The sequence below is a fragment of the Symsagittifera roscoffensis genome, chromosome 7 (genome assembly GCF_963678635.1).
Source record: "Symsagittifera roscoffensis chromosome 7, txSymRosc1.1, whole genome shotgun sequence".
Lineage (NCBI taxonomy): Eukaryota > Metazoa > Xenacoelomorpha > Acoela > Convolutidae > Symsagittifera > Symsagittifera roscoffensis.
In genome coordinates this window covers 24,319,664-24,391,752 of record NC_087068.1, presented here as the reverse complement: position 1 = coordinate 24,391,752, position 72,089 = coordinate 24,319,664, and the positions used below count along the sequence as shown (strand labels likewise).

At 35.0% G+C, this 72,089-nt stretch overlaps 2 protein-coding genes across 2 annotated transcripts in view; both read right to left on the bottom strand.

Moving 5' to 3' along the window:
- Window positions 1-1,799, bottom strand: part of LOC134851392 (proline iminopeptidase-like) — a 3,192-nt gene extending 1,393 nt beyond the window's left edge. Inside the window, exons 1-3 of the mRNA XM_063867452.1 lie at window positions 1,372-1,799; window positions 693-1,071; window positions 80-240 (exon numbers count right to left, since the gene is read on the bottom strand). Coding sequence (XP_063723522.1) covers window positions 80-240; window positions 693-1,071; window positions 1,372-1,659 — 828 coding nt within the window. The 5' untranslated portion in view covers window positions 1,660-1,799. The remainder of the gene's footprint in view (window positions 1-79; window positions 241-692; window positions 1,072-1,371) is intronic.
- Window positions 1,800-23,738: 21,939 nt separating this feature from the next.
- On the bottom strand, window positions 23,739-67,787 carry LOC134850874 (uncharacterized). The gene is made up of 17 exons (XM_063866632.1): window positions 67,773-67,787; window positions 67,544-67,616; window positions 62,271-64,621; window positions 61,518-62,018; window positions 60,621-60,841; window positions 60,304-60,382; window positions 60,172-60,235; window positions 36,298-36,486; window positions 35,524-35,642; window positions 34,981-35,042; window positions 34,555-34,700; window positions 28,627-28,889; window positions 28,049-28,365; window positions 27,528-27,714; window positions 26,998-27,243; window positions 26,457-26,598; window positions 23,739-24,400 (listed from the first exon to the last, which is right to left on the bottom strand). Exons 1-17 carry the CDS (start codon window positions 67,779-67,781, stop codon window positions 23,922-23,924), a joined length of 5,448 nt encoding a protein of 1,815 aa, XP_063722702.1. The 5' UTR covers window positions 67,782-67,787; the 3' UTR covers window positions 23,739-23,921.
- Between the last annotated feature and the right edge of the window lie 4,302 nt (window positions 67,788-72,089).

Sequence of the window (72,089 nt, the reverse complement as noted above, 5' to 3'; positions counted from 1 at the left end):
CCGAGGCCAACGTGTGATTTAATTTATTCTAATAACTGATCTTTTAATTCGCTATCCCCTTCTTTAAAAGCGGTCTCACTTTTAGTCCGTCCACTTTTCCAGTCACATCCCAATTGAGTAACTTGTCGCTCATTGTGAACTCCGAGGGTCCATTGATGTCCACGTAGATCTCCATGTTTATGCCAGCAAATGCATCCTCCACACAATCTGGCATCGGAATCAACCGACTGGTCCACAAGCCTGTAGTAAAGGTGGCCATCCGATTATTACCTTCTTTTTCTACATTGCTACTTCAATAAACAGCGTCTATTTAAAAACACAATCAACGAAACACAACTGGACTTTTTAGTTTTTTTTCCTAAAGTAAGTTAACTAGTTATAAAAAGCCAAGAACAAAAAACCATGCTTGAAATTCGCTGAAGTTTTACAGAAATTATACGAAAACAGCCGGATGCTGTTCGAATGGCATATGGTGTTCCGGACACGGTTAATTTTTTTTGAAAGCAGCTTGGATTGGATTTAATCGGCAGTCAGATGGTAAAAAAAATCGTCAAAAATGCTAAAAAGTCAAAAATTGGCTGAACAAAAAAGTTGTTTGAAGAAAACGTGAAAAAAAGAAGCGTCGGTTTTGGCATCTTTTCACAAAACTAAGCCTTCCTTTGGGCCGCCAAACATGCCATTTCTGAACTCACCAGTTAAGTAAGTGTTGACCGCTTCATATAACGGTGAATTCCAATCTCCCGAAGCTTCAAACTGCTTCAAAAGTTTCTGCAGGTAAGGCGGCAGAGATTTATGTCGTACTTCGCGTTGGCTTTCGATGTAGAATCGGCCACTTGATAAAGCCCCCACCAAAACTAACCCAAGCATTCCCTCAGGCTCAGTCATGGCGAACTCTTGGGCCACAACCGTGCCCCAACTATGGCCCAACAGATGGTACTTTTCCAGTCCGAGATGTTTGACTAGGGCCTGGAGCTCATCTACATAGTAGGGTATCTCCAGTAGAAATGGCGCGTTTTTAGTGACATTTGCGATAAAAGATTCTCCAGTGCCGCCTTGGTCGTACCTAATGACCTAAAAATTGGTGGCAGAAATTTTAAATTCTTAAAATCAATTTGAAAAAATAAAACAGACGAGGCCCAAAAAATGAAATTGACCAAGAAATTTCATCGCTATTTGCTTAATTTTGACTATAAACATTTTTATTAACAAACGTTCATAAATCTTTATAGACAGCAATTTAAAGGAATCAGAAATGGGGATATGAAGGCTCTGAGATGACCTCGAAGTTAAAAATGTGCAACTTAAATTTGCAATTAGACAATTTAGTTCAACTTTTGGGGTCAATTATTTCTCTTGAACCTAACAACTGACTTTTCGTCCTCTACAAGCTAATTGCTTCAGAGGCTGCATGTATGCTGAGGAAGCTCCCGGTCCACCATTCACGACAATAATCGGGTCCATCAAATGATCCCTATTTTCTTTGTCTTCGTACACCCAATAGGTGATCGTTAGCCCGTGCACTTCAAATGACCCTTTAGTTTCGGTGAGTTTCTTGCAATCCGACATTTTTTCTACTATGTCAGAACAAGTAAAAAAGGCTCCATTGGCTAAAAGTGAAAGGGAGCTAAAGCAGGCAAACAAGGTAATAAATGCGTTCATTTTACAGACAAAATAAGCTAAAAAAAGTAAGCTACAGGTAAAGTAAACCAACACTGAATGAAGGTAAAGATAGAAGCTTTGCTAAGTAAATAGTTTTGTCCAGCAACTGCTTAGATTGGTATGCTTATGCCGACTTTGAATGTATTTGATTCTGCAAAATTAGTGCAAGTTAGATCAAAACATATGATTCGAATGAAATGAATGAATGATAAGCTAGCAAAAGCTTTCATATTTTGTAACTGTTGAATTCATATAGCGGGGACCGATCGTGGTACTACTATGATAGAGTGGTCCCTTGAAAATAACCAGGTCCCTTGCGAATAAGACACATAGAGCTCTGAAATGTTTAACAATTATGATTTCGCCATTCAAAAAGATGTCGCAGTTTATTTTCAAACCAGTTTTTGGTTTCTTTGTTTCGTAAATCCTACCCTCTCAACATATTTAAAAAATTGGAAAAAAAATTGCCAAAATTCAATTTTGATATAAAATAAGCCAATCCAAGAATGGTTTTTAAACCGTAAAATAAGTTGAAGCGAGCATAGTTCTTGATATAAAAAATCATAATAATCACAATTTTTAATGAGAAAGGTTTCTGACTCAATATATTTCGCCAGATTTTTGAACTGAATAATTTATAAACAAACTAGTTTTCAAATTATAACATGCGAAATGCATGCGGGACCTGTCTATCATAGTTGCTTTTTCGAGGGACCACTCTATCATAGTAGTACCCCGATCGTTTAGCAGACCAATCTTTTAGCATAATTGATTGACAGACTCAAAAAGACGCTCAGTCTTGTTTCAAGTTTCCCCAAATAAAACAATTATCTCCGACTTTTCAACAAAACTACCAACTTCAAAAATACAACGGTCTAAATTAGCAGCAAAACAAAGGCTCACGCGAACAATAACACTTATGTCAAATGGAAGCGCTGCAGAGCAAGCGGTCGCTAATTGCCAATGCCGCGTTTGAATTTATCTGTTTGATTTGCTAATTGTTCTGAGTCTGCTAAAACCCCTAGCACCTTTTATAGGTGAAGAATATAGTTGAGTTTTGAAACTCAGACAAGCGTAATGGTCTTTCGGAATGTTCCAAAGGGTGCCGGGCATCAAGCCGACAGGACTTCAAGCCGAATCGTATAATTAGGGGCTTCAAACCAAACATTTTGTCAAAAAATTACAAATTAAGAGTAATTTGTAAACCGTTTTGAAGCAATTCTCAAATTCATGAGCTTCTTTTACAAATTAATGGTTTTTTCTTAATTTTTGGGCTTCTAATTAATGTTTAGGAATATTAATAACTAAAATTTTATTGAAGGTTTTTTTCAAGTGTATAATATATGCGTTTCAAAATTCGGCTGATTTAACCATCTGATGCCCCTAATAAAGACTCTAATACTATGAACTAAACCTGCCTAATTTTTTGAAATGAAACGTTTTATCGATGAAAACTTAGCGCTTTGAGGTGCTTGTAATGTTGAAAATTCGGCTTGAAGTTCTGTTGTTTTGCTCTCCTAGACCCGTTCCAGATGTTGACGTACCTCGTGATGGAGGGACCGAATGTTAGATATTTTTTTGCCATTTATTCTCAGTAAATTAGAACTGAGTATTGAAAAATTTGGAGAAAAAAATCACGGAAATCTCATAGAAACTGAATAAGTCTAGGATATTGAAACTAATATAGACTGATTAGAAAATGAACAACGAATTAATTTTCAAATTTGGCAAAATTTAAGTGGGGCGTTAGCAAAACCTTACAACGATTGTGAAAAAACTGAAAATGAAACTGAAAAAGAAAAATTTATTGTGTATCTGCAAGAAAATTTCACAGAATTTTCTGCTGTGCTGCTATAATCCATTTTCTGTTAAAAATAATTTCGTTTTTGTGCAAAAGCCATCTAGCTTATAGGAACGTCTGACGATTCTGATTGGTGAAAATTTTTCCATCATTCGATTTCTCCACAATGAGAATACCCCGCGTTCCAAGGGATTTTGTGTACTTGCAATTTTTTCTGTATTCGGTTCAAATCTTTACTTAACAACTTGACGAGATTTGTATATGAATTAATTTAACAAACAACTTTAGAATTTAAAATTTTTCAATTGTTTTTCAAAAAGTTTTTCTTTAATAAGTGAAAAAAGACTTTACTATTTGTTTAACCAAAAAGACCCCTCGGATGGATTATTTTAAAAAGATAGGCAAAAACCAAACTTTAAACTTTGATTCAGTGGTCTATCTTTATAAATTAATTCATCCGAGGGGCCTTGTCGGTTAAACTTTCTAAAAAAAAGAAAACTGAAAAATTCGATCTTTTTAAGAAACGCGAGATATTATTATAGGGCAGGTTAAAGTTTTTTAATGTTGGCGTTCTTTCTGGGTAAATTTCATAAATTTTGCACCAAATGCGTTTTTAATTGACAATTTGTTCGCAATTTCACATTATCTTGAGTTGATTCAATGCTCGAGATACCAGTCAAGAAATTGTAAAAAAACCGATCCGTTTTTGCATAGAAGTTTTCATTTTCATTTTTCATCATTTCGGGGGTTATGATCCAAGAGACTCCTTGACCAAAGAGACCAAAGTGATTCCTAGTTTATCTCAATACGTTTATCTTGACGCTGATTTGTTTTACAGTTTAAGAATGGCATCCAAAAACAACAAGGATTGTCGGTTGCTGTGCAAGCAGCACACAATGTTCCAATCACATCCATTGAAAACTGAAAAAAGAAGTGTTTTTTGTTTTTTCAAACAAAAGTCGCTTTTTGGGCGTGAGTGGATAGGTAAATTAGGTTAGACAATAGAGAATTATGCATACGCGAGAGCAGTTGCCTATGAAAATTGATTAACTCAGAAAATTGTGAATTATTTTGCGGAGCAAATATCTGATGCCAACAATTTTTTGCAAAGTGAGTTTTTATTGCGAAGAAAGCGCAAAGTAAGCCTTCCAAAAATAGTTTTGTTGAGAAACAGTAACGTTTTTCACTAATACGATGCATTTTTTAATGTAAAGAATCGCATTAAGATTCGAATTTGCTCGAATTTAGACTGACAAGTTTCTCTTACATGTGAATAAATTCCCCTCACTTAAAAATATGGATTCTCCCTTCAATCTATACGTTGTAAATTTTCATATTCCCCAAATTTCCTATTACAATTTGGTTTTACAAATTCTTTGACGCAATCAACAAAGTTGTTGAACCGACTACATGTTCAACGTTTATTGAGCTCGCTTTTGATAAAAACAGTAATTTGTTTCCAAGCAAGATCACTACACAATCTAACATATAAAAAATTAAATCTGTTATAAAAACGTCCCTTGAAAGACCGCCATAGGACTGAAAATCGGCTTTTTTGTGTGTCTCAGAGCCGGAATAAAACACCGTTGTTTTTGCTTCTCTTTGTAAAAAAAAATAGAAATGAGAACCCACCTTTCCAAAAAATCCTCCAAAAAATGTCGACGAGAAAATTAAAACGAGGCATTTTTGGACTTTCCTCAATTTAACTTCTGAGCATTCTTTATCAAAATACTATTATCTTGAACCTAGTAATTTTTTAGTAATTTATTATTAGTGCAGTTCATTGATTATAAAACTAACAAGACTGCTCGTATCAGGGCGAAGCCCTGAATGTTCCGACTGCCTATTAAGGTTTATGGAGCAGTAATAACATTTAAAAAATAAAAGTATTAAAACAAAATGAAAATTTTTTTTCCTAAAATTTGAAATTTTTTATGAAAATCATCCCCCCACACACCAATTAAACTACAAAAGGATAAAATTCGCTGCTTGTAACCAATCAATTATGGCAAATAAGCTTCGTTAAACCAATTTGGAACGATTTCTTAGACGCATTAATTCTCCGCTTTCGCGTTAATAACGCGAAATATTTCGCGCGTTAATTGTCCCAAATTGGCCAAAATGGCAATCTTTAAACCCCCATAATTTTACGAAAAACGATCACAGGTGAAATATCTTTTCAAATTCGAGCTCAAGACAACAATACCTTTCGAATGATATAAATAAATTCCGTCAAAAATGGCTAGTTAAAAAGTCGAAATTTGTCTGAAGAAAAAAAAACCCACCCCGAGCACAAATATTCCGTCACTTTCGTATCGAAAGTCGGAACAATAATCATTCCTGTGAGAAAAACGAATGAGAATTTACGATTCTAATCTAGCTTTGTGGTGAAAAGTTTTACTATTTCAAATTCTTCTCGGTTTACATTTACTTCAGATGTTTTTCATTTCTTTTGTAAATACAACTGCTGGAATTTCTAGGTGGCTTTCGTTGTGTTTTACCTCAAGCCTAATTTTGAGCCGCACATAAAAGTTTTTGCTTTATTCTTCAGTTTTCTCAGTTTTGAATTTTTGTTTTACAACTGGATCTGTACATAAAGTTTTAATTGTACAAAAAAAGTGTACAAATATTCGAACAAAATTTTACTGGGCCAAAGATAGCTATTTCATGAACAAAAATTTTTTCGTTCTCAAAAAAAATTTCCTTGCTGTCTTAAATTTTTTCTCCAAATTAGTAATGTGGCTTGACAGCGTTATATTTTCCCAAAGTTTTGAGTTTTCTGTCTTTGTCCTATTGACTGTTATTCCTGTAAAAACTTATTTCCCAAAATTTAAGCCAAGAATTGTTGTTTTTCCCATGCTCAATCCAATTTATTACTTATTTAACAAAAAACTGTTTCGTCAAACGCGCCATGATGACTGTTGCGTCTTTTGTTTTTGATATATCAGATAAATAGTAAAAGAATGCCAATTGTCTCAAAATGTAGACATATTGATTTTGATTTGATAAATATACTCATATGAACTAAAAAATCTCAGTTTATCTGACTGGCTTTTTGCAACAAAGTATTATGATCAAATGTAAGAAAAATCATTTCCTGATCAATAAATGCGCACTAAAAAGAAATGGATCGATCATTTCAGTCAAAGATAGCTTCTTCAATCAACGATACAAAAGAAACAATGGTGCTACGTTGATTATTGTTTCGACTTTTGATACGAAAGTAACGGAATATTTGTGCTTTTGTAGTAGCGGAATATCTGGGTTTTTTTTTCTTCAGACAAATTTCGACTTTTTAACTAGCCATATTTGACGGAATTTTTTTATATCATTCGAAAGCCATTGTTGTCCTGAGCTTAAATTTGAAAAGATATTTTACCTGTGATCATTTTTCGTAAAGTTATGAGGGTTTAAAGATTGCCATTTTGGCCATTTTGACCAATTTGGGACAATTAACGCGCGATATAATTCGCGCTATTAACGCGTAAGCGGAGATTTAATCCGTCTTATAAATCGTTCCAAATTGGTTGAACGAAGATTATTTGCCATAATTGATTTGTTAAGAGGAACGAAATCTATCTTTTTGTACTTTATATGGCGTGTGGGGGGATGATTTTCATAAAAAATTTCAAATTTTAGAAAAAAAGTTTTCATTTTATTTTATTTCATTTAATTTATTATGTTATTACTGCTGCTCCATAAACCTTAAAAGGCAGTCGGAACATTCAGGGCTTCGCCCTGATACAAGCAGTCTTGTTTAAATTGAAATAAACTCTGATTGCTTATTGTTGTCCCACATCATTTCAACTTTATGTAAATTAGATTTTCAATTAACTTGCCAAAAACTGGTATAAATAAAATTAGTCCAAAACTAATTAATGCCGTCTTTGAAAGTCGGTATAACATTTGCAAAACCCAGAAATCACAAAAATGACTGACAACCAAAACTTTTTCTTTTATTATAAAGCGATGTCAACAACCTCTTTTGCGCATAATGATTCGGAATAAAAAATTAACTGATGCAAAACAGTTTTTGTTTGGTCGGTATATTTGTGTTGGGTTGTTTTCAGCAAAGTCTATGGCTATCTTTGAAAAATTTACAGTACTATCATCTCGTTTTTTATAATTTTTCCGGAAAATAATAAATCTTTGTAGATTTTGAAGAGTTCTCCATAATGATTTTTTGAATATTTTTTGATTGGAAATGTAATCAATTTTTGATTTTTCTGGATAAAATATTTTTTTATTTTTTTGTTAACATTTTTCAATCCCGAGATTTGCCAGGATTAATTTTCTTGTAGATTAATCGCAATCGTCGGTGCAAAAATGTTGAGTTTTGATCAGCCAATTTTTGATGTCGGCGCCAAATAGTGTTTTCAACTCTTTTGTTGCTTTTGCGCAGTAATATTCAATTCTAATTGACTGAAAATAACTTGAAATAATTTTCCACCATTCGGTTTCTCAGTTATAGGGTTCGCCACCTTTGTTGTCAAAAATTTCAAATTTTTTGAGCTGCTTCCTTTTATGAGGGGATCTATTTGCTGGAAGAAAACCTCTCTTACAAAACTAAATTTCAATCCTTTTGATTAGTTTCATTATACATGTGCCAAATTTTCAGCACTGTAAATTTAATAAAATGAAAAGGAAATGAAACAAGACTGCTCGTATCAGGGCGAGGCCCTGAATGTTCCGACTGCCTTTTGAGGTTTATGGAGCAGTAATAATGTTTAAAAATTAAATGAAATAAAACAAATTTAAAAAAAAAAAATTTCTAAAATTTGAAACTTTTTATGAAAATCATCCCCCCACACGCCATACAAAGTACAAAAGGATAAATTTCGCTCCTTGAAACAAATTAATTATGGCAAATAAGCTTCTTTCAACCAATTTGGAACGATTTCTAAGATGGATTAACTCTCCGGAAATCTCATAGAAACTGAATAAGTCTAGGATATTGAAACTAATATAGACTGATTAGAAAATGAACAACGAATTAATTTTCAAATTTGGCAAAATTTAAGTGGGGCGTTAGCAAAACCTTACAACGATTGTGAAAAAACTGAAAATGAAACTGAAAAAGAAAAATTTATTGTGTATCTGCAAGAAAATTTCACAGAATTTTCTGCTGTGCTGCTATAATCCATTTTCTGTTAAAAATAATTTCGTTTTTGTGCAAAAGCCATCTAGCTTATAGGAACATCTGACGATTCTGATTGGTGAAAATTTTTCCATCATTCGATTTCTCCACAATGAGAATACCCCGCGTTCCAAGGGATTTTGTGTACTTGCAATTTTTTCTGTATTCGGTTCAAATCTTTACTTAACAACTTGACGAGATTTGTAAATGAATTAATTTAACAAACAACTTTAGAATTTAAAATTTTTCAATTGTTTTTCAAAAAGTTTTTCTTTAATAAGTGAAAAAAGACTTTACTATTTGTTTAACCAAAAAGACCCCTCGGATGGATTATTTTAAAAAGATAGGCAAAAACCAAACTTTAAACTTTGATTCAGTGGTCTATCTTTATAAATTAATTCATCCGAGGGGCCTTGTCGGTTAAACTTTCTAAAAAAAGAAAACTGAAAAATTCGATCTTTTTAAAAAACGCGAGATATTATTATAGGGCAGGTTAAAGTTTTTTAATGTTGGCGTTCTTTCTGGGTAAATTTCATAAATTTTGCACCAAATGCGTTTTTAATTGACAATTTGTTCGCAATTTCACATTATCTTGAGTTGATTCAATGCTCGAGATACCAGTCAAGAAATTGTAAAAAAACCGATCCGTTTTTGCATAGAAGTTTTCATTTTCATTTTTCATCATTTCGGGGGTTATGATCCAAGAGACTCCTTGACCAAAGAGACCAAAGTGATTCCTAGTTTATCTCAATACGTTTATCTTGACGCTGATTTGTTTTACAGTTTAAGAATGGCATCCAAAAACAACAAGGATTGTCGGTTGCTGTGCAAGCAGCACACAATGTTCCAATCACATCCATTGAAAACTGAAAAAAGAAGTGTTTTTTGTTTTTTCAAACAAAAGTCGCTTTTTGGGCGTGAGTGGATAGGTAAATTAGGTTAGACAATAGAGAATTATGCATACGCGAGAGCAGTTGCCTATGAAAATTGATTAACTCAGAAAATTGTGAATTATTTTGCGGAGCAAATATCTGATGCCAACAATTTTTTGCAAAGTGAGTTTTTATTGCGAAGAAAGCGCAAAGTAAGCCTTCCAAAAATAGTTTTGTTGAGAAACAGTAACGTTTTTCACTAATACGATGCATTTTTTAATGTAAAGAATCGCATTAAGATTCGAATTTGCTCGAATTTAGACTGACAAGTTTCTCTTACATGTGAATAAATTCCCCTCACTTAAAAATATGGATTCTCCCTTCAATCTATACGTTGTAAATTTTCATATTCCCCAAATTTCCTATTACAATTTGGTTTTACAAATTCTTTGACGCAATCAACAAAGTTGTTGAACCGACTACATGTTCAACGTTTATTGAGCTCGCTTTTGATAAAAACAGTAATTTGTTTCCAAGCAAGATCACTACACAATCTAACATATAAAAAATTAAATCTGTATAAAAACGTCCCTTGAAAGACCGCCATAGGACTGAAAATCGGCTTTTTTGTGTGTCTCAGAGCCGGAATAAAACACCGTTGTTTTTGCTTCTCTTTGTAAAAAAAAATAGAAATGAGAACCCACCTTTCCAAAAAATCCTCCAAAAAATGTCGACGAGAAAATTAAAACGAGGCATTTTTGGACTTTCCTCAATTTAACTTCTGAGCATTCTTTATCAAAATACTATTATCTTGAACCTAGTAATTTTTTAGTAATTTATTATTAGTGCAGTTCATTGATTATAAAACTAACAAGACTGCTCGTATCAGGGCGAAGCCCTGAATGTTCCGACTGCCTATTAAGGTTTATGGAGCAGTAATAACATTTAAAAAATAAAAGTATTAAAACAAAATGAAAATTTTTTTTCCTAAAATTTGAAATTTTTTATGAAAATCATCCCCCCACACACCAATTAAACTACAAAAGGATAAAATTCGCTGCTTGTAACCAATCAATTATGGCAAATAAGCTTCGTTAAACCAATTTGGAACGATTTCTTAGACGCATTAATTCTCCGCTTTCGCGTTAATAACGCGAAATATTTCGCGCGTTAATTGTCCCAAATTGGCCAAAATGGCAATCTTTAAACCCCCATAATTTTACGAAAAACGATCACAGGTGAAATATCTTTTCAAATTCGAGCTCAAGACAACAATACCTTTCGAATGATATAAATAAATTCCGTCAAAAATGGCTAGTTAAAAAGTCGAAATTTGTCTGAAGAAAAAAAAACCCACCCCGAGCACAAATATTCCGTCACTTTCGTATCGAAAGTCGGAACAATAATCATTCCTGTGAGAAAAACGAATGAGAATTTACGATTCTAATCTAGCTTTGTGGTGAAAAGTTTTACTATTTCAAATTCTTCTCGGTTTACATTTACTTCAGATGTTTTTCATTTCTTTTGTAAATACAACTGCTGGAATTTCTAGGTGGCTTTCGTTGTGTTTTACCTCAAGCCTAATTTTGAGCCGCACATAAAAGTTTTTGCTTTATTCTTCAGTTTTCTCAGTTTTGAATTTTTGTTTTACAACTGGATCTGTACATAAAATTTTAATTGTACAAAAAAAGTGTACAAATATTCGAACAAAATTTTACTGGGCCAAAGAAAGCTATTTCATGAACAAAAATTTTTTCGTTCTCAAAAAAAATTTCCTTGCTGTCTTAAATTTTTTCTCCAAATTAGTAATGTGGCTTGACAGCGTTATATTTTCCCAAAGTTTTGAGTTTTCTGTCTTTGTCCTATTGACTGTTATTCCTGTAAAAACTTATTTCCCAAAATTTAAGCCAAGAATTGTTGTTTTTCCCATGCTCAATCCAATTTATTACTTATTTAACAAAAAACTGTTTCGTCAAACGCGCCATGATGACTGTTGCGTCTTTTGTTTTTGATATATCAGATAAATAGTAAAAGAATGCCAATTGTCTCAAAATGTAGACATATTGATTTTGATTTGATAAATATACTCATATGAACTAAAAAATCTCAGTTTATCTGACTGGCTTTTTGCAACAAAGTATTATGATCAAATGTAAGAAAAATCATTTCCTGATCAATAAATGCGCACTAAAAAGAAATGGATCGATCATTTCAGTCAAAGATAGCTTCTTCAATCAACGATACAAAAGAAACAATGGTGCTACGTTGATTATTGTTTCGACTTTTGATACGAAAGTAACGGAATATTTGTGCTTTTGTAGTAGCGGAATATCTGGGTTTTTTTTTCTTCAGACAAATTTCGACTTTTTAACTAGCCATGTTTGACGGAATTTTTTTATATCATTCGAAAGCCATTGTTGTCCTGAGCTTAAATTTGAAAAGATATTTTACCTGTGATCATTTTTCGTAAAGTTATGAGGGTTTAAAGATTGCCATTTTGGCCATTTTGACCAATTTGGGTCAATTAACGCGCGATATAATTCGCGCTATTAACGCGTAAGCGGAGATTTAATCCGTCTTATAAATCGTTCCAAATTGGTTGAACGAAGATTATTTGCCATAATTGATTTGTTAAGAGGAACGAAATCTATCTTTTTGTACTTTATATGGCGTGTGGGGGGATGATTTTCATAAAAAATTTCAAATTTTAGAAAAAAAGTTTTCATTTTTGTTTTATTTCATTTAATTTATTATGTTATTACTGCTGCTCCATAAACCTTAAAAGGCAGTCGGAACATTCAGGGCTTCGCCCTGATACAAGCAGTCTTGTTTAAATTGAAATAAACTCTGATTGCTTATTGTTGTCCCACATCATTTCAACTTTATGTAAATTAGATTTTCAATTAACTTGCCAAAAACTGGTATAAATAAAATTAGTCCAAAACTAATTAATGCCGTCTTTGAAAGTCGGTATAACATTTGCAAAACCCAGAAATCACAAAAATGACTGACAACCAAAACTTTTTCTTTTATTATAAAGCGATGTCAACAACCTCTTTTGCGCATAATGATTCGGAATAAAAAATTAACTGATGCAAAACAGTTTTTGTTTGGTCGGTATATTTGTGTTGGGTTGTTTTCAGCAAAGTCTATGGCTATCTTTGAAAAATTTACAGTACTATCATCTCGTTTTTTATAATTTTTCCGGAAAATAATAAATCTTTGTAGATTTTGAAGAGTTCTCCATAATGATTTTTTGAATATTTTTTGATTGGAAATGTAATCAATTTTTGATTTTTCTGGATAAAATATTTTTTTATTTTTTTGTTAACATTTTTCAATCCCGAGATTTGCCAGGATTAATTTTCTTGTAGATTAATCGCAATCGTCGGTGCAAAAATGTTGAGTTTTGATCAGCCAATTTTTGATGTCGGCGCCAAATAGTGTTTTCAACTCTTTTGTTGCTTTTGCGCAGTAATATTCAATTCTAATTGACTGAAAATAACTTGAAATAATTTTCCACCATTCGGTTTCTCAGTTATAGGGTTCGCCACCTTTGTTGTCAAAAATTTCAAATTTTTTGAGCTGCTTCCTTTTATGAGGGGATCTATTTGCTGGAAGAAAACCTCTCTTACAAAACTAAATTTCAATCCTTTTGATTAGTTTCATTATACATGTGCCAAATTTTCAGCACTGTAAATTTAATAAAATGAAAAGGAAATGAAACAAGACTGCTCGTATCAGGGCGAGGCCCTGAATGTTCCGACTGCCTTTTGAGGTTTATGGAGCAGTAATAACGTTTAAAAATTAAATGAAATAAAACAAATTTAAAAAAAAAAAATTTCTAAAATTTGAAACTTTTTATGAAAATCATCCCCCCACACGCCATACAAAGTACAAAAGGATAAATTTCGCTCCTTGAAACAAATTAATTATGGCAAATAAGCTTCTTTCAACCAATTTGGAACGATTTCTAAGATGGATTAACTCTCCGCTTACGCGTTAATAGCGCGAAATATATCGCGCGTTAATTGTCCCAAATTGGTCAAAATGGCAATCTTCAAACCCTCGTAACTTTGCGAAAAATGATCACAGGTGAAATATCTTTTCAAGATTAAACTTAGGACACCAATACCTTTCGAATGATATAAAAAAGTTCCGTCAAAAATGGCTAGTTAAAAAGTCAAAATTTGTCTGAAAAAAACCCACCCCGAGCACAAATATTCCGTCACTTTCGTATCGAAAGTCGGAACAAAAAGACTGAAACTCGTTGCTTGAATAACTCTCGTTAATTGCTAAGATTTTACACTTTTATCGCAACAGCAGATCATGCAGTTACATTGATTCTAATCAATTAAATCTCAAACCAACATTTGCAAGTTTAAACACATAAAAAACACAACGGAAACTTGTGTATATTTGAATACAGATCTCCAGCATTCATAAAACATGAATAGGCCATACAAAATTTCAATCGGCGACGTTCATTTTGTCGGCGCTTACACAAAAGAAACCGTTTTGGCAGCTCAAAATTATCAAGGTAGCCCTGACGATATTTATTTGTCAACTTACCCCAGATCAGGAACCACTTGGGTCCAAAACATCTTGATTGGGCTTGTATATGGCTGCGATGCTTTGAGGGACACTAAAAACTTCGACTTCGATGAGGTATTTCCTTATTTGGAAGTGGATTTAAACGGTGTTCGAGGCTATGAAGAAGCTGAAAAATCGTTAAGACGACCCAGGCTGCTGAAGACTCACTTCCCGCCGGACATGGCTCCTTCTCAATTGGTCTTCGAGAACCGAAAGCAGGTACGGATTATTCCATCTTAACAAAAAAAGTACTTTACGGTAGCTGCAACCAAACCATTTTGAAACAGGTTTACATTTGATCAAAAACTGTTTTGTTTATAAAAAAATTAAAGTTTTTAAATTTTGAAGATTTTGACAAAGAAGCAAAGAAACAGAATTATTTAAAACACACCACCTCATTTTTAACTTTAAGGAAAACTGTAAGGCTGTCAAAAAAAACTATCATAGTTAGAAACTGCAACTAATTTCAGATTATTGTCGTTCGCAACCCCAAAGACGTGGCCTTGAGTCTATTCCAGTTCTACCAAAAGCAACCTGTTCTGAAAGCGGCCTTGGAAAACAAAGACCTGCGTGCCTTTCTAGATGACTTTTTGGAGGGAAATGTGCTCTACGGAAGCTGGTGGAACTGGATAGATGCCTGGCTCAGAAAATATTGGTTAGCTTAAAAAATAGAGAAAAATAGCTTAACTGAGTTACCTAAACGAGTTCAATATTCAATTTAAAAAATGAAATATCAGCATACTTTTATAAACAACACAAATTTTACAAAGTTAGAATGGTATTAATGGCCACCTTTTTAATAATGAATTGATGTGAGAGCTGGTCGAGTGATACATATTAACATTTGGATTTCAGTTAGGACTTGTAACTTAGAGGGGGTGGAGTGAAGATGCACAGGGGCAGAGCGGATTTCGGGAGTGAGGCGATTGCCCCCCCCCCCCCCCCTCAGGGACTCGACCCCCTCACCAACCAAATAACAGATGTTTTGTTTTGTTTTGTTTTGTTTTGTTGGTATATTTTTATGACATCCATTTTGGTCAACCAACCTTAAAATTTTTCCAAAGGCATCAATATATTCTAAATTTGAAGGGGAGCACGCGCCAAAAAAACTCATTTTTTTGGTCAAAACTTTCCCAAAAGTGCGCAAAGAAGTTTAAGACTGCGGTGCAAACTGCGGTCGACTTAAGACCCCTCAAGAAAATGCTAGATTCAACCCTGAAGGTGCATCGGAAAAATTACCATGAAATTCAAATCACCTAGCTCAAATATTTTCTCAGGGCAAACAGCATGCATTACAATTTTTCACCTCCTTGTTAATAAAAAGTGTGAAACGATCTGGAGTTTGACGAGCGTGTGAAATAAAAGATTCCGGCTTGCTTCAAAAAAGCTGACTATTACTCACAAAAAAGTCACCGATCTCATCTTTGCGTTCTTTTCTCGGAATTGAAAATTTCTCAGAAGACGATTTGACAGATCTGAAGACTCTCACGTCTATGCAATCTATTAAAGATCGATTGGATTCCGACTGGAAATTTAAGGACACTGGACTAATTAATAAAGGTCAAACCAACAGGTGGAAAGATGAGTTTCCGGAAGGATACGGGGAAAAGTTTGATGAGTTGACCAGGAAAACTTTTGGCGATTCGGACATAGTTGAACGTTTTGTATGATTTATTTGGGACAAATGATATCAGACGATACAAAGCGTTTGACTTCTCACTTAAAATTTTTTCTAGATAATTTAATTTTGAAAATTCTAAGTGAGTGCTGAAGAATAAAATTATTACCCAATAGAAAGTATTTTGAAGCAAAGGCTTCTAACAAAAGCCCCACACCGCACATACATTTAGAGCATACTAAAAACCATAGTAACGGATACAGGGGGAAAGCAAGGTGTTCGCGGACGCAAGCGTGTTTGAAAATAGTTTGAATGTTATGAAATCATGAGCCAGATTCTCCAACGAATGCGAGGCACCAAAATTCTTAATATCAAAACTCATTGGTTCTTTCAGAGTGAAAAAAACTAAATCTGATGCATTTAAAGCCGAATTTTTCCGCCCACAATGAAAAAAAACCATTGCGAACATTATTAATGTCCTGCAGAGAACAGTTTATGGTATTTAGATGCAACGTTTGAACACCCACCCCGGTAGCTTGCTTTCCTCGGGGAATTGGTCGCCCAAACAAAAAATTGCAACAAAAAACATTTCAAACACGGATTTTTTCCAACATTTTTTAATCGACATTTGTATAAAATAACTTCATTAGATCAATTGTTTGCATGCTATGAATACATCAATCATCTGCTTGCGTTTCTACATGTCTTTTGTAGCGTTTCATCGTCTTTGATTGGGGGGTGATTGCTCAATTCGTCATTACATGGGGGTGTAATAAAATTTTAACTTGAGTAGAAGGCGGAGCATTTTACACATGCTACGCTGGAAACTTCCTGTGGAAAACTCTAGGAAAAAAAATTCAATTCGAAGTCTGGTTTCTTTGGTTCCTCATCTTGCCATGATAAAACAAATACCAAATTAGTTTAACTCAACAGAAGACCAACTTCCTTCCAACTTTCAGCGGTTGAAACAACAACTTCATGAACAGAACCCCAGAAAAACCTGCAAAAAGAGTCCGGATCTTCAGCTTTTAAGTAACATGGATTAAATACTCGCAGATAATTATATTCTGCCTAACAGCATTTTAAGCAACAACGCTTTATATCGTGATGGATATAGTTATTGCTGTTTAAAAATTGGAGATGAAAAATTGATGCACAAACAATTAACACTGGAGCAAAAAAGAAGCCAAAACAGATGACTGTTCAAAATTTGCTATTGCTACAAAATTGGCTTTAATAAGCTAAGATTAACATATTTGGTATTCATGCTTAACCATGTAGAACAATTCATTTTACCATAAAACTGATGCCAATAGCAGGTGAGGGAAGGAAAAAAAAGCTAGATTCGTTTTGGTATATATATAAAAACTATACGTAGTTAGCCTTAAAAATGACCCCGAAGTAAATACCAAAAAATTTAGCAAGGAAGTTAGAGAGATTGGTATTAATGAATCTGACTCTGATTAGTGCTACTTAAAGCGGATCCGTACTGTCAATTTCCTAAGCAAATTAGATCATTACACCAATCCGTTTGCTAAAATAAAATGTTTCCAGCAAACTTAGCAAGCAATGAAACTGAAATATCTTCAATGATTTCATAGTGAATCGGTTCGCAGTAGTGTATGTTTTGTAAACAATAGCAGTAAGCGATGAAAAATTGAAATTTTCCATCATTTCATAGCGCGGATGGGGTCGCAAATGACAGTTTTGTAGGCAACCTCATCAAGCCATGATACATTACATTAATTCGTTTTTCTCTGAAAACTCATCAAGCGACGAAACTTCAAAAATTATTAGGTTAGTTCGTAAAGTTAAAGTTTTTCTGAGAAAACTCATCAAGCGATGAACCTTTGTGCTATTTGAAGTTATTCTATCGCATATATCGGCGGTTCGAAAAAAATTGAGTATTCTATGCCAGTCAGTGAAGCCCATTTAATAAAATAAAAATTGAAAATAAAGTCAAAATTGTTTAAGAAAATTACAAAAAATGTTGGCATCAATTTAAGTTTTTCCGAAAGTATTTCAATTATTTTTTAGGAATTTAAATTTTTCTTCAGCCTGATTCTTAGCAGTTTTTCTGCCAATTTTGGGGACTTCTCGCAAATTTGTGAAAACAATTCAAAAGCTGTTTTTTTGAGCAAATCTATTTGCTACAAATATTCATCAAATATGTCTGAAAAATTAGATTGTTTGCTTTTTCCGCGGAACTGTAAAATTTGAAATTAATTATCATGAATAAATTTTGTACTTTGGCGTCGGATAGAATACAGCCGGCGCATTTTTTTTTTCAATTCAAAATGCTCATTTTAGATTAAAATTTTTCATTTTAATTGATTGGGCTCATAAATTCACATTTAAATAAATTGAATTTTAAATGGAAACTTAAATTATTTCAATTTGTTTTTTAATGGAAATCACTGATGCCAGTGATAAAACTTTGGAACATATTTTTGTAAGGTTTACAGATAAGGTGTTTCCAAAAAAGCTCATCAAGCGGTTAAAAAATGAAAAATTTCATGTTCTTACACAGCGCGAACCAGTTTGCGTAAATTTAGCTTTAAGAAACCTCATCAGCCGATTAAACTTTTAAATGTTTCTACTATTTTCATTAGTTCAAAATAATCGATAGCATGCATCGTTTCGCTAAAAAATAGTGTCCGAAGCTCATCGAGCCATGAAACTTTTCAAAATAATTCACAGCGCAAATCTGTTCACAAAGTATTAAGTAAGTTTTCTCTTGGGCCCATCAGGTGATGAGGTTTTCAACTATATTTCAAGTTACATCTGCAGCAAAAATTGGTTCACAAAAATGAAATGTTTTTAGACTAAATCCTCAGTCGATGAAAATTTCGGAATATTTCTGATGCTTTTGGAGCGTTGTCATATTGGGTTTCGGCTATTTTAGGACAAAACAAAAAGTTTGTCGTTTTTAGTTCACCTCAGAAAGGAAAACTTTCACAAAATACTTGACAAAAAGACTAGCAGGTTCTTTTTAGCCAAAATTTGATTTGATCTTGTCCAAAGCGTTGACTTTAAAAAACCTTCCAGAACCTTCTTGCAACGTTTACCTGATAGCAATTTCCTAAATGTAACGCTCGAGAGCCGCATTTTATCCATTGCCTCTTATGAGTACAAAAAAGATGTCAGTTGAATAATATTTAGAAGCTAAATTTTGTTCGATATTTCACGATAGCCCGTTACAAAAATGATAGACTTTTAATAGGGAGAAATGGATTCAAAGTAAATTGTAATTATCTAAAGATAGCCGCCAGCGTGTAAAAAGCATAAAATTTTTTGGGTAATTACTATTATAAAAAAAAGAAAGTATTAAATTAAAATATCTATTTTCTTTGAATAGTGCTAGGTTCTGTTTAGCCAGAAGTTGAATTGAGTTGACCTAGTCCTATTGATTTTTAAAAACCTTCTAAACTCAGAATGTATCGAGTTCTAAAATATTTTTCAAAAACTTAGCTGATAGCAATTTTTTAAATGGTACGCTCGGTATATGATTGGAACAAAGGTTGAAACATTGGTAACGAAAAACATTTTACATGAAAAAAAAAACAGTTTGTGCACCAACGAAAATTTTCAACGTGAAACCTTTACCCTCGCTTCGTTGCGCTGCGAGTTTTCTTTGAAATTAACTACCTGATTTTACGTAGAAAATCGGACCTCAGGCCATAGTTCCTCCCCACCCTAAAATTTCGATTTAGCTTGTTGACGAGCTTATTGAAAAATTTCAAATAACAAAAGCTATAAAACCTTTTTTTAGCAATCCGATATGCAGTCTAAGATTGGTGTTTCAGATAGAGAATACAAAATCGATTTGTCGGTTTAATTGCTAAGTTTGAATTTCTTCACTTAATGGCCATTTTGGTTCCGACTTTCGCAGACATCGAGTCCCCAAAATCAACTTAAATAAGATATTTTACCTCCGATCATTTATTGCAGTATGGAAATTTCCAACTTTTCCATGCTCTGGACTACTTTATAGGCGCTTTAAAGATTTTATCCATACTCCTGAAAACGTAACGCGAATTATTAAAGAGTGACGCAAACTTCAGCACAAGAAAACTGTTCCAAATTGAATTGAGGCTAGCTAACTGGTTGTATTAATTTCGTACGACTCAAATTTTTACACTTGATCTTTGATGTTGTCCAAAATTTACAGTTTTCATTATTTTCGTTTCCCAGCAACTATTCGATATGGACTAAGGTGCAGTCGGGATATTCTAGCTTCGCTCTCATATACATGCAGACTTGTCTGCTTTTTGTGGCCCTTACTGGCGGCTTCTCATAATCAGTTTATATGTACATACTTCGTGTTTTTCCAACATATGAAAGCATTTTAGTTACCTCAATGAGTCGGTCAGCTGTCCACTCCAAACTACAATGTACTAGTTCTGAGCTGCCAAAACGGAAATTCTTTATGTAGTTCTTATTCGTCCGACTTTCGATATATGTCCGGGTGGTCTTTTTATTCAGATCAATTTTAGAAATGTTGACTGCGTTGGATCATCGCTCCGGAAATCGTGGGATTGCCAGGCGAGTATGCTTGCACTAGACTTAAGTGTAGATTTTGCGCTGGAATAAAACTTGGAAAACACAAACTATTCATGCTTGGCAAATCATTCGCACTCATAATCGTTTTAAATTGAATTGAGGCATTAACCAATTGGTCTTATCAATTCTATAAACGACTCAAATTTTACACTTTGATATTATCAGCCTTAATTTTGTAGTGTGCCAACATTTTATATAACAAAAAAATATTCCAGAATAATAAACGGGCAGTCTGATACGGGCATTCTTGTTTGTTACTACGATAGAATAATTCTTTAACTAAAACCGCCCTAACCAATGACACTTCCTTCTTTTAGAAACAAAATCATTCGTGCCTGGTTGAAAACATTTCGAGTTTTAATGGACCCTGCAAAATTGTAGATCGAAATTAGGAAATCTGATGAAGATGCAGCAATCAACTCGTTTTATGTTGGTCTAATATGTACCGCGTTTTCATACTCGCCATTAAGAGTCAAATACCAAATTAACCAATCAGTATAGAGATTAGACAGCAAACGTACGAAAAAAAAACAATTATTAATTATTTATTTCGTACGTATTCTTTGTAATCTCGATTATGATTGGTTAATTTAGTGTATTTCTCTACTTACGGACGAGTATGAAAACGCGGTTGTCTACTTACTTCTACGTAACCCTATAAATTCTATCCCAATATCTTATTCTTAACCCATTGACGGCTGGAATTGAATAAAAAATCAATAATTTTTAATTAAGGTAATTTATCAACAACAAGAAAGAACAAATAGAGTCTGCATTATATGATTATTATGCGTTTTTAATCATGAACACATTACTCTGAGTCCAATATCCCTTTTTGTTTTGAGTTCTAGCACTGACAAGAAATTTCAGATTTTTATTGATTACAGACCGCGGCACCGAAAAGTAGTTGCAGTGACTTTCAAACGACACCGAAGTAGAGAAGGCGTAATCACCGTCATTTCTGCTAAGGATGGTCAAGCTACTTGTTGAAAGCGACCAGAGGATGAGATGGTTTCTATAGATATGTGAGATGCAGCTAATATCACTCACAGCATGGACACTAGGTTTTATGACAGATACGGAAGAAAAAAAAATGCATGCGCTTCAATCTCCACTATCTCATTTACCTCGTTAACAAAGTGGACGAATGTGTCGTACTCGCATGCATTAACAATCCTTGGCAGAGATTCGCATTTGTACTCAACACTTTGATTGTTAGTTTGTCGGACAGTTTTCTTAACTTTGTCCCAATAAACAAACTCAGCTACGTCTTTTCGGAACAGTGCAAAAAATAATGGTATTTGATGGGATTCTAGGTTAAGTTTGATCTTTCTGAAACTTTTCTCCTCTATAAAGAAAACATAAGCAAAGTTGCTGGCTTTGATTAGAATGGTTGGACTTGATCGAAATTCCATTAGAAAAAATGCTTGGATATCGCTGTGTAGATCATCGCTTGTAGTGGCCGCTAATTTGTTTTTTAACATCCTGACGCCATCTTTGTGGTCTTCGAACTTAAATTCGTAAACAATGATTTCATTTCCTACCCTCTTAACGCTGTATAAATCACCAAGCATCTTTGAGTACACGTAACAATCTTCATTACGTTTTTCAACAGAGGGTATTTCAATATTTCTCGCTAATTCATCTGATAATCTGTCAACCAATTGGCTAGTATCTACAGCTATAGAACACCTCGAACCCATAATTTTGCATAGTTTCAATTCTTCAGCTTTCTTTTTGACTTCAGCCACTTGCTGTTTCTTTTCCTTGAACAGCTCTACCATGTGGCCCTCTGAGCAAGACAATAATTCTCGAAGACCACTTTGACAGTGTAACAAGAGTTCATAGTTTTCGGTAGATTCTTGCTCCATGTTAAGAGTTTTCTCGTTTTTTGCTTTGATGCGATCTAAAACATTTTGCTTCAAAACGTCCATTGCCGAGGAAACATCTTGGACTAATTGTTCGAACCCTTTTTTCCGTGTCTCTTTCTGTTTGTTAAGCCTCTCCTTGGTAAGTCTTACCGTTTTCTCAGAGGAATCTAAATCTGACAGTAATTCAAAGACTTCCGATCTCACTTGGGAAGCTCGTTCTTCAATAGGCATTATGTTATGATTTGAATGTTTCAAAATACAGTTCAGACACAGAATTTCCTCACAATTTGTGCAAAACACACAGCACAAATTTTTGTGAGTTGTACACACAGCGGGTTTTAGTGACTTATGGTCCAGGATGTCATGACCTTTCCTCACATGAGCTATGATACAACCTTCACAACTAAATTTAACACCGTCCACAGCCTCCAATTTGTCATTACATGTCGTGCACTGGAACAGTCGTTCTTTCTCGAAAGCTTCAAAACATGATTCGCAATTGATTTCTGTAGTTTTATCAGATCCCGTAACAGAGGACTCTTCATGTTCCGTATCCTGCTCTACAATTGACTCTCCTGAATTTAATTCCATTTCACATGGCTGGCTCAAACAACAGTACTGAAAGAGGATCAGTATCAAAAATAATCAAATTGTAATGGGTATATATAAACATAACCATCGGCCAGGCCAGTTGGAAAAGCGTTAATGATTTCAACAACGCCGCATAAATGATTTCTACATTATTTAACGTTCGACAACTACCTTTGAAACTGATGTCGCTATCTCAATTTGATTGTTAATCAAGAATCGAAATGAACTAATTCGAATTTTTCCTAGCAAAAAACAGGAAAATTCAGTACAAAAAAATTGACTTCGATCTATTACAGCTTAACTTAACAACGACGCGTGAACTTCAACCGCTATTTTTACGCAACGGATATAATTAAGAAAATAAATATGAGAGTTAATTACAGCTAAAATTGAAATAAATTAAATTGTAATAACATTCAATAACAAAGATAACATTTAATCAATTTTTGTCTAACTTATTCGGAAACATTCACACCATCAGAGTCTTCTATTTTTTTGGGAATCATGATCAATGTGGCTTCTACATGGTACCACATTTAACCCATCTACGAGCATTCTTTGATGTAGTCAAAAGTGGGCTGAAAAAGACCGGATTGTCTGATCGATAAAACAAGAAAAAAATTCAGTAAGACCTATTTCAACTTTACTGACCAACCCTAAGGCGCCAAAATATACTAATTTTGAAGGGAAGCGCGCGCCAAACTGGCATTTATCAACAGCAACCACCATAACTTTTCGAAAAAAGATCACAGGTGAAATGTCGTTTCAGCTCAGGATGTCAATATCTTTCACATGGTTCAGAAAAATCTTTTCAAAAGACGTTGGTTAAAAAGTCGAAATTTGTCTAAAAACACAACCGTGCACAAAATATTTGTACGGCATCTTCTAAATCGCGAAAACAATATGCGTATGCTATACATGTCTATCTGAGATCGGTCTTGAAATTTGCTGATGCTGGACACTGGAAAAAGACTTCTTAGCAAATCACTTCGCTCCTCTTCTGAATTAATTTACTAGCTAATATTAAAAACAATTAACAAAACGATTTACTAAGCAAAATAATCAGAAAATTCATTTTTATTTTCCATCCTAAAAATGATCACCACAAGTTCACGAGCTTCACTTGTAGCGACACGCTTCAAGTTCACTCTAACCAAACTGAACTACAGGACAAAAGGTCACAAAACGGTATAAACATATATACATTTATACTCTATCAAGAATGTAGGTTGTACAGTTTCACAAACTCTTGAATTGAGGTGGCTGGCAACGAATGACTGAAAATAGACTTTATTATTAAGTTTCTATCGTCGGTTAGAAGCACTACATTTCTTTTTATGTAATAACTTCCATCTTGTGCCCTCTGTCTAGCTCGCTGCTCGTCTGAAAAATGACTGACTGCAGTTGCTATAATTGCGTCATCATTTTGCCCAGTGAAATTGTTCTTCAAATGAGCATCATGCATCACAACACCTTTCCACGTTTTTACTTTTACAGACGACATTTTATGTCGCATTTGTTCGTCGATATACTGCACTGCTCGGTTTGCACTTTCCGCCCTTTTTCGTCTCTCGTTCTCATTGGATGAAAATCCGAGTCGACTGAAATCTGATGGCACGTGTTTGGCAGTTTGACTCTTCCAGGCCGCAGGATTTCTTTCGTTCGGGTTACTAAGCCCTTCCAGTTCGTTCACAACTAAAAAAGGATAGTCAGTGGCTGGGCAAGTAGCCCAGAAAGTTCGCACCACAATTGTATTTGCAATAAAAGTAGAAAGATAGCCAACAAAAAGTTGGAGAAGAGTCAATGAACGCAAGTAAACATAAAACTTTCGAATTTCAAAGAAACAAATAGATGCCGTTTAAGCTCTCTGAATTTCTATAACAATTTATGATTGGCGCTTTTTTGATACCATGAACCCAACAATAAAAAACTGGATCAATAGTTAAAGTTTTTATTCCGCTGCAAATCTAAAATTAAATTCCACTTTCGAAACTAGAAATCGTTCACGTTTTTTGCGCCAATTCCACGTTCGTATTTGGAGTGCTATTTACGTCACTTTCAGATGAATTTCAATTGAACTCAAAAATTGCATTTATACCAAAGTGCATTCATAAATGCATCAATATGTATTAATGCACATCTGTAGTTATTAGAGACTTTTCCTGATAATCAGCAAGACCTATATAAGAGTTTTCACTACGTTTATTACTCTTAAAAACACTGACTTGTTTTTCGAAAAAATCCAGTTTCGATTTTCAAAGAAAAAAACGAACGCCCTTAGAGCTGATAACCGGATAAAAATCGTTGAGAAAATTGGATCAATAGGTAAAATTTTTATTCCGCTTGAAAATCTGAAAATTAAATTCTATTTTCGACACTAGAGGTCGATCACGTTTTTGTGACCTTTTAACTTTCGCTGTTCAATAGTGGAGTTTGTCTTCCTTTTAACAAAAGGAATGAACTGATCTCAAAAAAATCGTAGGTTAAACCGCAAGAAAATCAAATTAGAGCGTGAACAAATTTTAAGACTTCTCCTGAAAACAGGGGCAATTAAAAAATTCTTAATATGTTCACAGAGAAGAAGCTGCGCTTCGCGAACACTAGCGAGAACACGACGAAAAACAGCTCTATAGAGTGCAAAAGGAAAAGGCCTCTAATTAGTTTTAAAAATGGCTACTGTGATAAACGGACTTCTGTAATTTTTATAGCATTTTAAAACTTTTCCTGAAAAGAAAACAAAAATTTAGTTTTCAAGCAAGAAAATGAACGATTTTTTTTTACGTTTGTACTGTTTTCTCAATAACTAATAAAGTTTCAATGTTGAAAACTTGACATATGATCAATGAAACTTTTTTTACAATAACTGGATAAAAATCGCAAAAAGTGTTTTTAAGGTGCAACTTGCCCATTTAATTAGAGGGCGACAGAGAAGTGTTCTTTTTGCCAAAAACTCCCCGTAAACAATACAAGCAGTTTGTAACTTTGGACCTTAAATTATTCGTTAGAAAAATAAGAATCTTAGCTAAACCCTCGTATTAATTTCACCTTACTTAAAAAGGAAAACAAAAAGCTACTCAGCTACGAAACAAAAAGTAACTACGATTATGTGCAATCTACTATATAAATTGCTGTTACTATATATAATTTCAGTCAGCCTGTTTCTATAAGCCTAACAACATTTTCAGTTCTTTTTCATGAGAAACAAAACCTACATGATGAACTAGCTAAGGATCCTTAGCTTTCCAACGAATACTTTTAGGCCCAAAGTTTCAAAGCAGTGCTCTGTTTACGGGCGATTTTTTGCACTGAGAACACTTCTCTATCGCCTTGTAATTAAATGGCCAAACGGCGCCTTAAAAACAATTTTTACGGTCTTTTTTATCTGGCTATTGACTAGAAAAGAGTTTCATTGATCCTATGTCAAGTTTTCAACCGTAAATCTTCATTAGTTATAGAAAAAACGGCACAAATTTTATCGCTTTAAAACTAAAAGTTGCAACTTCTATGTCCCGTGACTATATAAGAGTCTGAACTACGTTCATGGACTCTAAAAAACTGCTAGTCGAAGTCCTTCAAAAGGCCGCAAAGACAAACTTTCTCACAATTGCCGATAGAGCTCAGAAAATAGTTCAATCAGAGAGCTCGCCGCATAAAAAAATTTTCGGTTTATTTCAACGCCTTTAGCTTTATTATCGAACTCGGGCAAGTCCAGTCTCGGTTTTGCAAAGCAGCAGAATTATCAGCCTTTTACCTGTGAGTGGTATGATGACCTGCAGTCTTCTGGAGTTGACTATTCTCCTCACCAGAGATAGGTGGTCTATGAATGCATTGGTGTCTATCACGACATACATTGGCTCTACTCGCATAGGGTCCGCAGATGCCGTCAGGTAATTCTGCGATAAACAAGACAAATAACCATTATACTGCATCTGGTGGTAGTGTGCGTGCTTACCTAAATTTAGCGTCTCTACCATTGAAAAAATTTAATACAGATAGATGCTTTCGGCTCATCTATCATAGACATCTTGCAGATAACAGTTCATTAGTTCAGCTGTCCGTCAGATTTCATCTAATGCCTTTAGATTATCACATGGACAGATTTCCATTTAAATTATATATGATAAATTTTCTTGAGCCGAGAAAATTCATCGCCCAAACGGCGTGCACTTTTTATGATAATCAAATTGTATATCTATACTAGAGCATATAAAAATATCTAACAATCTCTATTTTGCATGTTCTTCTCAAGGTGTTTCGAACATACACTTGTCTTTTATCCTTTTTCAGCTTACCTCTTTCGACTGCTGTACTTTTAGACTGTGTTCGTGTTGGCTCTCTAGGCGCATTTTTTCCATCTGCAGATCAGACATGGACGCCCCGTGTGCCTCATTGCGGACACTATGTGGGTTGTTAAATTGTGATGGGGAAGCGATTGCAGATGACGAGGTCTCTGTGCCCCCTCCCACCCCGGCTGAATTGAGGTCGAAGTTGGTGAGAGTAGTCTGCAGGTCGGCTAGAAGTCCGTCGTCAGATGATTCCTACAAAAATCACAATAAGCACTCAAAACATGCTAAATTACATTATCTAAAGTAATGATTATCCACCATGTTGATGCTCAGAAGTCATGCACAGGAAAAAATAGGCCCAAACTTTGCTTCAGGAGAAAAAATAGGTCACAAAAAGCTTGGTTCAGTGATATAATCCTTGAATAGCAACTCTATGGAAAAATCTTCAGTTGAAATAGTAGTTTCAAGTCAGAAGCGACTATCATCATATTGTTTTTTTTTTCAGTAAAGTATAAAGATGTCCACTTGTCACTAACTGTATTAGCACGTGACGTTCTCCTGTCCACCTCGGCCGCCTCAATCTCATCAGCCCAACTGTACTTGACAGGTGTCTTCAGTTCAGGTAAGCAAGCCTCATACTCGCCTCTGTCTCCGTTGCTCCCTCTGTGGATCACTTTCAGCTCACTTTCCAGGAAATTGGCGAAGTCCAGCAGACAATAACACCTGTGCATATCAATCAATCATAAATCGTCAATTTGCTTATAGTCAATGGAACGACACAATTCAGTTCACCGATCTTTCTATGAAACTCGACTAATAATTTTTACTTTTTGGCAATAATTACATTTACTAGCATTGTTTTTATTTCAAAAACACTTAACGTACATTCTTGCTACGAAATACGCATGCAAGAGAAGAATATAGTTCATCAGAAATCTACAAATAAATTAGTACAAAAATTGCATCAATAAAAAATGAGACTCGAGAAATTTATGGTAAATGTATGCAAACTCTGAATAGGATAGTGAAGGGTAATTTAGATGCGAATAACGCCAACCGGTATGTATCTTCTATTGCAGATCTGTTGTTGCACTCAGTCGATACATAAATAGGGCGATCTCCAAGAGTAGCACATTCGCCATTCATCGGTTTGTACCCTGCCACAGTCACAATTTCAGGCAGAATCATGATAGAAGATGAGTGCTCTGAAGACTCAAAATTGAAATTCATTTGGGCTGGGTTGATTTTGGAGTGTATTAGGTTGAACATGTTGGCCCATGATTGCCAGAAAGAGTAGGCCTCGAAGGACACTCCGGCTGCATCTGGAACTGGGAACCAGTACTTGACGTTGCTGATCATCCATGCAGCCAACAACTAAAAATTAATCATGTTCCCATATGAATTAACTTTGAAATAATTCCCATACACATATGTCCAATTCAAGTTTTAGTTTCAATCTTCTATAACTGAAGTGTCAAATATTAAGAAAAAAATAGGTAATTTTTAAGGATATTCGTCAAAGATCCCTGGACCCAAAGAGTTTTAATAAAATCTTGAACCCGAAACAAAAGTGCTCGGCATGTTAAAGCAGTTCGAGTCCAGGAATCCGTGGAATTCCGACTGAATGCTGCCTACCTTGATCGGAGGCAACAGCGCCTTCAGAACCTTTCGCGATTCGCTTCCATCGTCAGGCCCATTTCTGTTCGAACTACCAGTAGAAGTCACAGTTGCTGTGTCGAGGAATGAGAGGGAAGTGTGGGGAGGCCAATCGGATAGTACTTGAGCTACTTGGTCTACCATGGTGCGAATTGTAATGAGTCCGAAAGATATGGCCGCTTTGTTCACTTCACTGCGACAGGCAGAGGCGGTCTCGTCTACTACCAAGTCTCCGTTGCAGTCTAAACGGATTGAAGCTAGTCAGAACTTGATGAACGCATAATTAAACTTGATCAGCAAATTAAACGTGAAAGATATTTTAGATTATTTTAGAAAACATAGATTATTTTAGAAAACATAGATTATTTTAGAAAACATAGATTATTTTAGAAAACATTGTGAGTTTAGAAATCAATCATTTACTTTCAATTTTTTTAGTCAACCGAAATGTTATGAGGACTTCTGAATCGGCAAAAAATATATATATTTAATTTGAAAGAGGTTGAGCATCAAAAAAACAAGACTGCTCGTATCAGGGCGAAGCCCTGAATATTCCGACTGCCTTTTAAGGTTTAAAAAATAAATGAAATAAAATAAAATGAATTTTTTTTTATTTGAAAATTTTTTATGAAAATCATCCCCCCACACGCCATATAAAGTACAAAAAGTTAGATTTCGTTCCTTGTAACGCATCAATTATGGCCAATAAGCTTCGTTCAACCAATTAGGAACGATTTATAAGACGGATTAAATCTCGCTTACGCGTTAATAGCGCGAATTATATTGCGCGTTAATTGTCCCAAATTGGTCAAAATGGCAATATTTAAACCCTCATAACTTAACGAAAAATGATCACAGGTGAAATATCTTTTCAAATTTAAGCTCAGGACAACAATACGTTTTGAATGATTAAAAAAAATTCCGTCAAAAATGGCTAGTTAAAAAGTCGAAATTTGTCTGAAGAAAAAAAACCCACCCCGAGCACAAATATTCCGTTACTTTCGTATCGAAAGTCGGAACAATTACACCCATACTACATCCAGGACAAAAACTATTTTCGGCAAATTTTCTAAAAATAAGTTTGTTGAGTAAAACAGGGTATTTTGCAGCTTCAAGAAGACTCGCAAGTTCCAATTTTCAGATCGATCTGAGCAGAAAACGTCCTTTTACATATCAAACCTAAAACTTCTCCTGTATATCGGTGGAAATAATCGTGATTCAACTTAAACTAGTGTTGATTTCATCATTTCGACTAGCAAATTTAATCCCATTCCGAAGCATAGCTTAAGCGGGTGATGAACAGATGGACGAATAAAGTTACTGACCAATGCCAACAATTCGCTGTTCTAGATTCAAAACAAAAATAAATAAGACGGGCAATACCTCGTGACAGAATACTTTACACAGAGGCGAAGCTGGCTTAACTAACTAGCAAAAAAGGCTAACGGGAGTTATAAAACTGCACGAACAGACCAACACAATTCAATAAGCTTTAGACAATGGAACTTAGCCGACCACGGGTTCGAACTTAACTTTGAACTGTTTGTAGAATTTTCATTGCTTGAAAACTTTCACGTACTTACTGTTGTACAGACAACATTCAGGGTTTCAAATAATGTTTTGTTTCAGATTCAATTTGATAATCAACTTAAATCCATTAATCACAAGCTTGTGTTAACATCAAGCTTGTGCTTCAAGTTTTTTCCAACTGTTACAATGGATGCATTTCCAGACTATTCTCTACGTACATCTTTTATCTAGATAGCTGAACTTGCTGACAAAGTAATCCCCGAAAAGTTAGCTACTCGATTTTTTGTCAAGATGGCTTCCGTACTTTTCCTAGTGTTTGATGACATTGTTGTATAATATTTTAGCTCTATGGAAATAATTTTCATCGGTTTTGATATATCTGCTATTGTTAACTACGTGTTCATTTCTACGTTGTTGCCGAGTTTTCGCATCGTTACAGGTTTGAACGTTTTTGGATATGTCGTATTTGGAACTAATCAGTGCTAAGCACAAGCGAAGATCGAGCACATGTGAGCTTCGTGTCTTTGCAGTCCATTACCCCAGTTTATTGGGTATACGTTTTCAATGCCCACTAGCTCGCTCGTGTTTGTTTCTTGGAGTGGCTTCTGCTTTCTATGTAGACTAGCCCATCGGTTCGTGGCGCAGTTACCCAAGCTCGCAGTTCTCGAAGATAACTGAATTTTTCTTATTTTATGAGGCACGTGCCAGATCACTTCTGTTATACCACTCATTCAACAATTAAAGATTTCAACTCATTCACTCGTTCAACAATCACAGAAATACATCTGACTTTAATTTATTCTCCAAGTGTATTCTGGCGTTTCCCACTTCATCCTCACTCTAGTTACTACCGCCGCCCTTAGTGTCCTTTGATAGTAGAAGTCATCTCGGTCGAAATCGTACATGGCTAGTATACCCCAGCGGCATCTTAACACCTACTCTTCCCAAATAGACTGGCGTACTTTTGTTCCAAAATGAAGTAAAATTATTCGGTTTTCCCTCGGCGTTTTTTTTTGACTGGCTGTGCCATTATGCAGGGACTATGAGAATTAACACAACCACCAGTATTAAATTAGCGTTTAGTATTTACCGACCGGTCAATCAGACCACAATAAATGAGCACACGCCTATTGAGGCAAAAGCAAAACATAGTCAAAAGAAATTGTTGTCATTGAGCAATTAGATCTTAAAATTTTGCAACACAAAATACCTGAATTTTGAATTTAAAAAAAAATCTTTTTCTTTGCCTTCGAAGCGACAAAATAAAGTCCATAAGCCGATAAAACATACGCCGATACCATTTAGGCTGAATTTTAGTTTTGAGTTTTGCAGAAAAAAAATAGATGCCATTACAGCTTTGAATTTTCAGAAAAAATTATGTTTGACCCTTTTTTGCTTCAATTAACCCATTTTGAGAAACTTATTCCTCTGAGAAATCTGAAAATTAAATTCCACTTTCGAAACTAGATGTCGATCGCGTTTTTTCTTTTCAACGCAGGAACAGAACTAACTTAAAACACAAAGACGAAGCAGATCTTCGCACCACTTGCGATACAACATAAAAATAGCAGTGCAAGCTAGCAGAGAGGAAAAGACAGCCACTAAATGCAAAAAAAAGGTAAGAAACACTTTGAAAATCTATAATTTAAAAAATTCAAAATGTTGTCTGTAATCATGTTCTATTTAAGGAAAACGCGTCGAGAATAAATGAAAATTCAAAAAAAAATTCAAAACGGCAACTGAGCCGGCGAAACAATTTCCACAAGAAAAAATATAATTGTTGTCATGAAAAACTTTCAACTATAAAGTCTAGTCTAAAATTTTTTAACATTTTGTGCCACCAGGAATGGGCATAAATTATTGCTACCTTTGAAATGACCCCAAATTAGGCCACTTTTTTTATTAGCCCCCTTCCTGCGCAGTGCAGGGCCAACCTTGGGCGAGGGGGAGATGTCATCCATTTTGCCGCAGCCGGTCCCACCTTGAGGAGGCGGATGACACGGGGACACCTCCAGCCGTGATCGAAGCGGCATTCGAACGCATGACCCTCGTGTTGAGAGATATGTGCCTAACCCACTCGACCACGGCTGCTCAATTAGGTCACTAAGCCAATAAAAAACAAGCCGAAAAAAGTTTCTAATTGAGAAAAAAAAACAGCAAAATATACGAAGTCAAGGCTAAAAAATAGAAACCGCGGGAGTAAATGAAAATACTGAAATTGATTAGACTGCGTACAAAAAAATAAATCTCCGATGTGACAACTAAGCCGACAAAACATAAGCCGACAATCTATAGGCCGACACTTTTTTGGATAAGGAATATTTTCAGCTTGAAAAAAGCTCCTGGTCAGATTCGAACCCACTACCTTTGCCCTCCCAGGCGTATTCTTCACCTGCAGGCTAAAGGCCGGACACGCATAGAAATTTGAATTCATTATGAGCCAAGATACAAGTGATTCTGCAAAACACGTTGTCAACACAAAAAATCAACACGAAAAAAGTCCATATTCCGGTTTGATAACGCTTGCTAATCGCAAGCGTGAAGAAACCGTAAGTCAAACTGCGAATAAGTACATTTCAGTCTGAACAAATTTTAAGACTTTTCCTGGGGAAAAACGTAACAAAAATCATTGCGACCTAAATAAGAGTCAGAACAAAGCTCATCAATTCTGGAAAGTTGTACAAGTGTCTTCAGGAAACCAAACAATTGTTGCTTGTGTACGAGTTGTAGGGTCGCAATATCCTTGAAGGAAAACCAAAGCAAGTACACAAGGCCAGGTCTAAAAGCTTTTATAAATAACAAAAAAAATTGTATCTACAGCGAAAATTACTGATAGAACATGAAAATTTGGCAAGTGAGCAGACAAACGAAAGACAATTCAATTTTTCGCGAGAAAAATTTGCTATTTCAACATACCGAAACAAAACAAATCGCGTTACCTCTATGCCACGTGAGATGTCTCGAAGTTGCTAATGTTCACTTATGAAGCAACTTCACAATTCCTTACAGATTTGCAGGAGAAGTTGTTCACGGGAAAAAAAGTCTCTCAAGTGTAATCAACTTTATTTCATCGCACATAATTCACACTCAAGTTACAGTTCACAATGTGAAGGTCTAAAAGAAGATTGAAAAGCTGTCTGGCAGGTAGATCGAAAATCGATTTTCTCGTATTTGCTAATTCGAGCCTCCTCTTATGAACATAGCCAACAGTGAAACGACAACCAACATAAAAAGCAAATTTCGAATAGAACGCATATTAAGAAAGCAAACATGCTCAAAATGTATCTGTTGGAGTACTTCCAAACAGGGGGTTTAGTAGATGATTCCTGTGAACAAAGTTATTTACAGTAAAAACAAGTCTATTACCCAAGTGTAATAGCCAACAGGCAGTTAGAAAAGAGTCATGAACGCAAAGAACTCGAAAAACCGGACTTATTTTTTTTCGAAAAACTTCAACTTTCGAATTTCAAACTGAAAAATATACGGTCTTCAAGCTCAATGAATTTGAAGCAGAATTAATGGTTGACACTTTTTTGATTAAATTGACCCAATTTGAGAAAACTGGATCACTAGGTAAAGTTTTTATTCCGCTGGGAAATCTACTGAAAAACAAAATCCACTTTCGAAACTAGAAGCCGATCGTGTTTTACGTGACTTTCACACTTTTGCTTTTCGATAGGGGGTTTGCTTCCTTGTAACAATGGAAATGAACTGAAGTAAAAAAAATCAAATTCAAACCGCGAAAAATCAAATCGTGTTTGAACAAAATCGGACATTGCAAAGAAATTTCTTTTTTTCACTGATATGGCCTAGCATGTTAAGTGCTTTTATTGATTGAACTCAACTTTTCTTATGATGGCGCCATTCAATGTTGGTTCTTTGTGTCGCAATAATGGCATAAAGTATCTGGATTAACAATTTTCTTGTTTGAACTAACTGGTATTATAAGGACTCATGTTATTAGCAAACATGTTATCAACAAGAGCATCTCTTCCACAAAAAAAAGCTATTTCTAACTTGAATTTAGGATGTTTTTAAACAATTACGCTATCGATTGTTTAAAACTTTAATGAACTCTCAAACTTAAAATCACTCTAACATTATAAATTCGCTAACATTAAAACATATGAACTCATATATGAATTTGCTTAAATTTAAATTTCAAGACAAAATATTTAGGTGTTTTGCTTTTCCCGCAAGTATGGAATCAACCCACAGAACAAAAACAATAAGCAGCTTTGGTGGTAAACTCCAGCGCATTTTTCCGGTATTTTATTTAAATGATCAGAAGTATACTTTCATTGCTAGAATTCATAATGGGGAAAGTAGCAGTACGACTTGAGAATGTACGCCGTGTAAGTGAGGTTAAAGCCTGACCTCGTTTGGATGTGTTGTAGATGGCGAATATGTTGATGATGATGAGTTGGATGAGTCTCTCGTCTGGCATGCTCACTGGCCTGTGACTCAGTAGAATCTTGAACTCCTCCTCCGTCTGTGAACACAGACCACCAAACCCATCCAGACTAAAAATATCAGCGAGATACTTTTAAAACATTAATAATGGCATTGGTATTTGTATACAAATCAATCTCAGACTTGAAAAACATTTCTTCGTATAAAATATTCAAAATGATCTCTCGAAACGAAACGAGTCGCATTACAATAAAGCTGAGCAAGTTTCTAGTAACCCTAATCATTTTGATAAAAATGACTCCTGTAGAACTTGAACTTTTCATACTAAAGCAGTGAAAAATAAGTATGAGCTTATTTCAATACATCAAAATGATTTAGAAGATAACTTACCCTATTCCTGTGAAAAGGATGCCTTGGATATTGAGGAAGCTCAGAACAAGCTGTTTGGTCAGCTGAAACACAGTCACCACTCAACACAGAGAAAACGACGCGAATTTAGGTACTAACGGTAGAAACTGACAGACAATGATTAGCAGATCAGATAATTTGGCAGATTAAAAGAGAAGTAAAAATATGAACAAAATCAAGTTTTTTCTCTAAATACCCATGTTGGGAAGTGTTGAGGCTGAAAAATAATTTGACGAAATTGGAACGAAACATTCTTCAAAATCATTTGCTAAACAGCGTAAATGAGGAATGAACCATTCCACTTTTCCACTTTATTGCCATAATGCATGTTTCCCTGATACTTTTGACAGAGTGCTTTGCCGAGAGTATGGACAGCATATGGTGCCGGGGGAGGGGGGGAGGGGTAAAGGGAACGTTTAATGAGTGCAATTGTAATAAGCACGTGACCAAAAAAGGCCCAGAAATTCTCCTGCTAATTTTGAAAACAGCAACAACAACATTGCACTTGTTCGGCCGACTACTCACAGCCGAGTGTTCCTTCTGCATGAGCATCTCCTTGTGGACTGAGGCGGTGAGTGCTTTGATCTGTCTGTTCAACTCATTCACATCCTCCTCATTCACCCTCGAAGATTGACCACCTTCAGCTGGTAAAAAAAAAACAATCAATTTGAACAGAGCGATACATTCAAAATTAAAACTTCTTATTTCTTGTATATTCAATAAAAAAACTCAACCAGAGCGCTGTCTTCTCTAATTTTACCATGTAATTTATACACTCCAATGACTTTCCTAGCCACAGCAAAACTTTCCTTTTTTGGAATCTATAAAACACGCAAAATTACCAAGAAGAGTTAGCCCGACTTCAGCGTAGATTCAAAGCAGTCACAGGTTAATATTAATGCTTATCGGAGTAACGGACTTGCTCGCAGATGTTTTATAAACCATTTCATACAACATCTTGTTTTCATGTGAGTAAAATAGAGAAACGGACTATGCTTAAACAGACTGGATAGCTTTTCATAAATCCTCAGCGACTCACAGAAACAACAATTATTTTTAATAATTGGTTGTTATTATTATTACAGTTGCTAGCTTATAATAATATATCATAAGTTAGTAACTCACATGGAAACAGCCAACCATTTTAATGAAAAATTATTCTGGGACTTGAGTGGTTAAATGAAACATGTGATCAAGTCAGTTTATTCAATCATTACTGTTTTTTTTTCAATCAAACTATTATAAGCTAGCAACTCACAGGGAAAAAGACTGAGACCGAGTATTTAAGTAAGGACAGACCTCTTGAACTGCTGTTGTTGTCGCCACCATCTCTGACCCATATCAACCTGCCTCTTCCCTTGTAGACAGCTATGATGTCCCTCCTCTGTCTGCTGATCCTCTGCTCAACTTCTGCTCTCTCGCTCTCCTGACTGCCCTTCACCTTCTTGCTCACATCTTCGAACATCACATTCAGACTCTCACGCGCAGCTGCAACGCAAAAAAAATCACAAATCAAATGATATAATTCGCATGTGCTCGAGATTGTTTCGAACACCCCAAATAGTAACCCGTGTAGCCGGCTGACTGAAGTCAATTTCGAGGCTATAACTAAAAAAACGAACACAGAGGCGAATCAGAGCTTCGCACTATTCCCAATACAAAACACATGAAAGCTAGCCTAAAGAACAAAATCAACGCGTTCGAAAAAAAATTTCACGGTTGAGTTGAGTCGAAAAAAATTTCTCCAAATAAATTTTGAGCTACAAACATTTTCAAAAGTTTTCACACTTCACATTCCCTAGCACACACAGACATACAATTTGTTATCGCCCTTCAGACGACGCAATATGAGGCGAATAAGCTGATACAAGACTAGTCGAAACCTTTGAAGACGAATCAATATTTTGAGCGAAAAAAGAAGGGATATTTATAAAATCAGGTAGTTTACCAAAATATTAATGAAACTCCAATAAACCAAGAATTTATATTGCAGAAACACTGAAAACATATTTATTGACCAGATGTCAGATTCAAGTATTTGTTTTGCGACTTCTGATTTGCGAAATAATTAGGGCATTTTGATTAACTGGCTTTAACAGTTGCGAAGCTGAGATTCGCACCACTTACGATACAATTCAAGACAACTGCTATTCAAAAAAAATCAAAAAGTCGAAAAACGTATATCTATCAGAACAAAAAGGATAATTTTGACAAAAAAATATGACAAGGCAACCAAAAATAAAACTTGTATCGAGAGAAAAATTATCAAGCAGTAACAAAGCCGAAAACACCGGAGTAGAAACCCTCGGGGCAGAAAAAATTCAATAAGCCCTAAAAACCAAGCCTCCCTCCCCCAACAAACACACATAATCACGCACAATAAAACCCTTTTACTCATAAAAGAACCAATATTAGGTAACAAAGACGATATTACACACGGCGAAACCAATTAAGCCAAAAATTTTATCGAGTATTGAAATTCTAGATTCACAAGATTTAAAATCGAGTTGGTAAAATTAAAACTAACATAAGAAGAAGAACTTGAATCGGACTGATCGTTATAATCAAACCATAAAATAATAATTTCTGTTTGATTATTTTCAATGAAGGAGACCCGTAGATGAATCCTGTGAACACAGATATTCAAGGGAAAAATCAAGTACCCGGTTATAAAGGCTCAGCACGACGCATAAAAATGTCTAGTACGTTTGATGACACACACATGAGAAGTCTGCGAAGTGTTTTAAACAAGCTTTGTTTATGATTTCTCCCCTAATTCACTGATACTTAAATAAGTGATTCGGTTATTGGAGCCATGAAATTATTTTTTTGCAGTTTTTCATTAAGTTGCATGAACTTTTTTTATTCGAGCGTTTATCTTAAATAAGTGAGTTATTTCTTATGTGGTTAACTCATAGAGTAATTTCGGATAGGGTACACCGTCTGCTCGTCACGCTATCTTATTTTCGGCCGGATAGATTCGTGCAACTTCTTAGTCTAATACCGATCCTAATCTTACTCTTATACTTTCTAGTCTCAGGGTGTTTAACTAGTCTCTGCTAGGCTCAATAGATCTAGAGTATACTGGTTTGTTGCGGCTGCTGAAGTTCTCTTGGAGAGACAACTAATTTCTAAGTTAAATTCAAATCTCTCTGGTGCTGAAATTACAAGTAATTTCAGCACTTACAAATAAGTGGGTTGTTAGTTAGATGGATCATGATTGGTTAATATTAAATACTTTACAGTGGTAAAATATCTAATTTATCCAATCATAAAATATAGTTTAGATCAGGTTCCACCCATCCGGGTTTTACAGAGTTTTTTAGAATTATCTTTCTGCAATTCAAAGGATGGATGATGAACGTTGGTATTTGGCGAACATCGTATTCTTGTCCGGTTCCTCTTGTTAGAGAAGTTCCAGGACGCTGGAGTTAGGGGCATCAATCGTTGTGTCTTCTTGTGACAACGACTGTGTTTCCCAACGAAATCAATCTGATTTCAAAATGGTTTGCTATGACGGGTTTTTCTGTATTATGTAGAGAACTTGTTTTGTGTTCAACCTCGTCTGGGAATGGCGTGGAAATTGTGCGTGGAGGGGATGCCTTGTAACTCGGATCTGTACGTATACTTGAACATCGAGGTGGTCATTGGTCTAGTTCAATGAAGTCCTTTTCTGCGAAGTCAAGTCGTACTCTAAATCCTTTGAGTTGTGATTGTGGACGGCATATCGGTTGTGGTTAGCCATTCTTGTTCGAGTATAGTGGGGTCATTTTGTCTTTGGATGTTCGTCTTTGTTGTTGTGTGCTGATCTATATACTGCAAGGTATGATTTACATTTTATAAAATTTTTATTAGTTCAGTTTTTTTAATTATGAATTTAGTTAGTTGTTTTCACAAAAGCATTTTGTTTTAGTTCGGTTATTTTGAAGAGTTACTCACCCTTGAGTACCTCTTATTAAAAATAGAAGTGTGGTCACAAAGCGTGGATGTAGCGCGGTGGGTTAGGCCGGCTATAGAGCATGCTCAGGACGTCCTCTCTGGTGGGTTAGGCCAGGAGTGGGAGTATGATTTCGTGCGGTTTCTTTGAGAGGTCCTGTTATGTGATAACGTTTTATGTTGGATTTGTGTTGGTCTTTCTTTATGTTCCTTTGGTTGTGTCCTTTTTTCAAAAATCAAATTGTTTTTGTTATGGGTTTGTCTTTCGACTTTTTTGTGTTTTATTATTTCTTTCTTAGACTTCATAATAGTCTTCAAAAGAATAAATTATCCAGTTTTAAACTGGGTTAATCCGGTTTGGGTACCGTTGGTTTTCTTTTCTTAGTCATGCTGTTATTTTATGACTTGTGGTGTTTAGTAAGCTGCGTTGGTTAGTTTGGTTTAGTATATAATTCCTTTCCAACCGGGTTAAAGGAAAGTTTGAAACTTGTTATCGTGTGTTAGAGTTGTTGAGTGTGAAAACTTGAAACTGAAATTCATTATTTAAACAATTCTTCGTGGGCGAGCTGTGCGAGTTTGGATAAAATTCTTGTGCGAGTGAATGAAAATATCAAAAGTTAGTACTGAATTTTCATTTTATTAATTTATTACATAGAATTTCAATTTTACTGCTAGTTTTGGGGGAAATTTATAGTTATAAATTTTCATCATAATTAATTTTACTGCATTATGGGGGAATAATTTATAAATTAATTTTTTACATTTGGTATAAATTTTATCAGATTATCTTGTGGAAAATATTAATGAAGTTTAGAAGAATTTTAACAAGTTTATTTTTTATTTTTCTTTTTTGTTTTTTGCAGATGATCGTGGTATGAAGACTAAAAATCTAAAAGAAACATGAGTAAAGAATGGTTAGTATTAATTTAAATTTATTAGTAAAGAATATTTGAAATTATACTTACCTGTTAATCGTCTGGGAAAAAACCGTGGGGGAAGATGTCGTGTATCATGTCTGAATTTGTTAGTAATTTTGCTAGTATGCGAATGATGTTTTTAGTTTGGAGCAGTGGCCAAAGCAATTGAAGTGCTTTAATAGTTTTTAGTTCTTCGGTGCCTACTGCAAACTCATAAGGTGTGTTTTGAATGAGATTATATATTTTGTGATTGTATTTAGTATTGTGAATAAATTCTAATATAGGGATTTCTATAGGTTGGATAAATTCATGTGGGATAAGGAAGGGTCTGGATTCTTCAGCATTAAAGGTCTTCGTGATGGGACAAAATATATACATTTGTGTTATTGGGTCATAATTGCGGAGGATGCCGTGGAGGTTAGTATCTTTGATGCAATAGGTGAAATTTAGAAAAAATGGTGAAGTGTACTTCGAGTTAAGAAACTGAAAACGATGGTGTGGTTGTCTTGATGGAGTATGTAGATCAAAATGATTTTGTATGAAGCGATAGTATGTATATGTGTGAGTCTGTTTAGTGCGTAACATAATGTCGTGTGAACAGTGCAAATCGCGTTCATGTGGTGCAAGGAAGTGAAAGGTTAGTGAAAATAATTGAAATTTTTCTTTAAAACTTTTGTAAGCTTGCATATCAGTTAGTGCTTCAGAAATGATGTGATCGTATTTTCTATCAAAAATATTGAGTGTGAATACATATGATGTTTTTATGAAGAATTTTTCTGTTAGTTGTGGGTTAGCGAAGCGGTCGTCATCTAAAAATTGGTCTTGATTAGTTCGGATGATATTATGGTCGTAATATTCTATTGTAAATTCGTTAGCTCGGGGTGCAGTGAATGTTTTTAGTGATTTTTTATATCCTATATAAGTAAATTGTCTATGTGTTAGTGGTGTGGTGAGTCGATACAGCATATCTTTATTCCTTTCTATATCGTTATGAGTATTAGATAATGGCAAGCAAAGGGGATTAGTAAAATGATAATATGTTGTCCAATGAAGTGTAGGCATTAAAACATGTTCATCTACAAAACTACGTGTGTCGTTAGTGTCGTTAGGTGTGTTTAAAGTATATTGTGGGAATGAAGGTAAGGTGATTGCTAGAAAATCTTTCGTGTTGGTGTGGTGTGGATGATTAATATACTCGCAGGCTGTTCCTGGTTTGGTCGGGAATGGATGGCTATTTTCTGATCCACATGGGACTGCGGTATCCCAAAAATATGTTCGTCTTGAAAGTGTGTCAACAAAATGTACCTTATTTTTGTAAAAGATAGGGATTCTTTTATAGCATCTTTTATCTTCAAAAACATATAGTGGTGATACTTTTTTGGTACAAGTATAAAACCATAAAATGTTTCCTTCGTAGTCTAGAAAATTTGATCTATTTCCTGATAGTAAATATCCTGCGTAGAGTATTTTTAACACTGCTAGTGCAAGTGATTGTAGGATTTGTGTCCTTTCTAATTCGCATAGTTGGTGAAGTGTTTCTAATTCGGAGAGTGACATTTCTTGAAAATTTCGACTAATCGTGTAGTCTAACTTCATATCTAAGTGGATATCATAGTGGATATTACCAAAATAAGAATTATTCATTAGTGATAGTTCTTGTAAACGTGTGCTTCTAGTGTCATGTGGCTTTAGATAGTGTGAAGCGATAGTATGTATATGTGTGAGTCTGTTTAGTGCGTAACATAATGTCGTGTGAACAGTGCAAATCGCGTTCATGTGGTGCAAGGAAGTGAAAGGTTAGTGAAAATAATTGAAATTTTTCTTTAAAACTTTTGTAAGCTTGCATATCAGTTAGTGCTTCAGAAATGATGTGATCGTATTTTCTATCAAAAATATTGAGTGTGAATACATATGATGTTTTTATGAAGAATTTTTCTGTTAGTTGTGGGTTAGCGAAGCGGTCGTCATCTAAAAATTGGTCTTGATTAGTTCGGATGATATTATGGTCGTAATATTCTATTGTAAATTCGTTAGCTCGGGGTGCAGTGAATGTTTTTAGTGATTTTTTATATCCTATATAAGTAAATTGTCTATGTGTTAGTGGTGTGGTGAGTCGATACAGCATATCTTTATTCCTTTCTATATCGTTATGAGTATTAGATAATGGCAAGCAAAGGGGATTAGTAAAATGATAATATGTTGTCCAATGAAGTGTAGGCATTAAAACATGTTCATCTACAAAACTACGTGTGTCGTTAGTGTCGTTAGGTGTGTTTAAAGTATATTGTGGGAATGAAGGTAAGGTGATTGCTAGAAAATCTTTCGTGTTGGTGTGGTGTGGATGATTAATATACTCGCAGGCTGTTCCTGGTTTGGTCGGGAATGGATGGTTTGGGAATTTTCTTTTGAAAGTGCGATAAGCTCGGTTGTTGCTATTTGATGATTCGGTGGATGTGGATGATTGTGCTAACGATGCAGTATAGGCTGAGGAGGGTGTAGGAGTAGGTGGGTTTGAGGATTCTATTGTGGATGAAATTTGATTTATAGTGAGGGTGTTAGGGTGTATTAGCTGTTGTTGTAGGGTGATAAAATTATCAAGTTCTTGGGAGATTTGGGGAGTATCGGGAGAATTAGATGATCGGTCGGAATGAAATGGAGAATAGGTTGGGGTTACTTGTGAAGCATAAGAGGGAGTAGAAACGGACGGGAGTGGATTATTTAGTGGGATCGGTTGAAAAGGGGGCTTTGAAAAACCTGAGGAGTTGGTTTGAAAATTATTGGATGGAGATGGTTCGGAGTCTGCAAATTCGTCAGGGGTTTCTATGTTAGGGTTATTGAGTTGTGAAATGGAGTATAAAACTGAAATATCTGAATTAGTATCCGAATTCATGCTTGACGTTATATTAATAGTTGGAAAATCGGGTGGCGGGAAAGCAAAAAGTGGGATTATTGTGATTGGAGTGTTGAGGTTGGTTGGATGGGAATTTGAGCGGTGTAGGGATCCAAGTTGTCGGCTCATAGTGGGCTAAAAAAATTATTATTTTGAGACTGAAAAGCGGTGGTATGGGGTTGTTCTATAATTTGTTCATATGTATTATCATTTTGTGAATGATGTGTCATTATATGTTGTATGGGACTTTGCGATATGTTTGGTCTAAAATTTGGGTTATGTGTTATTGCTAGGTTTCGGAAATTACGTGGGACTAAGGATAATGGATGGTTATGTGGTAGGGGTGGCAACTGTGGTGCTGTAGGCGTTACTTCTATGTTATTATGTTCTTCGTTGTATGTGTTCTGTGTTGTCGCTATTTTTGTATTATATTCTTTGATTTGTGCGTCTAGAAGAATTTTGTTAATTGATGATGAAAAAATTCCAAAAAATCCTGCAAATAGTATGCGTGCTACACTTGCTTGTCTATTTACTTGTGTGTGTATAGCGCATGTGTTATAGATTCCTTTTAAAAGTGAAAAAAGAAATCCTATAAAGTTAAACATTGCGTATAGGATGGTTAATTTTTCTAAGATGTAATAGGGCCATCCTAGAAAATCGAGAATTTCATTTTTTAGTGTAACAAAGCTAAAAATATTTATAGGTGAAATATCTTGTGGTCTGTATTTTTCACCGTTTAGATATATATAGTCTTTAATGTCTTTCAAATATCCGCTATAATCTTGTGTATAGATATCTACAAATCCTGCGGTTTCGGCAAGTTTGCGTAAGTTTTGGTCAATTGATTGTCTTTGTATAGTGTCCATTTGTGTTAGTAATTCCTGGAATTGTTGTGTTCTAATGTGGTGTTGGATATCGGATTTTGAATATATTCCAATTGATTGTAAATCGATATTTGGGTTACGAGCAATAGCTCTGATGCTTTCGGGTGAAAATTTTTTGAGTGATTGCATTAATGTGGGGTATGGGGTAAGAAGATAATATTTATCTTCATCAGGGTTCAATTGTTCTACATTGTGGCTATTTTCTGATCCACATGGGACTGCGGTATCCCAAAAATATGTTCGTCTTGAAAGTGTGTCAACAAAATGTACCTTATTTTTGTAAAAGATAGGGATTCTTTTATAGCATCTTTTATCTTCAAAAACATATAGTGGTGATACTTTTTTGGTACAAGTATAAAACCATAAAATGTTTCCTTCGTAGTCTAGAAAATTTGATCTATTTCCTGATAGTAAATATCCTGCGTAGAGTATTTTTAACACTGCTAGTGCAAGTGATTGTAGGATTTGTGTCCTTTCTAATTCGCATAGTTGGTGAAGTGTTTCTAATTCGGAGAGTGACATTTCTTGAAAATTTCGACTAATCGTGTAGTCTAACTTCATATCTAAGTGGATATCATAGTGGATATTACCAAAATAAGAATTATTCATTAGTGATAGTTCTTGTAAACGTGTGCTTCTAGTGTCATGTGGCTTTAGATGTCCACCAGGTTGACCATTACTTTTTTGAAAGTTAACTGGTATATTTGATGTTCCTTCGTGTAGAGGATGACCTGTGGCATAAGGGTCAATTTTTATTTTTCCAGTGGTCATATCGAAACCTTTTTCGTATTCAACTAATATTTCAGAATATTGTGTTTTGTGAAGTGGGTTCCTGTATTTGCATGCGATTTCTGTTTCTTGATATATTTGAAAACGTGTTAATTTATTTTCTATATTATGGATATTTCGAAAATCAGTACTTTGTTTTCGTGATGGATTGACTTGTTCATATGGAATTGATTGTATAAAATATTTTTCGTGAAATTTTATCATTCGAGCGTGTATTTTTGCTACTTGAAATGTTGTACATGTATCTTCGGGAAACCAAACAATTGTTGCTTGTGTCCGTGTTGTAGGATCACAATAACCTTGATCGTTTTTACAAGGTAGTCTAATTCCTTGATAGATCATTGTGTTGTCAGATAAATCTCGTGTGAGTATTTTTTCGAGTTGTATTTTCCAATCGAAAAACATTATTTCTTGATATCCTTTATTTTTTGTGTCTGCTTTGCAGTTTGATGGATTATTTATACCAATGTGTGTTGTATCCAGTGCTTATCGTGTATGTCATAAGTTAATCTTCCGTGTGCGCCGTTGTATGGGTATTTTTCATCTAATTTTATATGTCCTTGATATCTTTCAAGTTCTGCTTGATGTACAGAATCGGCAAAGACTTGAAAATATACTATTTTTCTGTCGGTGTTTTTATTTCTTGTGATGTTTAGTCTGAGTAGCTCATTTTTACAATCATCGGGATTTAGATGTAGAAGTCGTTCTATATTACTTTGGTAGAATGATTCGTGGTCAAGTCGGTTTTTATTTCCGTTTGAAACTTGTGAACAATGTACTTTCTTTTCGGAAAATGTTGCTGTAAATTTATATCCTATGACTGTTGTTGCTCGGGCTTTTGAATATAGTGTCGCTATTACATTTGTAGTTTCTATAGCTTGTGGTTCCGTTTCGCATTGTGATACTTGATTTATTGCATATTTGTGTAGTTTTTTTGTTCATTTTCTTCACAATCGTAATGTGTTACTAATAAGTCTTGGGGTCCTGCGCGGGGAGAAGGATTCATGTTCTGATCGGAGATTATTAGAAAAAGGAGTTGGAGAAATATCAATATTTTTAGAATATACATGTGTATGATAATCCTGAGTACGGGTTATAAAATGTGATGTAACCAATTGTCTTTTTGGTATATCTGTCGTATTTATATATTACTTCAGTAGTTATAAATGGTGGTGGTAGCGATTGAGCTGTTATATTTGCTGGGTTTAATGGGTAAGGATGTTGAGCAATGTTGTTTAATTTAACCGTGATTTCAAATTTTAAATGTAGACTATTTTGTTGGAGTATTTGGATGTTATGGTCACGAATGTCTTCGTGGATATCTTGTCTATACTGTAATCTATGAAGTGCCCAGTTGTGGAGTCGGTTACTTTCCGGGTGTTGTCCAAATAATGGTGGGGGTGCTGTGAACGTGTTCCAATCTAATCTTAAAGGGATATTTGTTGATGATTGTTCTCGATATCTAGCGCCGAGGTTATTTGGAAATTTAAGGGGGAAAGGCGTCGGTGAAATCTGGCTTATTGATGGTGTCGACGGTAGTGATAATGTTTCTGGTAGTGATGATGAAGTTATTGTATCCGTAGAAATATCTATTGGGTCATTTATTAAATTTGGTTCACCTTGTGTGAATGATTGTGTCGTCCAATATGGTAGTCGTGATGTTTGGTTTGGGGGGTTAAAGGGATTTTCACGTATTTGTTGAGATGTTGGTGTTGAACCTAAGTAATCTGAGGGTATACTTGAGGTGCTACGTTATGAAAGAAGTGTAGGGGTTTCCGGTAATATGCTAATTGGGTTTTCTGGAGTACTTGGTGATGGGGATTGGGGTATATCAAAATGAACTCGAGGGGTTTGAGAATTTCTATTTCGTCGTGGATGTATAATTTGTCTATTTATTTCAACTGTATTTTGGTTTTGACTATTATTTCTTATTCTACTTAATTCTTGTGGTAGTGTTGGGTACAAGTTATATGTTGGTTCACTTAGAGGTGCCTGTCGCTGAACTGGTTCTAGTGGTTCAGATAAGCGAGCGTGTCGTTCTTCAAAAGTATATGGGTTATCTTGGAAAGAAATTCGTGTAGATGTTTGGGGGTTTTGGGTAGTTGTAGGTAGTGTCGGGTTTTCTTGGGATGTTGTCGGTGAAGACTGACTGTGTGATTGTTGGTTAGCAATTTTTGAGGGTTTTTTGATTGATTTCTTTTAGTGAAAAAATTTATGTTTATTGTAGTATTCTTCAAGAAAAAGAATTACAAGGATTGTTGCTAAGGCGAATGTTATGATTGCCTTCTTTATACATTTGCATATTGTCAATATTAGGGATGATAAAAATGTTATAAAAATTACAAATAGTAAAAAAATATCTCTTCTACTAAAAATGGTTCGTATCATTTAAATAAATTTTGGGTTTTCGTACCTGTGAATATGGTCAATGACTTGGGAAAGTTGGAGATATATTTCAAATAGGGAGTAGAAAATTAAAAAAATATTGCAAAAAATGATTAAAATTATTATAAAAGCTTCAAAAGTATCAAAGAGAAATATGAATAAAAGTTTAAATATTGTTAAAAAGTTTATGAAAATGTTGAAAATTGTGTTGACTGATCGAGAGAAGAGCATTTAAGAAATGGCTTCTTGGCCGAATATTTTTTGTTGTTTGGGGCAATTTTTGAGTGTGGTCGAATTATTTATTGGTTTTTTGACAAGTGGGTTGAGTTTTGTGAAAAGTTGTTGGGGCAAACTTTATGGTGTTCGGGAGGTCTTCTTTTACTTTATTTTTATTTGTCAGGTGATCTGGGGTATTTTTGAGATTTTTGTACTTTAGGCTAAATTAATATGGTCGTACTTTTACTTTAGGCTAATTTAACATTTTTGTTTGGGGGGTTTTTGAGGTCTGAGTTGGGAAAATATTGTTGATCTTTGCGTTATTAGATAAGGGAGGGTTATGATATTATGGTGGTATTTATTTTAGTTGTCAAGTTTGAGTGGTTTGCTTATTTTTGACCTGGAGGTTGTAAAGCTATAGTTATAGATATGCCTGGAGTTTAATATCTTTCGTCAAATTGGTTTGTGTTAGAGTTATAGAAGGTGACGGATTGAATGAATCCTATTGGTTAATTTTGAACTAGAATCGCTGCGTGTTTGTCAGCATGTTATTTTGAAAAATGAAAGTTCAAAATGTTTCAGAGGTGCAAAGATTATTAATTTTAAAATTAAAGCTGTTTTTGAAATTCAACTTTCTTTAATATTTTAGATTGTGGGATGAATGTTTTGTAGTTTTTTCGTGGTTGATTTCTAAGTCGTGATGACTCTCTATGTTCTGATTCCTCGACTTGTTCTTGTGGTATAATTTTTTCTATCATTTTTCTATTTTTCCTTTCTTTTTGAGGTATTTTTTGATCTAGCTTTTTTGTATTGTTTTGGGTTGTAGTTGGTTTTTTATTTTGTTTTTCAAGGTAAATGTCATTTTGTTTATTTATTTCCTTTTCCGTATGTGGGTGATTTTGAATAACTTTTAAACCTGTGAAAGAATATAATTGAGTTAGTTCGCGTAGTGCGTATTCTTTTGGGTAGTAAAGTAATAGATTGTTTCGATGTTGAACAATTTCTTTTTGGTCTGAATCGGTGATTTTATATGTTACGTCAGTCGGTTTGGCGATTATTTGGTATGGTCCTTTACGAAGGGGTTGTAATTTTTTAGAAATTCCTTTTTGTGTATTAAAATTAGGTATTAAGACAAATGTTCCAATTTTTAAATCTGAGGCTGGTGTAAAGCGTGAATTTATTTGTTCGTTAATGTTTTGCCTTTGTAACAATTTTTTTGTTACTTTTTGGTAAATTTCATTGTGTTTTTTATCTCTATTTAAAAACCATTCGGTGTGTGTACCGGAGGCTAATTTAAGGATTTGTGGGTGATGAAAATGATCTTCATCATGCCTGTGTAAAGGTAGGTTATAACAAATTGAGTCTTTATTTGGTTGGCAAAGACCTTGTGTATTTTTATGAGAGTTTGCTGTAAACATAATTGGTTTACGTGGCTTTTGATTAAAAACAATTTCGCATGGTGACATTCCTAGAGTTGTCGTAATTTGTGAATTATATGCTAAGGGAAATAATTTTACATCTACTGACCATTCTGTGTATCTTGTATCATTTCCATTTATGATACATCTAAGATATTCTTGTAGTGAACGGTTCATACCTTCGACTAAACCGTTTGTCCAAGGTGCATGGGATGTACGCGGTTTGTGCTTAATGTTGTATAAATGACATAGTGTGATGATTTCATTATTTATGAACTCTGTACCGTTGTCTGTAACTAAAATTTCGGGTAATCCGAATTTGGCTACCCAGTGTTCATAAAGTGTTGTGTAAGCATAATAAGCGTTACAATGTGGTACTGGGTTGAGTGTTACATAATGTGTAAATGCGTCAACAATTACCATAATGTAGGAATTTCCTTCAGAGGATGAAATTGGTCCTTTTGTATCGAATGAAATACGGTGGTTAAAATATAAACTTTGTCCTTTAAAATCTTGTTTTTGTGCTATTTGTTTTTGATTTGGATAAGGTTTATTTAGCTGACATACTATACAATCATTGCATAGTACTTTTATCCAAATTGGTGCATTTGGAAAATAAAAATTTTGTGTAAGATTTGAATATGTTTTCTCTGATCTAGAGTGCCCTTTAATGTTTTGTGTATGTGAAATGTTAAAAGCTATTAGAATCATACTTAAAGGGAGACAGGGAACTGTAGAATCATTTAAGTGATATTCTAGAAGGTCTGTGTTTTCATTAATTGTTGTATTATTAAATTTTCGAAAATATCGGAGGAGTGTTTTATTTCCTAAAATTGTGGTATCTGCCTTTACGGGCTTGGTTTTGTATTTGTGCCATGATTTTAGTTGTCTAATTACTGGGTCAAGATTTTGATATTGTTTCAAGGTATTAATTGTAATTTTATCTGTTGGAGGGAGAAAAATGTTTTCAATTTCTAATTTAGATAAAGGAATTGTGTCAAGTGGGTCATGGAGGTCAAAAACTTGATTTATTGTGTATTTTGAATCATTTGTTTGTGGTCCTGATAAATTTATTTTATCAGTTAAATTTTCTTTTTCAATTAACGGAAAAAGGTCTTTTTTATGCGAGTGGTGTTTTATTCGTTTTTGTTGGGTGTTATTTTTTATCCATTGTGAGTATGGAATTGGTTTGAAAGTTGATGTTCCAAGTAGATCAACTTCGTAGTGATTATTTTGGCAATCTAAGTAAAGTGGGAAGTGTTGTAGGTTATTTATTTGTGATTGGTCAATGTCAGTTTTTACTGCATATTTGCATTCTAGTCGGGGTGATGTTTCGTCTTTTGCAAGGTAAAATTTTATATTTTTGGGTATTTCAACTGTAGTTTTTCGTGTAAGTAATTCAGGTGGTGTATTTCGACTTAATGTATCTGGTAATGCAAGATTCTTTCCTGCTGTCCAAACTATATGTAAGTTTGGAAATTTCATTAGTATTAATTGAAATCTATGAACTCGGTGATTTGGATTTGACTTTTGTGTAAAGAGAAAAATGATTGGTTTATGATCTGTGAATAGAACTGTTGGATGTTTTGATCCAAGTATCAGAAATTCATATTCTGTAAGTGTATAAACTATAGCTGTACATTCTCTCATTAGAGTTGAGAGTCGTAGCTCTGCTTGAGTGAATAATCGGGAATTTGCTGATATAAGGTTCATTTTATTTGTATCACTGTGATTGTAGTAATGCTGCGCCGATGCCAAAATTTGAAGCATCGCACATCGCATAGAATGGTTGATTTGGATCTATGATTGTGTTTGAAATTTATTCAGTTAAAAGCTTTTTAATTTCTTCAAATCGTGTTTGATGTTCAGTGGTCCATTCAAAATTATTTTGTTGTCTGAGGATATTATAGAATGGTCTTAAATATAATTGCATTTTATAAACGTACTTGCTTAAGAAATTTAACATTCCAAGGAATTCTTGGATTTTCTTTTTGTTTGTTGGTGGTTGAAGTTTTTGAATAGCATCAATGCGTGATTTTAATGGAGTGATTGTGTTTCTTTCTATATTATGTCCTAAAAATTTAACTCGTGTTAAAAAGAAGTGTGATTTATCGGGGGCGGCTTTCAGATTTTCGTAGTGTTCTAAAACTGTAAACATTTCTTCTTTTGTCTGTGATTGCATAAAAACATCGTCTAAATAGGTGATTGCGTTTTTCTTAAGTATTAGTGGTCTAAAAATTTTGCTCATAAAAGCTGAAAATGCTGCTGGTCCTATGGATATTCCATAGAATAGGCGGTTGAATTCATATTGTTGATTTCCAATAACAAATTGTGTTAAACGTCGTGATTGTTCATCTAGTGGCATTTGATTGTATGCACTATTCATACCTGCGGTTGTAAAGTATTTTCCGTTTATTTTTGTCAAAAATAACTTATTGGTTCAATAGGCCAATTGCATTTTGATTCGTCTATTAGTGAATTAAGATATCTAGCGTCTAAAACTATTTTTAATGATTCTCCTTTTGCTAGGATTATATTAGGGTTAATAAATGTGTTACCTTTTGGTTGTTCTTCTTTGTTTACTGGTGAGATAATTTTGTATTGTTCTAAAATATCAAGTAATCTATTTACTTTGTCATGTAAATGAATTGGTACTTTACTAGCTCTTTGTTTTTTGAAAACTGCGTCAGGTTTTAACGGGAGATGGAGTGATGAAATGATTTTCCCAACATCAAATTTTGATGTTGCGTAGACTGTTGAATATTTTAACAGTTGTTTTGCTAGTCTGTCAAATTCGATTTGTGTAATTTGCGAGTGTTCAAAGTTAAACATCGTTAAAAATTGTTGTTGTTCTTTTGTGTAATTTGTTATATTGAATGTTGGTTTAAAATATGGTGTTTTTGTGAAGTAATCTGTGTTTCTCTTTTCATTGCTTATTATGTTATTTATGGATAGTTCTTCGTTAAGAATTGTGGATTGACAAATATCTAATAATTGGAGTATATTATTTACGCGGTATGCTTTTTCATGTACGGGTGATATTGTAGCGTTTGTTTCGCAATATCCTAAAAGTCCTAAGGGTAATGTTACTTGATACGGTGTATTGTTATACACGTGTAGCGAAATGATGTCTGAATTCGTATTTTTCAAATATTTTATAGATGAAATCGTGATTTTGAAAAACTTATGAATAGGTTTAATCTCAAAATCTGATATAAAGAGTTGTTGTTTATTTTGACTTTTATCATATTGGTGAACTTGTTTTATTGAAAAGTTATATATATTTCCTGATAGTGGTTTCAGGTGTTTCCGTTGTTGGTTATAAATTGGATAAAATTTTGAAAAGAATGGTGGTTGTTTATTTAATCTTTGAAAAAATGTTAGAGCTGTATTTTTTGTTTGTGTACTTATCTTTGATTAGTATTTTACTATTCAAGATGATGATTGTTGGTATATATTTCGATATAAATGGTATGCCAATGATATTGTGTTTAATATCGGTGATATTAAATATTTGTTTAAATGGTTTGTTTAGAATTTTATTTTGCTCCATTGTTCTTGTGGGGAGGAGGAACAATTGGACTTTTCCATAATTTACTAATGTTGATCCTTGTGATGTTGCTAGTTTACTAGAGGTTGCAAGAGGCGTTAATTTTCGATGTAATGTTTTGATTTCATTCCATGTGGGAATGTTAATTATGTTTGATTCTGCTCCTGAATCAATTAAAAAATCAATTTCAAAATCTGGTGGTTGAAATTCTTTGTTTCTTGGACTTTCTAAGAGAAATGGTATTGTCCAAATTTTTTCTCTGTGTTGTTCTTTTTGTATATTTTGATAAATATGATTTGTGTTTAAACATTTTGTTTTGTCATTTTCATCGGGTTTATTTACCGTGGTAATTTCGTTTATTTCTTGTGCAGTTTGCGTAGTATTGATGGGTTCAATATAATAATTGTGAAGGAGTTCCAATCGATTTTCATATATATGTGATGTAAAAGGTTCTTCATATATAATAGGTTCGTAGTCGTTTTCGACTGCTATCATATTTACGGAGATGGTATTTTCTGTATCACTTTCTGTGTCTGATGATCCACAGTTTATTTGATTTAGTTGCAGTTCGTTATTTCCTGTGTCATCAATACCTGGGGGGTCCGATGTTGTTTCTTCATTTGACTGTACTTGATTAATATGTCTTTGACGTTTTGGTGTGCTACTTCTGTATCGACGTTTAGAATTATTATAATGTTTATTATTCCTATGTGTTGATTGGGAATAATTTCTATATTGATTATTATAACTTGAATTTCGATTTTGTGAATGATTCCGTGATCTGTTTTGATAATTGTCATTTGGTCTGTGATAGTTTGATCTGTTATATGAGTTATTTCTTGATCGATTGTTCGGGTAATTCTGATTTCGATTGTTCGAATAACTTCTATTTCGATTATGTGAATAGTTTCTATTTCTGTTATATGATGAGTTTCGTGATTGATTATTGGAATAGTGTTTATTTCTTGGGTTTGATTGGGAATTGGATCTAGAAACAAATTGTGTTGCATTTGAATTTGATCTCGAATAGTTATTTCGACTATTTGATCGATTATAATGATTTTGTGAAGAATTCTGTGTATTTCTTCGTTCTGGTGATCTTCCTCTATAACTTGAGTTATATGGTGATTGATTCCTTGTGTAATTGGTGTTGTTCGGAAGTGGTTTTCCTGAACTGTTGTTACTGTATACATTTTTGTTTGGTAGATTTTGATCTTTCTTCATATATTGATAGAATGATTTATTTGGTTCTTTATACTTTTGAGGTTTGTTTTGGTTATCTTGTTGCTTTTGTCTACATTCGGAAATACTACGTCCGTATCGTCGGCAATAATTACACCATTTTTTGAAAGATGGTTTGCCCTTAAAATTTGGGTGTTTTTCATAAATATTTAGTATTTCAGTGATTTTTTCAACTAGGTCTGTATCTGATTCCTGTATGTTATTGATATGTGTAGTGTTTGTTTCAATTTGATTAACATATTGTAGTTTTAGATTTTCTGTTTCTTCAAGTTTCATTGTGATTTCCGCTTGCTCTAGTTTGTCTACTAGTTTTCGAAAATCTAAATCTGGCTCTCGAATTGAAGAAGGATGAGATGCTCTCTTTTTTATTGCTATTTTCCTTAATTGAGGTGTTAAGGTTATCATTAAAATTTCTGTCATTTTTGTGTTTTTATAGTCATGTGTATTTAATGAATATGCTTTTCGAACTAGTGTTTCGATACATACTGCTAATTGTTTGATGTTTTCATTTGGTAATCTGCGAATTTCATTACATAAAACTCTTTGGTGTTGTTTATTTCTTTCGGAGTCAAACATTTTTGAAAATTCTTGTGTAAATCTTTTCCAGTCTGATTTTTTTTCTATAGGTAATACTGAAAACCATTTTTGAGCTGCGCCATCTAAGATTGTTTGTATCAACGCTGTGCGTCTATGTATCCAATTTTGATGTAGTGGCGTATTAATTGGTTCAGGTCCTATATTTAAAATTAAATTTGCTGTTACTGCATTTCAATAATCTTCTACAGAGTATTCAGGGTCTGTTCCTGTGAATACCATTAGTGGTTTATTTGATGTTATTGATGATCCCCCCATAAGGTATGGATTCATTGTCATCTGTAGTGATTCTGCGGCATTTGGCATTTGCGAAAAATTTGAAAGTTGAATTTTTGTTATTTCGTGTTGTTGAAGGTAATATTGAAGTGGTATTTCATTTTGCATTTGAGTTGGTTGATACGAGTGCATAATCATTGGGTTTTGTGGTTGAATTGGTTGAAAAGATTGTGTATTAGTTGGATTTGGCATATGTATTGGTAGTTGATTTCGTGTATCTGTTGGATTTGGAGAAAAAATTCTATTATATGTATGAGGTCGTCGCGATCCTTGTTAGCGATATTCTTGGGTATATGGTGCAAAAATGTCTGGTTGTAAATAATCATCATCAGATGATAAGTATTCCGTATGATGAGGTGCTTGCTTTTTATTTTTATTTTGTTGAAAGAATGGGTAATTTTCACTATGATCCTGTGGAGGATGTGAATTAGTCCGAAAATTTACTGAGTTGGTTGTTGTCATTGGGTTATCCCAATAGTGAGAACATAAATGATTATTATTAGTTTTTCGTGGGGGATAGTTTGTTTTTGACGAATGTGCATAATTATAATTGTGTTCTGCAAAAGTGCTTCTTGTGAACGTTCTTCGTGGTTTTGACGGTACTGTCATAGGTCTATATGTTTGATAATCGATATGTGAATATTTTGGAGCAACCGAAGGTTTAACGGTTGATTGTAAGGTTACTTGTGCCAGTGAAGTGTTTGTATTTTTGGTGTTGTTAAATTTGGATGTATTGGTGAAATACTTTGTTGTGTAGTTGTTGTTGTTTGGACAATTTCTTCATTTATGAAGTATGATGGTGTTTGGATATCTTGTTGTGTAAGATTCCTAGTTCCATTAAAGTTTTCATTGTGCATGACGGTCGAATTTAAACTGTTATTTCGCGTATCAGGTAAAAATGTATTGTAATTAAATGGTGTTGCATCAATGGTTAGTGGTACTACTTTTACATAATCTCTTTGCTAAGATATTGTACTTATTGCTTGACTTGAGTTTGACTGTGGGATATTTATAAATGCAGGATGAGACCATTCAGGGTCCCAAACGTAGTCTGAATGTTCTGTAATGGCAGTATCATCATTTGGATTTTGAGGTCTGAAAGTTTTTCTTGCTTGTGAAATTAAGTCTATATTATGTGTGAAATAATCTATTATAAACCATGCCACAATTTTTTGTAAGTCATGTTTTGTGTGTTGTGAAACATCGTCTTTAGTGAAATTTTCTTTGATTATATGTAGAAAAGTTGAAAATAATGTGATTTCATGTCGTACTTTTGTATGTTTCAGTTGGTGAGATACTTTGAAATTCTGTTTTTTCTAATATAGAAATATAGGTATATATTATTGCAAAAACTTCGTTAGTGAATATGGAGTTTGCTCTTTGTGAATTATGATATTGTATGCTTTTAATATATTCTAAGAATACTTTTGAAAATTCGAATTCAAGATCGTCTGTTTGAATGACATATTTTCGATGATTCGGATTTGGTGTGCTGAATTCTATGGTGTAGATTCCATATTGTTGTGTTAAATTACATATATCTTTCAGATAATGTTCAATAATTTGTCTTTTGATTTTTACATCTGGGAATTCTGCTTTGCATGGGCTGATTCCGGGTTCAAACAAATTTACGAGTAAATTCTTGCAAAAATCAAGTTGCCCTCTATTATCGGGTGCATCTATGAGGAAGGGGTAAACCTCTTAGTCATCTGGGCTATCGTCACTTTGAGTGTGGCTCATTTTTTCGTTTAATGACTGTTAATATATAACTATCGATGTGTCTAATTGGTTGATTCCAATTATACAAGTGTACTGGTTTGTGTTTATATTGCTTTTTTATTCTTCTTTTTCCTCTTTCTGATAAATTTGAAGTTGTTTCTGAATCGGAAAAATATAATTGATCGTGAATGGGACAATTTTTATCAATCGATTCTTTTAATTTATAGAGTTCATCTAAATTGCTGGCTTCTGATTCTGAAAATGCGTTTCTATTTTTTGAAAATCTTTTCCGTGTGATTTGTCTTTGTTTGTTTATTATTTTTCTTTTTATTGTTAGTCGTTTTGTTCTAATGTATCCAACTGTTTGTGTATGAGGTGTGATTACAAGATCGTATTTTTGGTTATCTATCTCACAGTTGTGTAACACGATTGTTTGTTTATTTCTTAGATTTTTGAATGACATAAGGTTTAGGATGAGGGATGCAAAAAGTTGTTAGGTGATTTCTATTTTCTTAGACTGTTAGTCCTTACGATTTTTTGGTTAGCTTAACCTGGGTCTTTTTGTTCAGGGTTGGAGAGAAAAGTATATCGATTCCGAAGAATGATTTTTTACTTTCTCGTGGCTAGTCTAAGCTAAGGTGTTAACTTACTTAATCTTACTTAGGGGTAGTGATTGTGTTCAAAGGTTGGAGAATAGTAAATCGATCCACAAGGTTCAGGTATAATTAGAACGCAAGTAGTTCGTTAGATACTATTTTAAACTTACTAAGTCTAAGATTTATCCTGGGTCTGGTAAGAGGAGGGATCAAGTGAAGGATGAATAACTGAAGTTCTTCACTGTTTATCCTAATTTGAATGGTTAATTTTATTTAAAAATATCTATTAGTCTTGGGTTTTTTGGAAGGGTTGGATAGTGAATCGACGTTTGAGGTCGTTAGACACTTGCTAAGTGGGTGGGGGAGAACAAAATTGTTCTTTTTGATCCAAGGATAGGCCTTGATGATCAGGTTTTAAATTTAGTGAAATAGAAAATTAATTAAGATCCAAGGATAAGCCTTGATGATCTGATTTTGAAATTAAATGAATTTGAGTTTAAAATGGTTTAAATTTATTTAAGAAAAAGATTTAGTATTTTGATGATATTAGTGAGCTTATGATTGCTGTTATGTTTAGGTGATGAAGCTGGGACAACAGATGATTTATGATTACTAACAATTTATTGTCATGCTACTAATTTTTATTTTCATTTTCAATAAATATTTTTCAAATATGTTTTTATATAAGACTGCAGAAATTAAGAAAACGATCTGAGATCTTTTTATCAATCGTTATTGTATATTAATAATTTTGTTTAGCACCTGAAATGATCATGAAGATTGACTTCAAAATTTTATGTTTGCAAATGAACATCTAAATTCATTGCTAATAAGATTCTAAATATAAAAGTTTGTGTTGGCTTTTGCCGTACAATCATAAAACTATATGGTAAGTTTCTACTTTGCCATATGTCGTCTCTTGTTCGAGGTCTTCTTACAATTCCGGGTAGTTCTGTTATCGTTCGGAATATCGGCTCTGATCTATTGAGTCGTAGAGACATTTCGATTAAATTATTATCGTATAACATTTTAAAAATGTTTTGTCTAAATTCTAATCTATTTTTGGTTAAATCTAAGCTATTAAGGTCTTATTCGAGACTTATGGTGGCACCAGATGAGTTATTTCTTATGTGGTTAACTCATAGAGTAATTTCGGATAGGGTACACCGTCTGCTCGTCACGCTATCTTATTTTCGGCCGGATAGATTCGTGCAACTTCTTAATCTAATACCGATCCTAATCTTACTCTTATACTTTCTAGTCTCAGGGTGTTTAACTAGTCTCTGCTAGGCTCAATAGAGCTAGAGTATACTGGTTTGTTGCGGCTGCTGAAGTTCTCTTGGAGAGACAACTAATTTCTAAGTTAAATTCAAATCTCTCTGGTGCTGAAATTACAAATAATTTCAGCACTTACAAATAAGTGGGTTGTTAGTTAGATGGATCATGATTGGTTAATATTAAATACTTTACAGTGGTAAAATATCTAATTTATCCAATCATAAAATATAGTTTAGATCAGGTTCCATAAGGTTAACTTTACCCAAAAAATGAAAAGACAACTATTACTCAATAATTTACTATCACTATCATAATGCACATTACTTTGTAAAAAATCCGACCCAACTTTCACCTTTAAAACCTTTCAATGTATTTGGTTCACAATTAAGAAGAAAACAGGGTTAAATAATGTGGAAACAAAGAACAATTAACTCGTACTTTCAAACCAAATGAATTGAAGTGAAACATTTTTGAGAAATTTAGTTTTTGTCCGATTGTAATCAATCAGGAAAAAACAAGCTGTTTCAACACAAAATACAGTGCAAAATTGGTTTACCGCAAAAAAAGCGTGGAAAAACAAACCTACTCTATTTTACCTTTATACAAAATTACTATGCCAAATTCCTCTACAATTAATACCTATCTTTTATCCCTCTTGGTGTTAGGAACATGTATCGAAGTTTAAATTCATGTGAGTTGAGTCATGTATACTCAGTTTGTCTGGGATACCGCCCCGAGCAATTTGTGAGCTCGATTGAAAATACTGATTGAAAACTTAGCATTATGCAAAATTAACAGGTTATAACTACCAATGTCAGTAACTTTGTAAATAGAAGTCAACACAAAAAAAAATCAAAAACTATCCTTTCTTTTTTTTAAATTTCTACACAATGAACCAAATTACATGGATATTATTTTGATGCAGCAAATTTTGTTGCAGCCAGAATTTTGATGAAAGCAAATGAAAGAAGACATCAAAACTCAGCAGTTAACTCTCAACAGCTGTATTAATGCAAATTACTTTCAAACAATGACCGGTGAGAAAACCGTCCAACTAAATCTCACACTTTGCCTGTTACAGGGCACTCAATCAACAAAAAAAAGATCCAAAAGACCTTCTCCATGCCGGAATTTGACAGAGAATTCAAAGTGCCTATTAAGTGCAAAGAAATCTTGCCTACTCGATAGCGGTATTGAAATTACTGAAAGAGTCCTTACTTTTGGCGATATAAACTCGCGGCAATATAAAAGCCCTCCTAGTGAACACAGACCACTGGCATGGCAATTGAACCCTTAAAATAAGCCCAATGCTGCTTTCCCGAATTTCTACAGTTCATACATAAGTAGTTGTCTTTTACTCTCCTGAATCTATGTTCTGCTCCTCAAAAAAGGCAAGGACACCAACCAGAACTTCTTGAACGATTTGTCAAAGCTATCTCGAAAAGCGGAACGACAACGCATTCTCGTCGACTTCGAACCAGCAGCGCTCAATATTTTCTCGGCACACATTCCCGTATTCCAGCTGAATGGTTGCTACTTTCGTTTATGTTCATAGTAATACTCGATATATCTTGGATAGATTAAAAAATGCTTGGTACTGATAAAAAATTGTTACTGATAAATAATGAATACTTTTGCCTTGTAAACAATTTAACAATCAAGCTTTTTTAAATCTTCATAGTTCTGCATGATTAGTAAAAAACCAATCCGGATTGAATTTCATAAAACATAGCAACAGACAGTTGGAAAAGAGTCGATGAACGCAAAGAAACAGAAAAAAAACTAAATCGTTATTCGAAAAAATTTCACTTATCGAATTTCAACAAACAAAATTATGACCTAAAGCTCTTTGAATTTCAAATGCAATTTATAACCGGCGTTTACTTGCTAAAGTTAACTCAATTTGAGAAAACTGGATTATTATGTTAGGTTTTGCCTACCTTCGCCTAAAAACAAAAAATCACGAACTATATAAGAGTCTTAACTACGTTCATCTGAGAAAACTGGATCATGAGGTAGTTTTTTCATTCCGCTGGAAAATCGTAAAAAAAAACAAAGCCTGCTTTAAGAAGGCAAAGTCTTTCATGTTTTTTTCGCGCAATTTGCACTCTTTTTTGGTAGACCGTAATTTGCCTTTAATTTAGCAAATGAATTTGCCTTGCACTAAAAAGGAAAGCAATAGCCAAACAGCGAAAAAACTAATTTGAACGATAACAACTTCACGCGTCTCCACATGGTTCACTGAAACTTTACTACTGGATCAAAATCAAGTAAATAAATAACTTATTATGATGGTTTAGTTAAAAATGAAAACGTATTACTTAGATATTATCCCATAAAACTTCAACCATTGCATGCGCTTTTAACATTTAACCGATTAAAAAATAAATGGCCCCTCTTGTCGATTGAGTTTTTCTCACGCTTTCAGGGTACACTTTCAAATCGAATGCAAGGTAAAAAATTGTTGGAAAACTTTATTTTACCTTTGAAGTCTTCTTGGGCAGCTAGGCTTCTGATATAGCAATAAACTGCTTCAAGGCGTCGTTTCTGCAAAAAAAATGCTTTAAGAGAGTTATATTTTGCGTGGCTAACTTCAGTTGAACTTTAACACAAACCTGTTGAGTTGCGATGAGGGCGAGTTGGTTGAAGGCTCGTCCACTTTTCGGTAGTAAGAAATGTGCAAAGTTGTAGGCTCTGAAATCAGAATAATGCAGCTTAGTTCACAAAACTTCAAATGAAGAAGCTGAACATAAGAATTTGTTTGACGTAAATGGCAGTTATAAAAAAGTTTTCAAATCGGATCAAGCATACTGAAAAGTAAGCTTAGATATACGCGGTTTAAACATTAACTTCAAAAAGATATTCAAAAATAAATTGCTAGCGGGTTAAGCCTGTTCGCCATTATTCGTAAATGCCATAAAATATTTCGCACCGCTTAGCCAAGATGAAGTCCGTCGTTCCCGCTGTATTCTCCAAATACCTATGCAGATCTCCCAGTCCGATATTCAGCTTAAAAGCCGAGTTCATAGTGAAGCGAGCCTTCTTCGGAATCGAGGACAATCTCAGCCTCATTTCGGGGGTTGTGTAGTAAGCAAGGTTGACCTGCTGTGCTGCTTGCATCTCTGTCAGTAGGCGATTGTAGTAGCCTATGCCCTGAAACACATACGAGGCATTTTATGTTTATTATGAAGGCTAGAAGTGAGTGAAGCCAGTTAATCCAAACCGAAAGGCAAATAATTTCGCATAAAGTAATAATTTTATTTGGCAAGATTAAAGTGCTATGGTCGTGCGCCAAAGTTTTTCAGAGGGCTGTTTTTGAAAAAAAAAAAATTGTCAACTATTTTTTTAAGGTCGACCAAATGAATTCCGAGCTTACTCTAAAGAGCTCCCGCAAAATTGAATTTCCCCAAGACCCTATTTTGCCAAACATTTCTGCCCTGCATGTAATTTTTTTTAAAAACACAGTACAAAAACGATGTTTCAGTGCAAATTTTGAAAGGTTTCGACCAGAAAAAAGTATCGTTTTGTTTTGGTGTGCTCTACTCCTCAAATTTAGTCCAGATTGGCGCCAAAAGAAGGATGTCCTAAAATAGTACTAAGGGCGGAAATTCATCGGCCAGATTTGAGGGGGAAGGGAGCACCCCCCCCCCCCCCCTCTGCACGCTTCTGGTTGTAATACAAAAGTGTACTATCTTCTAAATATTGAAAACACTAAATAGATTAAACAATGAAATGACCAAAATTTTTTGTTGAAATTGCCGTTCGGGTTACATCAGCTAAACCGCGAGCTTGATAGAAAAAAAATATCGCAAACAGAACTTTTACGTACCTCGTTTAAGTACTTCTGCATCAACTCCTCCGCTTTGTACTTGACCGAATTATTGTTCATCAGTTTTCTCAGCCTCTCTATCAGCGGGTAAAACGCAGTCTTCCACAACACATACTCCATGTTATGAGTCTGTGCACTTTCACTGTCTGTTATTATCACTTTTGAACACTCGCCCAGGAACCGGTCTCGCAATTCGCTCATCTCACTTTCCAGAGCCTCCATCGGAACTTTCTTAATCATCTCTTCTAGTTTCGCTTCAATGTTTTGAGTTTGCATTACGCTTTGAAACAGCATCTGCTTCAGCGTTTTGTTCCTGATCGAGTCCAATTTAGGGTTGTTAGATTGCATGGAGACCAGTTTGCCGAAGTCTATCGCTCCTTTTTTCGTCATTTCTCCTAATCGCATTTGCAGTTCGAAACTCAATTTGTCATCCTCATCCATACACGCCATAGTTGGACTGGGTGAGCTGGTGGGTTGCTTGTTTGACTCCATATTTTGTGGCTAAGCAATCGATCAAAGGTAACGAATATTAATCTTAAGGCTCTACTATTATTGTATAAGTTCAATATTCTGTGACTTATCTGATATTCTGACAATTTTTCTTCCGAATTTGATCATCTTTTTCAAAAAAAAACTTCATATATCTCATGAATTTATTCTTACAATCCGAATAATCTTTCTCAAAATTTGGCAGAGAAAAAAAACGAATTATGTCACTTCATTAGAATTGGTGACCTTCAATAAATGTCTCACCCTATTAGGAAAGACCTCCAGCTTCAGTTCCATCTCTGCTCTATTTACATTTCTTCCAACAGTACTGCTATGTCCATGATGCATCAAATTAGGAGCACCACTCATTTCACTAGATTGCACACATCTGTTACTCTCCATCACACTCTGCACGGCGTGCACACTATTTTCACCTTCATTCGACTCAATTCGCTTATTACTGTTATTGTTCAACTCCGAACGTGCTTGCTGCTGCGTATTGTAATCTACCTGATCGATTCTATTCATCATCGCATGTGGGTTCTGCGAAGTCATTTCTTGGACAGTATTAGGAATCGTTCCGATATTTGCAGGGTGTTGGGCGGCATAGGAAACAGGTGGTGCAAGCGGTTGCTGCGCAAAAGGGTATTGATACTGCTGTTGTTGCTGGAACTGGCTACTCGTCGTAGACTGATAGGGATTCGTAATGCTGTGATTGTTTCTGGCCACTGTAGACGCCGGTTGTTGATACTGAGGTTGCATACTTGGTAGACTCGAATTCTGTGGCATTAATTGTCCACCCATTTGCTGCTGTTGCCCTGTTAAAAACTGCAAAAAGTCTCCATCCATATTTGATGGCTGCTGGGGAACAGATGTCGGCTGCTGAGATTGAGCTAACAAATTTCTCGTACTGTTGAACAGCTGGAAAAACTGCATGAAGACAGGAAATATAGCGGTCATACTTTGAGCCGTTTGCTGACTTTGATCCATACCCCACATTCTCAGAAAGCCCATAAACTGCTCATGGCTCGGCTGCAACGGTATAGGATTCGCGAGCGGCACAGTTGGTATATTTTGTACCGGTGGCGCGCTTGTAGAAGGGATCGGCATAACTTGAGCTGTCGGTTTAACTGTAACGTTACTCATCAAAGGAGGGTTTTGGAGACTAGGGTTTGGAAAAATACTATTGATACAAGGTAAGTTGTTTGCAGCACTTGTCATTGGCGCGGATGCTTGCATACTGTTCGGGTCATACAACGATCTTCCTTGAAGAGGTTGCCTGAAATGTGGTCTCTGCGCTTGCTGCAGATCTTGAAAGCTCGGAATATCTGCAGATTCGTGTGGACTAATTCTAGACGCTTCTTCAACGCTTGGAGGCGTATTAAGTAACACTGGTTGATGGTGAATAGAGGGAGCGGGGTTATTAGGATCAAAAAGGGTTCGATTTTTTGGATTCTCTCGTTGCATCTCTAACTTCACCGCCTCATACGCAGTTTCGTCTTTTTCAGCGGTTGTTTGATGCGGTTTACGGGACACTCGTCTTGCTCTGACCGAGCCATCTCCAGAATCAAGAGTGTGGATAGGCGGTGAGCTCTTCATTGCGTTCTTTTCCTCCTGATCTTCCTCATCGTGGGTCTTTGACGGTTTAACTCTGCGAGTTTTCGGTGCGTCAGCCTGTGATGACTGCTTTGAACCTTCATCATCCTTGAATTCCGTCTTGTTAGCTGAGTTTTTCTGGGGTCCGATATACTTCGCAATATCTAGCTCAGAGATGTTAAGATCTCTATTTGAGTTTGTAGGCGTGAACTCCAGTTTCTCCAGTGACTTAAGACCACTTGAAAGTGTCTCATTTTTTGAGGTATTCTGGAATCCAATTCTTTCTGATTCACGGAAAGATTCTGATCGATTGGCCCCAAAAAAGTACCCTGGAGCATGGTCCATTCGGCGAGATTTTTCAGTTCGATAATCATTTTCAATGGAAAATCCAACCTTTTCGCCAAGTCTCTGTTTGTCCAATCGCTGATCATGTGTAGCTTTTTCTAATCTATTATCATTGACGAAAATATATTTGTCATCTTCTTCGTTGTTATTTGTTGTGTCAAGAGAAGAAATGTCTTTAAGCAGTCCAGTATTTGAATTTAAAGTAGCAAGTTCTGCTGTTTCGGCATCGGGCGACTTTTTGTTTTCAACATAGTCCGACGTATAATACCTTCTGCTTTCTGTTAAGGGACGTACAGTTTCCGAGTCATCGTGCTTTTTCCCATATCGACTGGTAGACTCTCTTCCACCGGCTCTATTAACTTCAGGTTTGCTTCCTCTGTCTCGCTGCGATGACTGCTGTGCTGAATATCCACCAAAATTATTCGACCTTGAATTCTGCACAGCTGGTTTTGAGTCATTCACTCTCCTTGTATTGTTTCTTATTGGTTGATCACGTCTACTTTCCTGTTCTTTTTGATAATTTGACTGACTTTGAGGTTCTCGTTTCTGGTCACTGCTTCTGCAGGCGAAACTTTCATTTGAGCGGCTAGTCGTATTAGACCGTTCGTCATGTTGACCGAATCTAGCAGGATCTGATTTTCGAGATTCATTCTCGCCACTGCCAGCAAGCGTATCTACTCAAAAGCACAAAATTTAGAGAAATGTCAAGCTGGGGCTCAATGACTATTATTCCGAAAACAAACAAGGATAGCCGGGTTGCTGCGCAAGTAGCACAGAATGTTCCGAGCATATTCATTAGAAAAACCTAGACAACAAAAGTTTTTTTCTTCGAAGTTGTCGTTTTTAGTGTGGTGTGATTCCAGAACTATTCATACGCGTAGAAAATTTGTGCATTAGGCAAGATCGACAACTTTCTTTTTCAAAAAAATAATAACAAAATTTTTAATGTCGTTCAAATCATGACTGAAAGGGCTTTAAAATGATATATCACTCAAACCAGTCCGATGATTATTAGTGGTAACCGATTTTGCCTGGAGAACAGAAAAAAAGAAAAACGAAAACACCCAAATACAAAGTTCTTCTGCATTTTTCAACGGTATGAACAAAAATGAAAAAGGCTAGTAACTATTCATAAAACACAGATGCAAAGCTGCAGCTTCGCAAACACGAGCGAGAAAACGGCAAACACTCAGATTTAATGCACAAAAACTCTGCATGTAATAATTCGGAATGTAATAACTTAAAGGCAACAACACTAACGTTGAATGTAATAAATTAGAATGTATTAAACCAAAATGCGAATAAATGATGCATTTCAAAAATCTCGCGAAGTAAATCAAGTTGGAAATTTTCTGAAAAGGGATTTCAATTATTATACTATTGTATGAAACAAACAGTTTTTTCAGTTCAATTCATTAATTGATAAAGCTGTGTTAGCCTATTACTAATCAAAAGTCAAAGCACTTGGCAATATACTGCAATTCAGCCAACCGTTAGAAAAGTACCATCCGAAGTAGAACTTTTATTTTCGACTTCCGATAGAAAAAAAATGCAATGCACTATCACACTACGCTCGTCTAAACAAACAAAAATATCATGTAAAATATATAAAAAATTTTCATTAAACGGCCTTAAAGCTCTTTGAATGTCACGAAAAGTTTATGATTGTCATTTTTTATAAATAAATTAAGCCAATTTAGACAACTGACTCAATAGGTAAACTTTTTACACTGAGGCGAAGCGGAGCTTTGTAACACTTGCGCTAAAAGACAAAGATAGCATATTAAATTAGCAGACAGAAAATGGGACAGAGGCAACTAAGTCACAGAGTGTGTTTTTTTCAATTCGAAAACAAAAATTTGTTGGGAATGATCTTAATTTTGAGGAAAATAGCCAAAAAACATCACAGCTGTTAAACAAGCTTTCAAAATCATTACACAATACTTGGGTAGACATCAGTTCAGCCAAAATTAAAATGCCATAGAAAATATATTTTTGAGCTTTACTTTTTACGCCCTATTCTTTGAAACACACAAAAGTGTAACTATCTAATTTTGTATTTCACACGACGCAAAATGGGATAAATACGCCGATGCATAAATAGAACAAATTCAACTTAAAATTTGTTTAAAAAAAGAATTATACAAAATCAAAGTTGGTAAACTTAACAACTCCAGACCGACTTTCAATTATAGTTAGTATTGCGTCAATAAGAAAAAATGATGCTTTGAAAACATTCCAGGCGTTGGACCGTAAGCCGAAAAAAACATAATGGCGAAGCTGTGCTTCCTAGACAGGCAAGAACACCATAAAAAACAGCTCTATAAAGTGCAATAAGATAAAGTAGAAAAAAGCCTCGAATTAGTAAAAATTTGACTACGTCTCGGATTCGATCTGCGACCTAGAGTTTATGAAACTCACGCACAAACCACTCAGCCACGGACGCCTAATAAATCACAAACATTAGCCACAAACAAAGCAGAGAACAGGTGATAAACTTCCAAAGCTACAGATCGTCATCATAGCAAAACAAGCCACCAAATAAAGAAAAAATTTCCTTGGCGTGTTAGGTTGAAAAAAAAAGGTTCGCCCTTATACACTACGCTCTCAAGCTCGCCAGTGTAAAAATGGATTTAACTCAAGATTTCTTTTGATTAAAAACTATAACAGACCACTTGTTTGAGCAGGAAAAGATTGTCATTCGATTAGTGTTTTTAAATAAGCGAAATGAACAAACATAAGTTTTCAAGATGCTGAATGATACTTCTTGATGTTTGTAAAACACAGAGGCGAAGCCGAAATTCGAGTCACTTGCGATACAACGCAAACACAGCATCGCATGAATCGCTCGTGAATAGAAAAAAAAGGAGAAACGAAATCAAAAAATACCCTAGCAACAAAAACAGCATAAAAAACCATTCAATTTTTTAAAGTAGCGGCCACTAAGCCGACAATGCGTTCATTGAGCCAAAAAAGTTGCTCTGGGCCGCTCATTGAGTCGCAAACAAAAATATCATAAAAAACTGTTGACACAAAACTTTTTTGAGCAATTAAGTAACATTTGTTTTTCAGACAACTACCTGATTTTTTTATTAATCATTTTTGCCCTTAAAGCCCTATAGGGCTCCTGAGAAAAAGTAAGCCAAAAAAACAATAGCCGGAAACAATTAGGCCGAAAGAAGCTCTTCAGCCATTGTCAAAAACGAAGATCGCGCCAAAACCTTATGACGAAAAACAGCTGTATTAGACTGAACTTTGTTGACTTGGCGAATAAGCTGATAGATTTTCAGCATAAAAAATGAGCCCAAAAAACGACAAAAATTTATCAGTACAGGCAAAGCTGACTTATGAACGGCAGAACTCCAAAAACACATCAAAGGAAAATAGCACACTCAACTTCAAAAAACTTAATAATACTGCGTGACTCAAACTGACTCCATAACGATTTCGCCATGTCCCCCTACTGTGAACTACTTTCACGCGTACTTGATTCTTAGATATCTGGCACCAAAAAATGTGATTTGATAAAGCTTTGAAAAATATGATTCACTTAGAATTTCCGAAAGATATCGCTATATGCGTACTAAAATTATTACCTTTTCGGGAATCGGTGTGTCTTCTGCCAGCTGGAGGAACGTATCTTTTCTGCTCCGGTTTCTTGGATACTGGCTGAAACGAAATTTTAATTAAATCCTAATATATTGAACGAAAAATATTGCTTATTTCAGTGTGAATAAATTGTTCTCATTTTCATTTGATAAACATTTAGGTAGTGACACTATTAATGATCCACCTAATTAACTTGAAATAAGTGTATGTACAAACCGTTGACATTAACTGAACCTGAAAAAAATCAAACAAAAATCAAAGAGGAATTTCAAAGGAAAATTTGCCCTCCCTGGATTTGAACATATATGCGTCGCACGATAAGGGAGTAACCTGCAGATGGTATCAAAAACCAACAGTGTGCTAGGATACTAGGGTTTTAGCAGACTGGTTTTTTTAGCAGACACAGAACAATTATAAAGTGTGATAGCTAACTTCAAAGGCGGCATTGGCGATTAGCGACCGCTGCGCTTCAATTCAACACGAGTGCTATTGTGCGCGTAAACCTTTGTTTTGCCGCTAATTTAGACTGTTGCGTTTTTGAAGTTGATAGTTTTATTGAAAAACCGCGAGATAATTGTCTTAATTGGGGAAGCTTGGCCCCAGACTGAGCGTCTTTTTGAGTCTGTCAATCAATCATTCATAACTTTATTAGGTTTGTCTGCTAAAAGACTCATTTTTCCCTTTCTATGTTGAAAGATTTGCCTGCTAAACGATCGGTCCCCGTGTGCTAGAGATTTAAGTAGACCGGTTTTTTAGCAGACACAACAATTATAAAGTGTGAAAGCAAAGTTCAAATGCTTCAACACGAGTGTTATTGCGCGCGTAAACCATTGTTTTGGTCACTAATTTAGACTGTTTTGATTATGAAGTTGATAGTTTTGTTGACAAAACGTTCGTCGTACAAAGTTTATAATAATAATAATAATAAACAAGGATTTAGACATAAAGCCATGGGGCTAAAATGCCCCGCGTTGGGAGTTTTAAACTGAGTTTTATAGTTTCTTTGAGTTTACACAGCTATTGCAGCAGTTTATTCTCCATGTGCATGGGACACTTTCCTCATATTTACTGATGAAATATATCCAGAAAACGTTTTTGAGGCTTGATTTGAGTCTTTCGTATTTCATCGCAAACAGGTCTTCTTCTTCCTGAGTCTGTAAAATTTTGTTTGCTAGTATAGGTGTTCTGTGCCAGAAATTGCTTTTCGATTTTTCGTAATGATAATTTTTATGCGCTAAGTTATTTTTCGTTGATCTTCTTGTTGGGGCTGTAGATTCTTTGAACTGAACAAATTGTCTCCAATGGAAGTTGTATTGGTCGTTTATTACTTTATGAAGCATGTGACATTCGACCAGAATGGCCAAAATGCAATTTATGCAGGATTCGAATTTTGAGCAGTAAGCCTTCCGAGTTGATGATTTCGAAGGATTAGCGACGTTATTGGAACGTTTAGCCAAACGGTGAGGGCTAGAATATTCCAGTATTTTAAATTTTCAAAAATTCGAATGATGACGTCACATTTCTGAGAAATGCTGAAACGGCCATTTTAACAAAAAGCGAGTGAAAAACAGAACAATTTTTATCTGTGATTGCGAACAGAACGAAAATCGAGATTAAAGAAAAACGACAACGAACTACAGAATAGCGGAGAACGTTCCAAGTTGCAACTATTGTGCTGCTACAATAGTTGCAAGGCCGTTGCCAACAACGGTGAAGGGTGAGAACCAGCCTTCCGGATTGGTGTGAAATTGAACTTAAGGAGCTTGATTCACTGGATTCAAGAATCCGGAAGGTTTTCGGGACTGGAACTTTTAGCCTTTTATATAAACTTTTAGCTTCCTGTCATGTCCTGAATTGAATTTAATTAACAACTGGATTCGTTTTGATAAGGATGAGAAGCTAGGAGTTGGGGGAAAGGGTTGATCCATCTTCGATGGAGATGATGATTTTTATCTACTGAACAAAAACAATAGTAATATAATAAGTAGTAGCCCTGTTTTTAGGAGTGACCTCGTGGTCTGGGGATACTGAGACCCAGCCATGAGCTCACTATTTTTGCATGTAATTCAGTTAATTTGAGCGTTCTGGTCGAAGCCGGAGAACAGTAACATTTTTGTCGACCCGATGTAAGAAAGACCACCGAAAAGTACTGGCTTGGTAGAGACGGTGAAAAACATGCAAAGCTCTGTTTAGACGCTGGCCAGTCGTCTTAAGACTTAGTTTTGTTATCCGTCGATATGTATCTTCCGGGCGAATGTTACATGTATGTTTTTATGGCGCTCCTGGGTGTTATTCTTTCGTAACATCATGACCGGCGGAACCGTTAACGAGCACTCCGCGCCGAGCGGATGCTCACATTAACGCCCTTAATAGGCCTAAACTGCCGGGGCGGAAGGGTAGTTCGGAACGCGGAAGCCTTCCGGATTGCCGTGAATAGTTTTTTAACCTAGTTAAGACCGAAAATTCATGAACCAGGAAGGGTGGGGGGAATCGCGAACCCCTCGTCCCCTGAGTGGTTTGTGACCAAAAACATTTAAAGATATAAGTAAAACCAAACAAAAAGTAGTATAGTACCCAAGAAAAACAAAAAACATAAAAAATTACCGAAAAAACCAAAAACAGTAAAAAAGTAGAAAATCAGTAGAAATCATCCCCCCAGACAAGATGTGATTCAACCCCCCCCGTTTGTTGTTGATAGATATATTGTTGTTACAGGCATTTATATCAGTCAGGATTGTTACGATCAATTTTGAGGCCCGTTTGTGAGGCTTGTACTGTAGGGTTATTTGAGCATTTAAGCACGTTAATGATAAATTGCGCTCAATCCGGAAGGGTCAGCTGATTTGCGCTCAATTCGGAAGGGTCTTGGGTGAAGACCGATCCGGCAAGCAGTTCAAGGAGCAACAAGAAGGGGCTCAACGACAACAACAATCGACTGTTGGGTATCGTTAACAAGTTTTGTATCCCTTTTGGTACAAAAAGTAAGATAGTAATCTGTGGGGGGCTCGACAGTGCTGCACTGTAGTGACCCTTCACCGAACTGCGAATATCCGAGTTAAGCACCTTAATTCGGATAATAAACAAACCCGGAGGGGTATAGTATTACTAATATTATTATTCATATAGCCTATATTAATAGTCATATATCGTTTTTCAGTGAAAAACAACGAAAACAGACCGGTTTTTAGGGTCAAAATAGCGATATTTTGATTCCCCCACAAGTCGCGATTTTTGAGATATCGATATTTTTTGAAAAGGAAAGAAGCGCTAAGTTAGTGTGTTACATCGTAACTGCACTACTGTAATAAGTAGAACCGGTTAACTTTAGTTCGGAAGTGATTGGAACTAGTTTGGTACCAAAAACCAAATTTTCCCAATTTTTGATAGTAAGAAACACTAAAAATTTAGAAAATTTTTTGAAATTTTTGAGGTAGGACAGTAAAAATAGTTGTTCGGACAACGTCCACTAGTGAATCTACAAGTCTTAAAATCCGCTACCCGAAAGCCTTCCGGGTTGCAGAGAAATCGAACATAACGTGTTTGATTTGGTGGATTCATCAATCCGGAGGGGTCCAGGTAGCATAGTTTTTCGCAAATTTTTTCTACAATAGCGTTTTAGATCGGGTCTTTTGCATTGAACTAGAAGAGTATAGGCCTTCTGAGCTCGGATCAATAATTTTTAGGTCGAAAGGACCAGATTTGCGGAAAAAGTTAGGCGGAACCTATAAGAGAGAAAATTTTTTGAGTTCGGAAAAAAGACGTTTTGGTTAATAACTTTGGAACTACAGAGCATATCGAGTCAATCTTGGTACCATTAGATCAGAAATTAGCTGAACTTACTAGTAGGAAAGAGAATTACTCGAAAAAGCGAGCGAGAAATTTTTTTGAGATTGTTTTTAGCAAATTACACAAATCCGGAGGGGTACACCCTTCACGTTTTATAAATTTTTCTGAAAAACCCTTATACCCCTACCAAAAGTTGATAGCGATTGAACTAAGTAACTTAGGACAGTTCTAGACAAAAAGGGAGGGCTGAAGGCACAAGACAACCATAATAGAGTCGAAATTAGGCAAGTGATAAGACCCTTCACCGTTAGAGTGAATTGTCAAATAAGTGCCTTAACTTCAATCCGGAGGGGTCTAGGAAAGGATCCTATACCCTTCCCAGTTAATTCAAACAGCATAAGAGCAACGCAGAACGTATCCGGAGGGGTATAAGCTGAAATTAAGAAAACTACAAAAAGCTACTTTGACAGAGCTAAGGGCTCCCAATCCGGAGGGGTCGAAATTTTTCAAAGTCAGAGGGGTCCGAATCCGGAGGGGTCTACTTTCCACAAAACCGGAGGGGACCGAATCCGGAGGGGTCTTATAGTTGCTAATTCCGAGGGGTCCCAATCCGGAGGGGTCTATATTCTGACAGTCCGGAAGGGTCCTATTTGTGCCAATCCGGAGGGGTATCATTTTATTAAGGACTTAGGTAAACGAAAGAAAGACTAAAAAGCGAGAGGTATTAGGTTATTAATACACAGGCTA

Bases quoted from the DNA above. Each gene is read 5' to 3' on its own strand.
- LOC134850874 (XM_063866632.1), bottom strand. The intron at 28,890-34,554 runs GTCAGGCTTTAA...CAATCCGTTTAG, and splicing joins CTACAACACATCCAAACGAG to ACTGCAACGGAGACTTGGTA. The intron at 27,244-27,527 runs GTTAGTGACAAG...TGATTTTTGTAG, and splicing joins GAACGTCACGTGCTAATACA to GAATCATCTGACGACGGACT.